At 39.3% G+C, this 72,089-nt stretch overlaps 2 protein-coding genes across 7 annotated transcripts; both read right to left on the reverse strand.

The window, feature by feature from the left end:
• Window positions 1–3,730: 3,730 nt before the first annotated feature.
• LOC136226336 (SUN domain-containing protein 1) lies at window positions 3,731–10,254 on the reverse strand. The gene is made up of 2 exons (XM_066014775.1): window positions 8,980–10,254; window positions 3,731–4,266 (listed from the first exon to the last, which is right to left on the reverse strand). Exons 1-2 carry the CDS (start codon window positions 10,075–10,077, stop codon window positions 3,961–3,963), a joined length of 1,404 nt encoding a protein of 467 aa, XP_065870847.1. The 5' UTR covers window positions 10,078–10,254; the 3' UTR covers window positions 3,731–3,960.
• A 24,788-nt stretch (window positions 10,255–35,042) lies between these two features.
• On the reverse strand, window positions 35,043–40,907 carry LOC136226619 (RING-H2 finger protein ATL38-like). 6 transcript variants are annotated; one of them, XM_066015202.1, is made up of 10 exons: window positions 40,417–40,905; window positions 40,185–40,282; window positions 38,461–39,112; window positions 37,071–37,112; window positions 36,855–36,979; window positions 36,624–36,759; window positions 36,470–36,547; window positions 36,194–36,401; window positions 36,043–36,105; window positions 35,043–35,262 (listed from the first exon to the last, which is right to left on the reverse strand). In XM_066015202.1, exons 3-8 carry the CDS (start codon window positions 38,464–38,466, stop codon window positions 36,366–36,368), a joined length of 423 nt encoding a protein of 140 aa, XP_065871274.1. In that variant the 5' UTR covers window positions 38,467–39,112; window positions 40,185–40,282; window positions 40,417–40,905; the 3' UTR covers window positions 35,043–35,262; window positions 36,043–36,105; window positions 36,194–36,365. The 6 variants fall into 6 exon arrangements, with proteins under 6 accessions (XP_065871274.1, XP_065871277.1, XP_065871276.1 ...); XM_066015205.1 differs by having other exon boundaries at window positions 36,194–36,303; window positions 36,384–36,547; XM_066015204.1 differs by lacking the exon at window positions 40,185–40,282 and having other exon boundaries at window positions 40,417–40,907.
• Window positions 40,908–72,089: the final 31,182 nt, after the last annotated feature.

The raw sequence follows: 72,089 nt of genomic DNA on the forward strand, positions 1-72,089 counted from the left end.
AAATTTACATATAAAGGGGGTATATATACTCTCTTGTATCTAAATCCTAGTTAGATAGAATTAGGTCACTGAATAAGAATTTAATTCGGAATATAATTCTTATTTATTATCTATAATTATATCTAAATATAAAGATAATAATAATAACCTTTTAGGATAATAATAATAGGAGTAATTTAATCTCATTAAACCTCCTAACTTATTTATCCTTTAGTGGACTCAGTTGGGCTTCCATCAATTAATTAACATCTGTTTCTCTTTTGGGCTCCAAGTCTTATGTGTGACCCATTAGGTTCTTATTGCTTCTAGCCGTATGCAACTATTAAATTAATTTTTTCAGAATTATATTTAATCTTTGCATAACGGAATGAGTACGTGAAATGTGATTAGCAAATCCGAAACATTCCCCCAGAGCTATAAGAAGACAGGTTGATTCTGTCGTTGACCTTTCCGTATTAGTTTCAGTATAATTCGATCCTTTATCAACTACATCCTTGAACTGAATCTTATGACTATGGATAATGTCAAGTCACATATAGCGAGACGTTCGTTTTACTTGTACAGGCCGAGTTAACTCCAATTAGATAGGTTAAGTGAAATCTGTATTTCAAGTCTTAAGCTATCACCTTGCAAGGATTTAGAGTCAAGTCTTCCACAAGCGATCCTTGGACGTATCTCCCATTTATCGAGAGTGAAAAATGCTCAATCTAATGTATAACTATCCTGCAATTACTTCCTATGATACCCAACGTCTGCCGTTCACACCCCAGAGTCATCTCTGTTATGGATCGTGTTACAACAGGATCAAAGCATCACATTCCATAATCCAGAATCACTAATTAACATTCCTTTGAGTCTGAGGATTACTTATACCTATTAATACCAATGAGATGAACAGGTGACAAGGATAAATCTACCCATCCTGTTATCTCAAGTCGGGTCCCCAATCCTAATGAACTCCCTTTCATTGGATCTATGTAACTGTCCAGATATCTGCATATCTGAAGCTTGTGAGATCATCTCTCTGTCTCGACAGAAGACATTGTTACATGCAAGTCTCAACAGTGATATGTCAATCCTATTTCTAAACATATTACTTGACTTGGGTGGTTTTAAGTTTATTAGTTTATTATAAAGTTTCTTCTCACTTCATGCTTGTATGAACACTTTATAATCACTTTAAACAAACTTAGGGATTTCCTTTTATTAGACTTATTTAGTTCTTAAAAGAGGTTGCCTTTATATAGTTATGAAACCATATCTTATTAAAACAAATGATGTAAAGAACACTTCATTTACATTAAGTTTATATCCTAGAACAATTGTCTATAGGACACTAAACCCCAACACAAATACGCAATTTAACTATGATGTGTATAGATGAGTGAATTGAGAAATAATTCCTTTGAGGAAATCATCAAATTCGATACTCATATATTAATTACTCCAGTCTAACTTTAGAGCATCTCTAATGGTTCATATTCACAATCACTCAATATACATGTCACAACATCATTATAAGATCAATTTAATAAATTTCATTTTATTAAACTATCCACTCCAATGGTTAAACTCTACCATCACACAATCATAAGAGACCCACCAATTAATTAAACTCTATATCATATTATTAAAATTTAAAGTTAAAATTATATACATATAAAGATAGTTAAAAGGTTTAATTTGTTGGTCCCGTGTAACGTAGTAGGATTAGTTCCAAGAGGGGGTTAGGAACTAATGTAACTTTTTCGCTTAATAATGCTGACTTAATTGAATGTTTGATGGTTTAACTCAGCTTTTAGGTCAGCAAGGCTGAGTGGGATGTAAGACAGCTTTAATCAGATACTGACTAGAGCTGTTTCAATATTGAGTTGGGAAATAACACTTTAAGTTAGTTTCCAACTCAGCACTCTGGTTACTCAGCGTCGGCTTTTACAGATTATTTACTGAGCAATTTTAAGCAAGCAATACATACATACATACATATATATATATATATATATATATATATATATATATATATATCAAGAGAAAGGGTTAGAGATTACTCAACAGACTTATCCTCGTTCGGCCTCACCGCCTACGTCCAGTCCCCGAAATCCTTCTGAGCTTTTTCAATCCTCTACTGAGCTCTTTAAAGGTAGAGCACAAACCGTTTACAATAGCAACTGAGTATGCAAGAGTACCGTCCTCTATTCGTCTACTCAATCCTATCTACCACTGAACACTATAACCGAGTATTCAGATTTTCTTTACCACTGAGTACTATAACCGAGTACTCAGCTTCACTCTTCTAACCTTTTACAAATGATAAGAAATTGTTCTTAATACAACAAAGAACACTTTAGATGACAGAATCAATCTAGACTTTTACACAATGATTGGAATTTGGTGTAAAAGCTTGCTTTTTCTTTTCAGACAGCTTCTATTTTGGATTATCACTCAGTGGAGATTTTGCTTGTCTGTATGTATATGTCTTGTATGTGTATATGATCCAAATGATGATTTGGCCTATTTATAGCAACCTTTGGGCTTCAATGATTTGCATCCCGACATAGCCGTTGTGGGAACAACGGTCTTCTTCGTCATCACGTGGTCAGCTTCCAGAGCTGCAGGCCAATCCTGTCTTCTGTTTTTACCAGACGCCAGGTTTGCCAGTTTCGTCTTCTTGTGCCAGGTTTGTCTTCTTGCGCCAGGTTTATCTTCTAGCCAAAAATCAGACGTTCCATGCATCTCAAAAAGGTCCTTAAGATGGATTTTCGAGGCTTCTGATTTGTGTCAGACCTTATCTCCCAAGTTGACGGATCATTGACGCTGACTTGATTATTACTCAGCTTGACTTAGTGGCTTCGCCTTCAAGCTTTCCTGAAGAAGACATTTCTTTCGTAAAGCTGAGTTGCATTCTACTCAACTTCTGTTGTGTGTCTTCCATATGCTGACTTTGTTCTGTCTTTATTTTATAAGCTTTCAGTTCCTGTTCTCGTTAGTTAACTTACTCAACATTGAACAGATTCAGTAGTACAATTAAATCAAAGCACTTAAATTTAATTGTTTTAATCATGGGAATAATTTTGTCAAATCAAAATCATGTGGAAATGTGTTTCAACATAATTAACTATTCAATATCGGTTGAGTGATTGATAATAGTTTAATATTAAACTCACTCCAATAGAAAATAGTTTAAGGGTCCGTTTGTTTTACCTACTGTTTGTTGTTGCTATTTATTGTTTGCTGTTGGAAAATGTTGTTTTTTCAAAAAGCAGAGATTCAGTAGTACAATTAAATCAAAGCACTTAAATTTAATTGTTTTAATCATGGGAATAATTTTATCAAATCAAATTCATGTGAAAATGTGTTTCAACATAATTAACTATTCAATATCGGTTGAGTGATTGATAATAGTTTAATATTAAACTCACTCCAATAGAAAATAGTTTAAGGGTCCGTTTGTTTTACCTACTGTTTGTTGTTGCTATTTATTATTTGCTGTTGGAAAATGTTGTTTTTTCAAAAAGCAGAGATTCTCCTTTGTAAATACATACTTTCAGCACATGTACAATATAACTAGCGATCATATAAATGGATTCTTAGTTCAACTTAAGAAGTATAGATTGTTGGGAGAGAGAGAACATCTTATGATAGAATTTTCATTTTATGTTATTTACTTTATTTTTATAATATATTTTAACCACTAAAGTTGACCTTCGGTTAAAATCCAATTCTCAGAAAATGAGTTGCCTCAAAAAGGCAAGTGGCAAATATAGATTGCGTAAAATACACAACTAGGCTGGGCAGGGCAGCGCAAAGACCATCAACACTAACATTTCACCTATTTCATCCACAAATTGCTAATACAACAAGCAAAAGAGAGAAAAAAAAATAACAAAGAAGCCTATATCGATATCCACACTAAAATTAGTTAAACAAAACCACACTCTGCTAAGTTTGAAATGAATGGAATCAAGACTCCATTGCCATAACTGAAACAGACTCCGGTTTGTAACCATGAACCCTCAAGCGGTAAATACAAGTGTGTGACGAGCTTCCATGGTTGGAAGTGAAATCCAGCCTGATAGTGTCTACAAGGGTTGATGTTGCTGAGTCCAAAACATTGAAGGTCTGGGCATTGCTCTTCTCAAGGTCATAAGTAAACTCAGTTAAAAGAAACATTTTCTGCTTATCAACTGCTGAATCCATATCATGCCCTTGCAGCCATCCGGATACCCAACAGTTTTTAGGAGCACTCGATCTGTCATAAGCAACACCCTGTACATACATGGAAATTTTATTACTGAAAATTCCTTCAGCACAATCTCCTCTACTAATAAATAAACAAACCAACTACAATAAAGAGTAACTGTATACTCATTCTCAATACTAAGAACGCTGAAACTGAGCAATATTTTGCAGAATGAACTTGTCTAACAACTGAAAAGGTGTAACCCCTTCAGTAAATTTAGCCTCCATGTTTTGTTCACTACAAACAATAGAAGGATTAAATGAGGCAAATAGCCCTGCATTCACCTCTAATTTTAGTACCCGCAGCCATTCAAATCTATCGATTGAATAGTCAGCTTCATATAAGATAATAAAGACTGCCTATTATACCTAAATGGTGGAAAACAAATTTTTAATGGAGAAGAAGACAGAATAAGTTAAACAGAGAGCTATTTACAGTAAATAAACCTAAAGAACAGTGAGGCCAATAAAGTAACCTCCACTCAGCAACTAGAGAGACAAGGTACAAGGACAGTAGGTCATATGTTACTCACACAAAGCAAATCAGCAGGTACAATGACTTCAAAAAGGTCCAAGTTCAGATCAACAAATAAAAAATGAGAGAATGTATGCATCAATAAACAAAGGATAAAAATTTCAGTTTTTCAAATAAAACAAACAAATAGATAGACACACTTCAACATTTTTATGTGTAAGGAAATATATTTTCTTAAAGAAAAGAACTGCACACTTTTCCCAATGTACAACAACAACAAAGCCTTAGTCCCGAAATGATTCGGGGTCGGCTAACATGAACCATCATATAAAACCGTGAAATCAAGTCGTGTCAGCGACACAAATTCGCTCCCTCCACTCCGTCCTATCCACTACCATATTTTCCTCAATTCCCAGTAAACTCATATCACTCTCGATCACCCTCCTCCAAGTTTGCTTAGGTCTTCCCCTACCCCTCACCACTACATCCCTTTGCCACTCTTCGGTTCTCCTAACCGGCGCATCAAGCGCTCTACGTCTCACATGGCCAAACCACCTTAGTCGGTTTTCTCTCATTTTATTCTCAATAGATGTGACCCCTACTTTTGTCCTAATTATTTCATTACTCACCCGATCCTTTCTCGTATGACCACACATCCATCTCAACATAAGCATCTCCGCCACCGACATCTTATGGATGTGGCAGTGTTCACTGCCCAACACTCCGTACCATATAACAATGCTGGTCTAATTGCCGTCCAGTAGAATTTTCCCTTCAATCTATTAGGCATGCCGGGGTCACAAAGGAAACCCGTAGCACTCTTCCACTTCGACCAACCAGCTTTAATCCTATGAGCAACATCTCCATCTACTTCTCCATCCGTTTGGATAATAGATCCTAAATACCGGAAGCAATCCGAGGCCTGAACAACTCTCCCATCTAGGGTGATTGTCCCTGCCTCCCTACTCCTATTGCCGCTAAACTTACACTCCAAATATTCTGTCTTACTTCGGCTCAACTTAAAGCCTCTAGATTCTAGAGTTTGTCTCCATAGTTCCAACTTCCTCTCCACTCCTTTCGTCTCATCAACCAACACAATATCATCTGCAAACAGCATGCACCATGGTATACCATCTTGAAGTGAACTTGTTAGTTCATCCATAACGAAGGCAAAAAGAAATGGGTTTAGTGCGGAACCTTGACGCACTCCAATCGTAATAGGGAACTCTTCAGTCTTCCCAACACTAGTACGTACACTCGTGCATGCTCCCTCATACATGTCCTTTATGATGTCAATATATTTCCGTGAAATCCCTTTCCTTATCAAGGCCCACCAAAGTACTTCCCTTGGTACCTTATCATATGCTTTCTCCAAGTCAATGAAAACCATATGCAAGTCTTTCTTCTTATTTCGATAGTGCTCCATTAATTGTCTCATTAGATGGATGGCTTCCATAGTTGATCTTCCCGGCATAAAGCCAAACTGGTTTTCCGAGATCTTCACCGTCCTCCTTAGCCTTTGTTCGATCACTCGCTCCCAAAGTTTCATAGTGTGACTCATTAATTTGATTCCCCGATAGTTGGCACAATCTTGGACATCGCCTTTGTTCTTATACAAAGGGATTAAGATACTTTTCCTCCATTCTGATGGCATCTTATTGTTTTTCCAAATTTTGTTGAAGAACGTCGTCAACCATTCGATTCCTCTTTCTCCCAAACATCTCCAAATCTCAATTGGGATGCCATCCGGTCCTACTTTTCCCAATGTAACAAAAAGAAAAAAATTGATTGAATTCTGGGTAAGTAATGGATTGCATGTTTTACTAAGTAATATTTATAGATAGATACTAGTTTAGTTCAACGAGTTATATGCTAATTCTTTGGAATCATTCCTACCCCAAAAAAAAATGTTGATCCTGACATTTGTTCCCTTCCAATCGATCAAAAGCGAATATCCACATAACAATATACCATGACATCGCCTAAGAGGAAGTACAACATCTTTTACATTTTACTGTTCCTAATATTATCAGGTATTGACACTTGTCTCTTAAAATGATTCATATCTGATTCAATCTTCTAACATCTCAACTCAATATACAGTAAATCATTCCACCAAGTTCCTTTGCATCCTCCCTGCTGCCTGTTCCTATGAGTCAACAAAATTAGCTTATCCACCACTTAACATAATCCCCTTTTTTCTATGTTACCTTCTGCGTACTTTGCACCTTCATCTTACTTGATGACTAGTGATAACAAAATGAACTAAAGGTCTCAATTCAAGAGTATAGCCAGTTTGAGATTTAACAAAGAATAACAGTAACAAGTTTCTACATGGAATATTGAAGGGAGCAGTTTAACGGCACTCTGAAAAAACATTCACCTATTTATTACATATAAAAGATCAAGATAGCCATTTATGTAATCCTTATAATCAAAAGCTTGTTAGCATACTCAGGTAACAAATGGTTCCTAAACTCAGTGAGCAGAAAACAACTTATTAAAGTCAAGCTATTGATATTTACTTCATTTTCTATGATACACTACCAATGGAAAATTTTGAAACTTATTGCCTCCTAGTACCAAAATAGTTTATAAGATGTCCATGACTTTGATGCACCTTAAGAAACCATTAATAACTGGATAAAAGTAGTTTAATACCACAAGGTAACTCCATATAATACTTGACACCTACATTTACTGATATTACTCAATATTCAATGCAAATGGAATTAGTTAGTGAAGTTACAGATTCAGAGCCCATCAAGCTCTAGTCCTACGCATCCGCTAGCCAAAGACTAGGTCTCTTGATTAGGCTTGCACCTAAGTCGAGCCCATGGCATAAAAAATTCAAGCCTTGTCAAGATTGTTATTCTTTTTGTATTATAAGTATTATTGTAATTTTCAAATTAAAGCCATCAAGTTACCTCTAAAATCAGTCAAACAAGAGAGGAACTTTAAATAATAATAATAATAATAACAGCCACCATTTATATCATATCGAATCAGAAGAAAATAATAAAATAGTTTAACTATGAAGGGGTTGCCAAAGGCATACCAAATCAGATCGATTGGAGGCAAGGCAATGATATTATTTCACACTCTATTTCATGGTGTTTGGGAAGGGTGGAAAACATTCTCCTCATAAGGTTAACATCCCTCTAATACTTAGAGATAAGGAAGACAATGACTTTGAGGACATATAGAGAAGATGGAGGAATTGGAAGTACTCAATTCAAATGTGATGGTAATGATGATGAAGAAGATTATGGTGGACTGGATAATGCAAAAATCTTATGGTAGATCAGGGATTGTTGCTATTTAGTAGGAGAACAAGTATCATTTCAAGTCTGTTTTTGTATCACCTTTTTTGGAAAACATTAAAGTTAAGTTATGCATATTTTATTTTATGATTCAATTAGCAAGTTTTATTTATAAGGAAAAGCTTGGGTGCCTTCTTACAATTTTCATTTATGTCCCTCACTATGCTCACAAAGACAATTTTGTACTTAGAACTTGCACCTAAGGCGTATAATAAAAATATACAAACAAATAATGAACAATGATTTTAGAGAAATTGGCTGCAAACAGATCACGAAAACATACATGAAAAACATCACTCTATAAAAAAAATTAGGATGAACAAAACTGTTAAAATACTGGAGATAATCCACTGCATGCAAATTGTTATAGAAAGGGAAAAGGGGGCTAATATGAACTTTCCAAGGTGTTAGAGACAAAAATTAGACCACTCCATAAAAAAATTCACCTGTTAAAACTCATTTCTGTTCCTATAAAAAACATGACAATGTTGGCCTATTTATAATGATCCATTTCTAGTAGTTACACATACTCAGACGAAAATTCTAATCACAGATGATCATTGATCACTCGTAAATAGTTCAATCAATGCCTAAGTTGTCCAAGAGGATGTCCATCCAAATGTAAGCCAAGTCCAACACATACAACGTAACATACTACTAGAACATTTCATCTGTTGGTAACATATACAATTGAACACAGGCTATTGTAAGAACACCGATATCGATGTTGCAAGAGGCATTCCCAAATCAATCCCTAAATTAAACCCAGCGATATGTCTACAGCAACTGAGTGTCCCTTTTGGTTAAGATTTAATGTCAAGAACATGAGTGGGATAAAATTACACATACAGAAAGACACCAAAGGTAGATGAAAAACTAATAAATCATAAAGATATATAACTTTATAATGTAAACAACCACATAGCAGAAAGAGAACAATACCTTAGCAACATGTTCAAGAGTAACAGCTTCAGGAATCACAGCTCCCCGAAGCCTAATTTGAACAAATCCAGTAGTTCCTTTCAAAGGAAAGCACTGCCCTGGTTCCCCAAAGCTCGGTTTCAACATCTTATCAGCATCAGGATGAACCCCACCACGTGTACTCGTCAAGAACCAGTTCCTAAGCTTCCCCGTCAAATATGGATCCGAGTGCTTCACAACCATTCCCCCACCGGATGCCAGGGCATAGTCCACCCTCCCAAGCCCATCAGATGCATGCTTCTCAATTTCCTTTAAGACTATCTCCCTTGCATATGTCCTTATATCATCTAAACTTACATCATTATCACTTCCAAGAAGCCCAGCCCCCTTTTGCTCCTCAAGGAACTTGTTAAAGTCCTCCTTGGATAACCAATCTACAGCCTTCAACTCACCTAACGACTTCTCTACTCTATCACTTCTAGCCGCTAATTGCTTCAAGTCGCTCTCCAAAAATACAATTTTGTCGTCAAGTTTTTTGTCCATTTCCTTCCTTAACATTCCAACCTCGGAGCCAATCTTCTTATTCACAACCTCAACCTGAACCTGAATCATTTTAACGGAGTTCTTGAAAAGTGATTCAACCTCGGCAATTCGGGCCTCTGATTCCGATAATGCCATTTGCGTGCCCACCATAGGATCCACTGATTTCATAAAAGCCCACCTAACCATATACACAAACCCTATCAACGTTATCAACAAAACGGAAATCTTGGTGACAACATTAAGCACCGTTTGCCAGAGAGGTTTGTCGTTCTTGGAACTCACTTTACGAGACCTACGAGGAGCGATGGAATTTCCGAAGGCGGTCTTCTTAACATGGGCGAGATCTTTGGAGGTTCTTTCGAGACCGGCTTCCCCTCGAATTGAATGGTGACTCAGATCCTTGCTGTGTGATGCTACAAGTCTATCGCTAGTTAAAACATTGTTAATAGCAGGATCTGCGCCATTGAGTTGATCATTGGACAAAAACTCTATGGCGGTAGACTTCTTTTCGGTGGCGAGAACGGGTCTCCGACGAGCGGCAGGGTTAGCCGTGATGGAGACGGTGGAAGCGGACATGGAAATGATTAAACCTAATGGGGGGAAAATAGGAATGGAATTGGGAATTGGTAATTGGTTGAAGAAATGGTGAAAAAGAAATGAAGGGAGAGTAAGAAAATGCAGTAGAAAAGATAAAAGAGAGAGAGACAAGGAAGAAAGGAGACACCGCAACAGAAAAGGGGAAACGCTGAGTTTGGAGCGCTTTGTGTTTTGAATAATTGGAGGACAAATTGTAATGCTGTTTCTTTCAATTTTTTTTTTTTTTGAATCAAAGAATAAATGAATTAATGGGCCAAATTTTGGCAAAATTGTAACATAGATACAGATATGAAACTTGGTAAAGAATTAAAAAATAGTGGGCAAGTGTTTAAGCGGGAGGACCGTGCCATAGCATGAGCCGCCCCGTTAGCTTGCCGCCTAATCCATTTGACTGAGTAAGAGTCGTTGGATGAAAGAAGTGATCTAATAAGTGCAATCTGATCGCCGAATTCGGTGTCGTCCAATGTTGGTGAATTAACTGCATCCACCACTAGTTTAGCATCCACCTCGAAGTCGACGTTTTGAATCTGAGCGTCTGCTACCCAATTGATCGCTTGGAGTAACGCTTCTGCTTCACATTCCCTAACTGGCTGTCTGGTATTTAATTTATTGCTTCGGCCCATGACAAAAGACCCGTTCGAGTCCCTGACCATTGCCCCAACTCCGACTTGTCCTTCTGCTTCAAAAATTGCAGCGTCGGTGCAGCAGGAATAACGACCTGCTGGTGGCAGATGCCACACCGGGCAGACCCCGGCACCTTGGCGGCTAGCGGTTCGGATCTGAGCGACCTCAGCAGCGTCCCTTTTCTTCAGCCTATTTGCCTTCAACCAGTCCTGCCATACTGTGTTCGCCAATGTGGTGATGGTTTCTGTGGTTCTGACTTCGTGCTGCCATAATCGAGCATTACGGGCTTGCCATAGGCTCCATAAGTTCATTAAAAAAACAGCAGCATCCCTTTCAGATGCAGTAGTCAGGAAGTTACTAACCCACATTGCAAGCTTCTCGACATCGTTTGCCGCGGCGTTAATACGGTTCAACATACCCATCTTATTCCACACCCGTATCGCACATGGACACTCCAGAAATATGTGCCAGCAGTCTTCCCATGGTCCGTTGCAATTCACACAATTGCTATCCACTTGAACTCCCCGAGCCTGTAAATTTATCCGAGAAGGTAAGCAGTTCCGAGCTAATTGCCACCCAAAGTGACGCACTTTGTGTGGCACTTCAGCGCACCAAATGTTTCTCCATGCTCCTGACACATGATACCGTTCACCATCTTCTAACTCAGTGGCCAGTCTATACGCGCTTTTAACCGTATACCTCCCAGATGAATGGTGTTGCCATATTAACCTATCACCAGCTTCAGCATTTGCCACTCCTATTTTTTGCATTTCACCAATATCTTGGGGATCAAAAATTTCCTCCAGTAACTCCACATCCCATTCCTTCGAATTTGGTATAAATAGATCACATACTTTTAGCTCCTCAAGTCCCTCAATCATTGGGGTTCGAATATATCCATACCCCTCTCCTCTAAGCCACTTATCCCTCCAAACATTAATTGAATGCCCGTTCCCAATCTTCCACCTAACCCCTGCTCTTATAATAAGTTGGGAGCTCCATAGACTTCTCCATATAAAGCTTGGTGAGTGCCCCAATGAGGCGCTCATGAAATCCTCTTTTGGGTAATATTTTGCTTTGTAGATTTTGCTAACTAGCGAAGATGGATTGTTAAACAAGCGCCACCCCTGTTTTCCCAACATGGCCAGATTAAAGGCGGTGAAATTACGGAAACTAAGGCCTCCAAATAGTTTGGGAGCACACAATTTATCCCAAGATAGCCAGTTCAGCCCCCTCTCCCCAGTCTTCTTATTACCCCACCAGAAAGAATTTAACATTTTCTGGAGCTCATCTGCAGTTGAGATTGGAAGTAAGAACACACTCATAAAATAAATAGGTATAGCCTGACCTGCTGCACGGATGAGTGTTGCTTTTCCCGCTTTTGAGATGCCCTTTCCTCTCCATCTCTGAAGGCGCTTCCAAAGCTTGTCTTTAAAATGTGCAAAGATGGCTTTCTTCGACCTACCAACCAGTGAAGGGAGACCCAAATATCTTCCAGTGTTTAACGGAGCCGAGATACCCAAGATACTAGTCACTCCAATGCCTAATTCCACTACCACATTCCGACTGAACATGATTCCTGACTTTGAGTAGTTAATAGCCTGCCCTGATGCAAGTTCGTATTTACGTAACAGTTGCTTCAGAACTCTAGCCTCAGAAATCGTGGCCTGGCAAAAGAGGAAAGCATCGTCGGCAAACAATAAATGTGAAATTGATGGAGCTCCTCTAGCCACGCGGCAGCCATGTAGATCCCCTCTATTTTCCGCCTCATTTAACAGTGCTGTCAGCCCCTCCACACACAACAGGAACAAATACGGAGATAAGGGATCCCCCTGTCTGAGTCCTCTTCTAGGGGTGATAGGGCCCACCAATTGATCATTAATTTTGACCATATACTGAACTGAAGACACACACCACATTATCAACCTGACCCATTTCTCAGCAAAACCCAGTTTCAGCATTATCTCCCTCAAATAATTCCAATCCACCCTATCATAGGCCTTGCTCATATCCACTTTTAATGCCACACTGCCCATTTTCTTTGTCGTATTTTTATTGATGCTATGGATAAGCTCAAAGGCAATGAGGACATTATCATGGATAGAACGCCCTTTGATAAAAGCGGATTGATTCTCAGAAATCAACGAGGGCAAGAGCACTTTCAGTCTATTTGCAAGGACTTTTGTGAAGATTTTCAGGATGACATTGCAGAGAGCAATCGGGGGAAGTTCTGACATTGAGGACGGACTATCACATTTTGGTATTAGGGTAATGATAGTTTTATTGAGGTCCGGAGGGAACGTACCTTGCTCAAACCAATTAACCCCAGCAGCATATACATCATCTCCAATCAGATCCCAGAAGTGCTGGTAAAACCCTGGATTGAACCTATCAGGCCCTGGTGATTTATCAGGGTGCATTTCAAATAAAGCTGCTCGAAATTCATCTTTTAACAGAGGTCTCAACAGCTGAAGATTATTTTGCTCAGTGACCTTCAGTTGAATCTTATCCACTACCTCCCTCCAATCGCTATTGCTGTCAGAAAAGACTGATTCGAAATAGGAAGTTGCAATTCTGCCCATACCTGCAGTATCTTCGATCCAATCGCCATTTTCATTTTTTAGGCGTGCTACTCGGTTTTGTTTCCGTCTTCCGTTGGCAAATGTGTGATAGAATCTGGTATTCGAATCCCCCTCTTGGAGCCATAAAACTTTTGAACGTTGCCTCCAATGGTCCTCCTCCTGTACTAACATACAAACCAGTTCTGTTCTGGTTGCTTCGTAATCCTTCATAGCCACCTCCCCCCTCACTGCCCTTAAATGCTCTAATCTAATCTGAAGCTCTTTTATTTTCCGTCTAAAATCAGCCCCAAAGTTTCTGTTCCATCATGATAAAATTCCTATTAACCGATTAAGACGGTCCTCTAATCCCTGGCTGCCCTCGGTCCGCCACGCCTCAACTACGACCCCCATAAACTCCTTAACCCGTGTCCATCTATTCTCAAATCGGAATAGTCACCGGTGCCGTATGTAGAATAATCGGCGAATGATCAGATGTTGGAGCCGAAACATTACTACAAAAGTGATCCAGAAACCGCGCTTGCCAATTCCCTGTGCACAGGCTTCTATCCAACTTTTCTTGAATTTCATTCGGCTTTCCCCTGTGCCGGATCCAAGTGAATTGGTATCCCTATAACGGAATATCAATCAGCCCACAATCTTCCACCGCTGTCCTGAATCCTCTGAAACACCACTCCGGATGTTCATTTAGCCCAATCTTATCATTGTGAGTCAATAAGTCATTGAAGTCCCCCACATAGCCCAAGGTAGAGGAGAGGCGGCAGCAAGGCTCCTTAGTAAATCCCAAGAAGACCTTCGTCTAGCTCTCTCCGGAAACCCATAAAACCTGGTAATACGCCAATCTCCTCCAATAGAATCGTTGACTGTTAAGTCGATGTGGTTAGAAGAGAATGAGATTAATGAGCACAGCTTCTCTTCTTTCCACAAGGCACTGATACCACCACTCCTCCCAATACAATCCACCACAAAACACCCTTCAAAGCCAAGCTTAGCTCTGATAAACTCCATACGCGATTGGTTCACTAAAGTCTCATAAAGGAACAGTATGTCGGGCCTATGAACTTTCACAAGTTCACACAGGATGGGAACTGCCCTGGTGTTGCCCAGACCTTGGCAGTTCCAGCTAAGGATTTTCATGTCGAAGGGCGAACCTGCTGGTCCGCCTTGTTAATTTGTGATTTGCCTTCAGACTGGATGTTAGGATTGATCTGCTCCTGTTCTTTCTCATTAAAGATGGATCCCTCTCCCAGCACTTGAAGAGGCTTGTCCACTTCCATATTATGAATATTAATTTCCAGGATCTTTTCAACCGATGCCCCACTAGTTTCGGTTTCGGTTCCTCTCCTTCTTTTCCTCTCCTCCACCACTTCTAGACCCACCTCTCCCTGCTTGCCTTTTCCCCCCTGTTCCATCTTCTTTTGTTGGTCGAAGATACTCACCCCAAAGTTCCGGGCTAAATGATTGAGGCTTTGTCTCTGGTTCTGCCTTTGCAACAGCTCTGTTGAGATACCACTTGTCTCTCCTGTCCCTGCTCCTAAGTCTGCTAAGATCAGATCCGACTCCTCCTTCAACCACTTTTCCCCTCCTAGAGGATTTGTCCGACGTGTGGGTGCTCTAAGAGATACATCCCATTCCCTGATAATCTCATCTTCCTCACTGTTAAAGAAGATCTCACAATGGCGATCCAGATGACCAATTAACCCGCAGATGAAGCAAAATGTGGGTAATTTTTCGTATTTAAATTTGCAAAGAAGCCATTCTCCTCCCGCCCTCCTAACCTTCTTTCCTCTCTGTAATGGTTATCGTATGTCCACACTAACACGAACACGCAGATAACTCATATCATTCAACCACTTGTTTTTCGAATCCATCATCACAAAGGACCCAATAAAATTCCCCAAAGCTTTAGCTACTGTTTCTGTAAATAACTGTTGTGTGAGCCCGTGAATCTGTACCCAAAAATTAACATGCGTTAATTGCGCTTCCGCCGGTTCTTCCTTCTCTTTCAGCTGGTATAGCATTAACAGGTGGTTGTCAAAAGTCCACGGCCCGTTGTCCATCACCCATTTTAAATCATAAGGATGAGAAAAGCGAAAAAGAATCAGTTTTCCCCCAATTTTCGATATCATCATACCTTTACCTGGTCTCCAAATACTGGCCATCCGGTGTTTGAATACCTGGAAATTGTAATTTCGGTCTGTGATCAGAGATCCTACCAGGCACCATTTGTAGTCGATTGCTGCCGTGTCCAATGGGGGTGAATCGAATTCAAACCCGTCATCCACAATCTTCAACTGATTTAATTGGTCCTCCATCCTGCTTAGGTCGAAATCGCACCGTCGCTGGTCTGCAAGGGGGTAATCAGAAAAGAGATGAGCTACTTTAGGTGAGGCGAGCAGATATTCGATCCGGAAGGAGGATTGGTTGAAAGAAAAGTTGGGTAATGAGTTGCGATTTAGAAAAAGCTAGAACCCTAGCCGTCAATAGGATGGTCGACTCTCAAAGGGAGTAGCAGCTCTCAAGAGGAGCAAAAAATACTGATTTCATATTTACCGCTGTTTCTTTCAAATTAATTATCCTAAATTTAATAATTTATCCTCCCCTAGTATTGAAATTTTTTTTTTTTTTGAGAAAAGAAATATAAATATTTGAATTATAACTATGATATGAGGGTTATAATTTTTTTTATAACATCTCAATATGAATTGAAACACTAATTTTCGAGTTTAATAATTATATCCAATTAAAACTTAAAAAATATACTAAATAGTTCAAAGGTTAATAGTAATAATTTGCATACTAATTTGAATTATTTTTTTCCTTTAAAATGAAAGTTTTCTTCTTTTTTTTAATAGAAAAAATGGTTTTTATTTGCTGGAAAAAAAAAAGACGATGATAAACAAGAAACATAGATTTTGTAGCATGGCTTGATTGGTAAGAATTTTTTTCTTAACTACTTTTATCTTTATTATTTGTTTAAAAAGCATTTTTATTCAATTACTTATGTGATGATTTTCCAAATGAACAAAGGAAATCACGATATAATATGATATAATTGTGGCCAAACTGCTTTTGAAATGTATTTGGATTCGAGGCTTTTGTGCGCCGACTTCATTTTGAGCATGTGATGCCTCTTATCCCTAAGGAGGAAATCCAGGTTTCTTTTTGCTCGGAAGCATGTGGTGTGTTGTCATAATTTTGGTATTTCTGTTCGTGAATAAAGAGGGGCATGTATATATAAGTCCTTTCGGGTGTTGGTTTTGTGACCCATATTAGCAATCACCATGGGAATGATGTCTCCACTTATATGTAAGGTGTAGGGTATACATGAGGAGTAGAGGAGCCACATATCTGGTTAGGGGGCTATGTGTAACAGGGGTTATCTTTGTAATCACACTATATAATAATAGGGAGAGAGTGACTCGTATATCCTATGGAACATTGTAATGGTCATTGGCCATAGACCTTGACTTGGTATAAGAAACATCATAGGGGAGAGTGACCTGTCACATTGGACTTGTCACTAGGTTGTCGGCATTCGACCATCTCTAGTAGTTTCCCCCTACTACTACGGGATGGGACCTCTGATGTAACACTGCTGCTTATGTATGAATAACATCATCTGTGTATTGTTCCTTCTTGTGTGCCCTATATGTTATTCATGCGTGTGTATGAATATGATGGTTGCCTATATGTTGGTATTGTATATATGCTACTATATTTCCCATATGTGGTTCCTATCTAACCCTTGTATGTGATTCTTGCAGTTAGAGTGATCTAATTTCCTTGGATGGCTTACTTCGAGGAAGATAATTAAGCCCACACGGGCCCTGACGATTGGCCATGTGGCATTTGGTATCAGAGCCTAGTTTAACGACACTTGGAAGGAACCATGACAATTGTGAATTCTAAACGCATGGATGCCATCGAAAGGCGATTTGAGGATCTCGATCTCGACAATCTTACAGCAGCAGTGGTAGAAAATTGCAGGCAAATCGAAACTATTGAAGAGGCAATTCTAAAACTCCAAAATGAAATTGGAGAAGGCCGGGTGGCCAGTACTAAAGAAATTGAACTACGTATTGATAGCCTTGAAGAGGCAATGTTGAAACTCCAATACGGAGATGGAAATAAAAATCTGGCAAGGGCCGAGGCCTTGAGGGATAATATAAATCCGGCAGGAGTCGAGGCCTTGAGGGCTAATATAAACACGACAGGAGCCAAGGCCTTGAAGGTTAATACAAATATGGCAGGGGCCGAGGCCTTGAGGGCTAATGCAAATTTGACAAGAGCCGGGGCCATGGGTGCTAATATAAATCCGGCGGGAGCTGAGGCCATTGTGGCTAATGCTGATATCTTTAGGGCAATGATAGCCCGAACAGAAATTTTTGAGTTCGTGATGACGAATGCCAATGCTATTCGAGAAGTAAGAGCGAAAAACAATCCCCATACCGGTCAACCACCTGAGAGTGGTGTGGCTCGATGAGAAGGGAGAAACATAAATAATGAGAATGCTCATTTTGCAAGTGAAGAAGAGATAAATAAGCTTATAACGGCCGTGGGCCACATCGAAGCAGATCATAAAAAGTTATTCAACGCGGTGGATAAAACGCGAGACCAAGTAGGAGAAGGGTTTGATACCCTCAGACAGGAGTTGCAAGAAATGCAGATGAAGGTGGAATCTCTATCCCTAAGTGGGGGAAACCACCGGGGATACGCAAAAATTAAAATTCGAGACCCAAAACCTTTTGTAGGAATTCGGGACACCAAAGAAGTGGACAACTTTTTGTTCGACTTAGAAAGATATTTCGCAGCTACAAAGATAAGCCTACATTCGGAACGCCTAGCAGTCGTACCAATGTACTTAGAGGGGGATGCCAAACTTTGGTGGAGACACAAGACCAGTTCATGGTCAGTAAACACGTGGGAAAACTTCAAACGAGAGTTAAAATCTCAGTTCTCTCCTGTAAATGTACAGTTCTCATCCAGATATAGACTAAGCGAACTACAACCGACCGGTGGTATCCGAGAATATGTTCGAAGTTTCCAAGGTGTTACCTTAGAAATTCCGGAGATGTAAAAGGAAGAAAAGTTCTTTAGCTTCAGGAAAGGATTGCAACCTTGGGTTCGAAGTGAGGTGATCAAAAGGGGAGCCACAGATCATTTCACAGCAATTACAACAGCTGAAAGCATAGATGACTTTGGGAATAACATAAAGAGGAAGTTCCCTTTTGGAGCAGACTCAGGCTCCAGGAGTAATAAATGTAACAAGCCGTGGAGTGGGAGAGGTGACCGAAACTACTCCTCATTCAGAAATGAAAGGCGGCCGTGGAACGCCAATAACTCTGAGCATCGACCCTACCTAGGAAACAACTCAGAAAGGAGAAATCTACCACCAAGGACTACAAGTCCCAACACACAAACCCAAAAAAGCTTTCCACAAAGGAATCAGTCATACACGCCGAGGCCGATGACATGCTTCTTTTGCACAGGATCGCACAAGGCAGCGGATTGCCCAAAGAGATCATCTCTGGCCACACTACATACGACACGGGAAAAAGAGAGTGTTGTAAGGCAAAAGGAACGTGAACATTCAGTAATAGGATCCATTCGGTTCATGGGAGCTCTAGCGAAACAAATAAAGGAGACATGAGACAGTTCAGAGAAGGGACTTGTTGGTCCCTTATAACGTGACAAGTTAGTTCCAAGGGGGGGATAGGAACTATTTAAAATTTTGTCCGTTTAGGCTGACTTCTTTTCCTATGAAAAGGTTTACACAGCGTCACTAAGTAGATTTAAGACACAAGCTTAGTCAACTTGTGACTAAGTCTGCTTCTTTACTTGAGTCAGGAAATAACACTTAGAGTCTATTCCTGAACTCAGCTTCTTAGTAAACTTAACTCAGCGTGAGTTCTTTACTTAGTCAGTTTTCACAGCAAGCAATATATATATATTAAAGGAGTTTAAGGGTTAGAAAGATATTACTCAGCAGACTTATCCTGGTTCGGCCTCTCCGCCTACGTCCAGTCCCCGGAACTCGTTCCGAGCTTTTTGAATTCTCTACTGAGCTCTTTGAAGGTAGAGCACGAAACCTTTTACAAATAAAAGCTGAGTATAACAAGAGTACCTTCCTCTATACCTCTACTCACTCCTATATCTACGCTGAGTACTATAACCGAGTACTCAACCTCTCCTTTCTATTCTTCTAGAAATGATAAAGTGTTTGTCCTAAACAACGATTGCTAAGACACTTTAGATGATTGGAAATCACTCTAGACTTTTACACAATAATATGGAAATTGGTGTAAGGTATTTGCTTTGCTTTTCTCACAGAATCTTTGAGTATGAATTTGGTCAGCGTTTCGACTACTTGAAGTTCTGCATCGATTGAAGCAAATGGATGACCTTTATATAGTGACACTTGAGGCACCTGGTCATTTCGAATTTCGAAATAACCGTTGGAGGGAAACGGTTTCCTGTCGTTGTCACTCTGAGCGTGCTCAGCGTCGTTGGCCAATAGGATTCACGCATCTTCTGTCTTCATCAGTCTTCGGCAGAATGTTTCGACATTTAAGGAAAAGTCCACGAGACAGCTTTCTGCGCCTTCTGAACTTTTCCCAAAGTAGAAATACTTTGTCTAGAAGTTGAACATTGCCTGCCGCTGTCCAGACTGCTTTGTCGTCCAACTCAGCAGCTTCTACTTGAAGCTTTTGCCACGGAGGCTTCTCGATCCTTCTCTTGCTGAGTCGTCGTTTTAGTTGATACGACTTCGTTTTGAACTCTTTGGCCGAATGGTATTGATGTGTTGACTTGGGCTTGACTTCCACTTTATGGGCCTTTGGGCTTTTTAATCTCAATGTCTTATACACAATTAAACTCAACATTGAACAAACACATTAGTGTAATAAATCAAAACATTTAAATTTAATGTGTTAGAATATTTTTATCATTACTTAAATAATTTTGTCAAATCAAAATCATGTAGAAAGGTGTTTCAACAAACTCCCCCATTTTGATGTTGGCAAAAATATTCAGTCAAAGAACTCAGTGTTGAGCTCCCCCATGATAGTTGACCTTATTTTATCAAATAACTCCCTCGTAAGGGTTGAGCTACTGACTTAGTTTTACTCTAAACATTTCAAGGTTTAATTGAGTAAGTCTAAGGTCAGTTTTCAGAGATAGGTCAGCTTATTGAACATATTCTATTTAACTCAGTTTTACGCGGAAGGTTTAAATGTCAGAGAGCGCTGAGTAAGCTTTGTTCAATGATTTTTAGTTAAGTGGACATATAAGAAGTGGTCAACATGTATGATCAATACAGCAGACATATCATCAATTAATATAGACAGTGTAGCACAGTTGATTTAATGAAGATGCGTTTTAACAAATTATATCACTTAAGTAAGCATCGCATAAGAGTAGTCAGTATGAAAGAGATGCATATAATTTGTTTTGAATTTAAAGTCAGCACAACAGGGTTCACAAAAAAAAAAGAAACACAGATAAAAAGCTAGGAAAAAGCTAGCTATCCTAGTCAATACAAGTTAAGCTACTTTTGTTTCCCTTTGCCCTTATGTTGCGGCTGACTAACTGAAGCTTGCTGAGTTCTTGGGGCTTGTTCTTTCTCCCCCGTTTTGCCATCATCAGGTTTGGGAATGAAGGTGGCTTCAATTGCAGCTTGAGTGAGGCGTTGAGAAAATGACTTTAGCTTTCTCGTGCTTTCATTCATTCCGTCGAAGATTGGAACACCATCATCCATAATGGATCGAGGAATTCCGATAGATGCAGCACTCAGCATACTCAAAACAGCGGCTTGAGACTTGCCAATCCAGTGCATTGTTTCAGTGAGCATTGCAAAAGCTTGATGAAACATCTTTAGCAAAGAGGAATCATAATACATATGCTGAGCGTTGATTTGGCGCATATTGCTGAAAGTTGCTCGAGAATACTTCAGAATCTTGTTGGTTTTAAGCTCGTCAGTGGCCATCTCTTGCCTGTTTAAGTTCAGCAGACGCACAGCCTCGCTAATTTGCTCAATGGAGCATTGAGAGGAGGTGGAAAGCTGGTGATTTTTTTTCTCTTGCTCAGTGTGAAGCTGGCTGAAGAGATGATGTACTTCGGCAGAAGTGGCATATGCTGAGTTTGCAGCTAACAGTTGATGAAACTCCCTTTGCAGTGAGTTTATAGAGTCCTGCCTGGGCTGTTGAGATTGTAGTGTAGTCATGACACTCAGAAGATCCTTCATACCTTTGATCTCAGTAAGAAGCTGAGTGACAGATGAAAATGGAGTTGTCTCAATAGTAGTAGATTCGACGGCATTAGTACTTGATTGATGGAGGTCCTGGATAAGAGCTTGAGCTGAGTCAACGATTCTTCGACCAGACTCGGAGGCAATGAGGTAGCTAAAGCATCCATCTTGTGTTGGCCCAGATGTCGAAGGAGGAGTAGAGCCGAATAAAGGCAGTGTCTGGTTCTGCTCATCATTAGAAGGTCCAGCATTATCAGCAGCTGGCCTAGAATTTGGATTGTCAGTAGAAACTGACTGAATCTGATTCTGCTCATTGAGTTGGGGAAGTTGAGGATCAGCAGAAAGAGTTGCTTGCTCAGTGTCAGGCTGAAGCTAACTAGGTGATGGAATTTGAGGAAGTTCAGTGTCCACCTTAGCAGGTAATTCCTTGGCTTGCTCAACATGTTGAGGAGCGGGATCATCAAGCACTTGCTCGGCATTGCTTTGGTTGGCAGAAGCATCTAAGTCGGCATGTTCCTTTGGAGAAACAGAGGCTTGATTTTCTGGTAACTCTGATTGAGTCACAGGTGGGTTGGAGAAGTATTTAAGATGTACCTCGGTGAGGTCAGTGATCTCATCTCTCAGCGGTGAATCACTCATAAGATCAATAACGGGTGCTTTAAAAGCTTTCTTCTTCCTCAGTCTCTTAAGCTTTGGAGGAGTAGGGTCACAAGGGATAGACTCAATGGAGTCAGTGGGTGAGGCTTCCCTTTGATCAGCGGGATCACTTGCTGTGTGCTCAGTTTCTTCTTCGACAACCAACTCAGTGTTGATTGGTTCAAGGTGCTCATCATCTGCTGGTTCCTCAGTGTCATCCTGACCACTTTCTTCTTCTTCAGACTCATCATCCAGTTCTTCTTCCTCTAACTGGTCATCCAACTCTTCCTCGACAAATTGACCACCCAATTGGTCTTGGTCTTGTTCTTCCTCAACCTGTTGCTCAGTGTCAATCCCTTGACTCTGTGCATAGTGTGAGTTAGGAGGAACGACGATATCTGTTGGTTGGGCATCAATAGGTCTCAACTCAAAATTAAGCTGCTTCTTCTTCTTCTTTAATGGTTGGTCATCAACCTCTCTTTCTTCTGTCTCAGGTTCAGCTTGCCTAGGTCTTTTCGCAGCTGACCTAGATCCACCCGGACTTTGCTGAGTTTGCGGCTTTGTTCCTTTGTATACAACTTTGAGCTTCTTTTGGGTAGAGGCAGCTCCTTTAGAGGTGTTTTGCACAGCTTTCCTCTTTCTTTGTGTTCTGCCCTTTCTAGTCACTACCCCCTCAGCGTTAGTCCCCTTAGCGTTTTGGACAGCTTCCCCTTTTCCTTTCTTTGGCAGAATAGGTAGATCATATGCCAAACCGAATAGGGCAGCAGCTGTAATCTCGGTTCCCCGAACTTGGATTTCTGTTATCATGTCCACCTTATGATCCTGGAGGATTCGAGTTATGAAGGAGCCCAGCCTAAGGGTCCCTGTACTTCGTAAAAACCCTCCGATTATGAAGACAGGCATGTTTTTCAGTGTGTAGGTTAGCATGTGCCATATGAAACACTGCTCGAAGTTGGTTGCTGAGTTGGTGCAGTTGATTTTAGGGTAGAGGAAATTTGTCAGTATGTAATGGGCCATCTTTTGATGCTGACCCATGGAAGTGCTTGAAATTTCACCTACATGACCCTCAGGTTTGCAGAAGGTTTGAACGTAGTCGGTTTTCTCATGGTCACCAGATTTACGAAGTATAGCTCCTTCGTTTTTCAGTTTGAACAGTGAGGCTAGATACGCTGGATTGATGGAGATGTTCTTCCCTCGAACATGAGTCACAAGGTAGTTCCTGTTATCATTGGCGACTTTCAGGTTAGCGTAGAATTCTCGTACCAACTCAGGGTAAGTAGGATCCCGAACTGAGAACAACTCGGTCCATTCATTGTTCTTGATCCACTCACAGAAAGGTTGCTCGACCTCCACGAATCCTTTTGAGAACCACCACGAGTGGTCAATCTTCCATCCCCTCACACTCTCGAAGACCTGAGTGTAGGTGCGTTCTACTACTTTTTTTTCCTTTGCCCTTATGTTGCGGCTGACTAACTGAAGCTTGCTGAGTTCTTGGGGCTTGTTCTTTCTCCCCCGTTTTGCCATCATCAGGTTTGGGAATGAAGGTGGCTTCAATTGCAACTTGAGTTCGTTTATTGAAAACTCTGTATGCTTTGCTGTTTGTTGAGTAGCCTAAAAAGATAGCTTCATCAGCTTTTGAGTCAAACTTAGCTAGGCTATCTTTGGTATTTAAGACAAAGCATTTACAGCCAAAGGCACGAAATTATCCAATGTTGGGCTTTCGTCCTTTCCAAAGTTCATAGGGGGTTTTCTTTAGTATAGGTCTAACTAGAGCCCTATTAAGAATGTAGCACGCTGTGTTGACAGCTTCTCCCCAAAAGTACTTTGGAAGCCTATGCTCACTCAGCATTGTTCTGGCTATTTCAACCAAGGTTCTGTTTTTCCTTTCAACAACCCCATTTTGTTGAGGCGTTCTGGGAGCAGAGAAATTATGGTCAATGTCGTTGGTTTCACAGAATTCAACAAACTGTTGGTTCTTGAATTCTCCACCATTATCACTTCGGATGTGAGCTAACTTAAGGTCTTTATCATTTTCAAGTTTTCTTACTAAATTTGAAAACGTCTCAAAGGTTTCATCCTTGCTACTCAGCAAGATGATCCAAGTGTACCGAGAAAAGTCATCTACAATGACCAAGGAAAATCTTCTTCCACCCAAGCTCAGCGGCTGGACTGGACCGAAGAGATCCAAGTGTAGTAACTCTAATGGATGCTTAGTTGAGACAATGTTTTTACTATGAAAAGATTGTTTGGTTTGTTTTCCATCTTGGCAAGTGTGGCATAATTGATCTTTTTCAAATTTAAGTTCTGGCAGTCCCTCAACCAATTGTTTTCTTGCTAATTTGGCCAGGAGGTCCATGCTTACATGACCAAGTCTCCTATGCCATAGCCAGGAATTTTCTTCCTTTGACACTAATCATATAGTTTTTGAAAACTTCTTTTCTAAGTTCAGCATAAAGACATTATCAATACGAGGGGCAGTTAGAATTAACTCATTTGTTTTACCCTCGAATATTTTACATCCAGTGTCATCAAATATAACTTTTCTCCCATTGTCACATAGCTGAGCTATGCTGAGTAAGTTATATTTGAGTCCGCTGACTAGGGAGACTGACTCAATAGTAGGATTACCACCAATGGTTCCTGACCCTACTATCTTACCCTTCTTGTTGTCTCCAAAACTTACACTTCCTCCTCGTTTACGCACAAACGTGATGAACTGAGTTTCATCACCAGTCATATGCCTCGAGCATGCGCTGTCAATGTACCACATTTTTTACTTCTCAGCACACCTCAGGCTTACCTGCAATATAGCTAGTTGCTTTTAGGTACCCAATTCTTTTTGGGTCCTTGCTTGTTAGGTTCAACAGGTAAAGCATCATATTTCATTTTATGATGACACACTTGGACAGTATGTTCATTCTTTCCACAGAAGTCACAGCTGACCTTCCGTTTAGAATGTTTCACTGACTGGTCAGCACCCCAGTGCTGAGCATGCCAGCACACCTTTGTGGTGTGTCCTTTCTTCCCACAGAAGTCACACTGGACATTCTGCTGAGGATTCCATCTCTGTTGACTAGTACTTCGGTACTCAGTGTTCAGAGGAATATTTCTCTTATTCGGAACCTTAAGTTGGTTCTGAATTGATGTGACGTCATTTCTCAGTTTCTTGGAATCTGATTGGACCTCAGTGACAAACTTTTGCATAATTTCTACATTACTATGCAAAATTGAAGTGTCCTGGAGAATATATCGAAGGTCACTCAGATTGACCTCCTCAACCTCGTCACATCGCCTGCTGAGTGCTCTAACCTTTTTATTACACTTTTTGACAAGTGTATAAAGGTCACTCAGGGCATTAACCATTTCATTTCTGAGCAAGGGTGGTGCTATTACCTCAGTTGAGTGTTCCTCATCGTCAGATGCAATGGATGGGTCAGCATGCTCAGAAACACAAGGCTCGGTAAGCTCATCTGCCATGAAGCAGATCTTCGCTGACTCAGTGGCATCAGCTTCAGATGATGATGAATCATCACTATCACTCCAGGTTTCCACCATTGCCTTCTTGCCGTTCTTCCTTTCTTTCCTCAGCGTGGGACAGCTTGACTTGATATGGCCAGTTTGATGACATTCAAAGCATGTAATGGGCTTTGAGCTGTCCTTCTTGTACTTGCTGTCGCTGGAGTCAGCTTTGTACTTATCAAACTTCTTGTAAGGCTTCTTAGAATATTTGTCATTATTTTTGAACAACCTTTTCATCTTTCTAGTGAACATATTTCTTCATCGTCTGTTGAGCTCCCATCAGTGGAGTCAGCTTTCATGACAAGAGACTTTTGCTTCTTGTCTTCAGACTTTTCCTTCACCTCAAAATTCTTCATTGAGATCTCATGGGTCAGCAGTGAGCCAATGAGTTCATCATACTTGTAGGTGGTTAAGTCTTGAGCTTCCTCAACAGCAGTTTTCTTTGCTTGCCAGCTTTTAGGAAGACTCCTAAGAATCTTCTTGACTTGCTCTTCCTCGGTGAAGATCTTTCCAAGTCTCTTGAGCTCGTTGATTATGTTTGTGAACCTTGCGTTCATGTCTGAGATTCCTTCATCATCGTTCATCTCAAACAGCTCGTACAACCTCATGTGCTGGTTGACTTTGGATTCCTTCACCTTGTTGGTTCCTTCATAGGTAACCTCGAGTTTCTTCCAGATCTCCTGCGCTGACTCACAACCTGAAATCTTGTTGTATTCTGTAGCATCTAACGCACAGTGAAGCATGTTTATAGCCGAAGCATGATTTTGTAGCTTCTTGAGATCATCCTCTGTCCATCTAGTCTCAGCTTTGACAACCGTTTGGCCATCAATAGTTTCAACAGGAACAAATGGGCCTTGGACTATAGATAGCCATGCACTCATGTTTGTTGCCTGAATGAAATTTTTCATTCTATTCTTCCAAAAGGTATAATTAAACCCGAAGAATAGAGGAGGCCGAGTTATGGACAGACCCTCAGGTAAAATCTGAGTTGTCAGATTTCCTGGGAGAAGCCGAGTGCTGTTCTCAGCCATAGTGGGGATTAGCTCAAGGTAATTAAACCTTGCACAGTGAGCTTTTAAGCTCTGATACCACTTGTTGGTCCCTTATAACGTGACAAGTTAGTTCCAAGGGGGGGGGGGGGATAGGAACTATTTAAAATTTTGTCCGTTTAGGCTGACTTCTTTTCCTATGAAAAGGTTTACACAGCGTCACTAAGTAGATTTAAGACACAAGCTTAGTCAACTTGTGACTAAGTCTGCTTCTTTACTTGGGTCAGGAAATAGCACTTAGAGTCTATTCCTGAACTCAGCTTCTTAGTAAACTTAACTCAGCGTGAGTTCTTTACTTAGTTAGTTTTCACAGCAAGCAATATATATATTAAAGGAGTTTAAGGGTTAGAAAGATATTACTCAGCAGACTTATCATGGTTCGGCCTCTCCGCCTACGTCCAGTCCTCGGAACTCGTTCCGAGCTTTTTGAATTCTCTACCGAGCTCTTTGAAGGTAGAGCACGAAACCTTTTACAAATAGAACCTGAGTATAACAAGAGTACCTTCCTCTATACCTCTACTCACTCCTATATCTACACTTAGTACTATAACCGAGTACTCAGCCTCTCCTTTCTATTCTTCTAGAAATGATAAAGTGTTTGTCCTAAACAACGATTGCTAAGACACTTTAGATGATTGGAAATCACTCTAGACTTTTACACAATAATATGGAAATTGGTGTAAGGTATTTGCTTTGCTTTTCTCACAGAATCTTCGAGTATGAATTTGGTCAGCGTTTCGACTACTTGAAGTTCTGCATCGATTGAAGCAAATGGATGGCCTTTATATAGTGACACTTGAGGCACCTGGTCATTTTGAATTTCGAAATAACCGTTGGAGGGAAACGGCTTCCTGTCGTTGTCACTCTGAGCGTGCTCAGCGTCGTTGGCCAATAGGATTCACGCATCTTCTGTCTTCGTCAGTCTTCGGCAGAATGTTTCGACATTTAAGGAAAAGTCCACGAGACAGCTTTCTGCACCTTCTGAACTTTTCCCAAAGTTGAAATACTTTGTCTAGAAGTTGAACATTGCCTGCCGCTGTCCAGACTGCTTTGTCGTCCAACTCAGCAGCTTCTACTTGAAGCTTTTGCCATGGAGGCTTCTTGATCCTTCTGTTGCTGAGTCGTCGTTTTAGTTGATACGGCTTCGTTTTGAACTCTTGGGCCGAATGGTATTGATGTGTTGACTTGGGCTTGACTTCCACTTTATGGGCTTTTTAATCTCAATGTCTTATACACAATTAAACTCAACATTGAACAAACACATTAGTGTAATAAATCAAAGCATTTAAATTTAATGTGTTAGAATATTTTTATCATTACTTAAATAATTTTGTCAAATCAAAATCATGTAGAAAGGTGTTTCAACAGGACTCATGTACGTAGAAATGGTAATCAACGGTAAGAACACGAGAGCCTTGATCGACACTGGAGCCACTAATAACTTCATAGCAGACATAGAAGCCTCCCACTTAGGACTCCATGTGTTTAGGGAGACAGGGAAGATCAATGTTGTGAACTCCCCAGCTCAGTCGATTAGTGGAATGGCCCAACATGTACCTTGCAAATTGGGACCCTGGACAGGTACGATAGGGTTCACAATAGCACAAATGGATGACTTTGATGTAGTTTTGGGGTTTGATTTTCCGAAACAAAGCTTCACAGTACCCATAGCATCACCAAGTTGCCTTCTTTTCATGAACTAGGATCCGTGCGTCATACCGGTAACGATGAGCACAATCTGAGAGAAGAAGTGCATCTTAGCAATACAGTTCTAGAAGGGAATAAATAGGGGGGAAATGTCATATCTAATTGTCCCTAAAGGCGATGACTCGGAAGATAGTGTCATCGTCCCCCGAATACTCGAAGGAGTGATAAGGGAGTTCCAAGACGTCATGCCATAGACGTTACCACAAACATTACCTCCACAATGAGATGTTGATCATGCCATAGATCTACTACTAGGTATGAAGGCCCCAGCAAAAGCCCCATATCGAATGCCCCCCCCCCCCCCAAGAATTAGCAGAGTTAAGGAAAAAGTTAGATGAATTATTGAAAGCAGGTTTCATCCGACCATCAAAGGCCCCATATGGTGCCCCAATATTGTTCCATAAGAAAGAAAATGGAAGTCTGTGTTTCTGTGTTGATTATCGAGCACTCAATAAGATTATTGTGTGCAACAAATATCCAATTCTTGTAATATCTGACCTGTTTGATCAGCTCAGTGGAGCCAAATACTTCACTAAGCTGGATCTATGTTCCGAGTATTACCAGGTCCGGGTAAAGGATAAGAACGTACCAAAAACTGCTTGTGTAACTCGGTATGGATCCTTCGAATATCTTGTTATGCCTTTTGGGCTAACAAATGCTCCGATAACTTTTTCTACTCTAATTAATCAGGTATTCAGGGACTATCTTTACAAGTTTGTGGTGATCTACTTGGATGACATCGTCACATACAGTCCCACCCTAAATGAACACCGGGAACACTTGAGACTAGTTTTCCAAAAATTACGAAAGAACCAACTCTTCATCAAGTTATCCAAATGTGCATTTGGTCAGACGAGTATCAAGTTCCTTGGTCACGTCATAGAGGAATGGCAAATATGCATGGACAAGAGCAAAGTACGAGCTACAATTGACTGGAAACTCTGGCGAACGCAACAGAATTAAGATCCTTCTTGGGACTGGATAACTATTATCAGAATTTCATTAAAAAGTACTCAGAGACAGTTGTCAACCTTACTGACCTGCTGAAGAAATACAAATAGTGGAAGTGGACGGACCAGTGTCAAAAGGCCTTCAAAAACTTAAAAGAAGTCATCACTACAGACCCTGTGTTAGCCATCTCGGACAAAGCCATTCGAAGTTCACACTAATGCATCGGATTTTGCCTTAGGAGGAGTCATAATGCAAGAGGCTCAAGTGATAGCTTTTGAAAGTAGGAAGCTCAACAATTCAAAACGACGATATTCTACACGTGAGAAAGAGTGACTAGCAGTCATGCGTTGTCTGCAAGTCTGGTACCACTATTTGTTAGGATCCAGGTTCATGGTGAAGACAGACAACTCAGCGATCAGTCATTTTCTGACCCAACGGGGATTGACATCCAAACAGGCACGATGGCAAAGCTTGTTAGCAAAATTTGACTTTGTACTGGAGTATCACTCAGGGAAAATAAACCAAGTTGCAGATACATTAAGTCAGAAGTCAAAACTAGCAGAGTTGACAAGAATAGCCTCTCTATCCAACAGTCAACTAATGGGACGCGCCTCTAGTAGAGCGGTAAGTTATTGTGTGTGTGTTATGGTTAAGATCTTTCTACATGTTTTAATTCTACTAGACGCTACGTAGGGGCAAGTGTACCCCGCCGTGTCAAGTAATAAATCCGGTTAAGACCAGGTATCGAATCCACGGGATTTATACCTACAAGTATTAAACTACTCGGTTCTACACATTATCTAAGCGGTGAATACTTTAGACTTGAGTTGGGTGACAATTATAAACTACTCCTAAACTACGGGTGAGACAATTTTCATGTATTTCAAGCCCTTTTGGAGTGATACGGATAATGATAAGTTATAGCATATGACAAACCATTCAAAACATATACGATTAATAATTTACTCTTGCAAAGACGACTATCTATCGACCGAACAATTCCGTGAGGTTCTTAGATCGTGATTTCCCCTTAAGGCGACTCTAATTCTTAGGATCAGAAACTAAGGCCCGTAAGTTCTGTGGCTCGTCAATTCCTACGGTTTCCAGATTGTCAACTCCAGTAAGGCCAGTGGCGGAACCAGGACCTCGGATGACCCGGGGCTCAAACATATCAGTAAAAAAAATTCAAAATGTCAAAAAAAATCGAAATTAAATATGCGGTTGACGGTAAATTTTCAAAGTCCAGCCCGTTAGGGTTGGCCAAAATTTTTTTAGCCTCCAACGCATTAAAACTGTAAAAATATTATTATTTTTTTAGAAACTAGCATTGAACTAATAGAAAATTAAACATGTTTACTTTTTTTAATGGTAAAGACATAATAAAATGAATATTAAATATGTCTACTTTTTTTTTAATGGTAAAGCCTTATTAAAAATGAATTCAAAAGTGTTATCAAAATAAAAATAAAGAGTCCATTTAAATTAATTAATAATGGTAACATGTTTTTATAATTATTGAAAAATAAAATTAAAAATAAATAAAAACTTTTTTAAAAAAAATGAGGTTGAAGGGAGTCAAACATAGGACTTCTCAAATATAAGTAAGCATCCTTAATCATCCCATCTATCTTTAAACATTGAAATAATACTACATAGAGTTAATATAATTATCTCCAAAATATTACCGGACACCATTACTAAAAAAAAAAAATTTCTCAATTCTCCGGCCAACTGTCGGGGCTCGAGCCCCCTAACCCCCCCCCCCTTGGTTCCGCCCCTGAGTAAGGCAACACCTATGTGATTCCTAATAGATTTCGGAGCTCGTAAGCGACCTACACAATAATCAATTATAAATATCAAAGCAAGCAATAAAGAATAACACGTATAGTGAAACTGAAATTATAAATCATATATTATAAATGTGGAACGCGTAAATACGGAATACAACCAAGCCTAGTACATAGAAAGAGTACAAGCTAGTTAACAAGTAGAAAGGGAAGAAGAATCGGCCCTTAGAACTAGCTAACCGGACTCAAAGTCGTCTCTTAGGACTTGGAAGTGGAACTCTCGAGCTTGGTGAATGCGGATGGAACGTAACTTCGACGGAGTAACGGGAGGATTATTCAAGCTCTCAAGGTGTAAGGAACTTTAGTACATGCAAAATTGAATTTGATGGAGTTTCATTACACAAAAATCTCCATGCCTAAATGAGTGCCAATCACTCATATTTATATACAAATCAAGCTTGGGTCATAATTGTAATTACATTAAGTAAGAAGACTTTGAATGTGGAAAAAAGACTTTGAAGGAAGACTTTGAATGTGAAGGGAGACTTTGAGGGAAGACTTTAAATTTGATGTAGAAGATGGGCCCCACACAAAATAATGAAACATATGATTCTTCATTATTTGCCTATTTTCTCCACTGCACACCTTGTCCCCTTTTGTTTGCCTTTTCCTTTGAATTGGGTGTCTTTTTCTCTTTGGTCTAGAAAGTTGATTCGTTGTGGCTAAAGGTCATTATTCTGTCGCTGAAAATCAATATTTTATCACTGAAACGAATTGTGTCGTCGCCAAAGATGGAGCTGCTGTCGCAGCCTTGATCTGGTCCACGCTCCGCGTGGTGTCAGAAATTAGATCTGTTTTCATCGCATTCTCCGTCTCGTACGTTTTATCCTACAAAGCACAACTATGAACACCGAGATTACTTGATTTATTTATTTATAACAAAACGAGATTCAAAATGACGAAAATTAACTAAAACTAACTAAAGGTACATAATTTATTTATTTCTTATTGATTTATTGAAATATGCATAAAACTAACACTAAACCTAATAATTTAGTTCAAAAATACACCGTAAATTGTCCCAAAAGATAGGAATAAAACGTCTCTATCAACTTCCTCACACTTAAACTTTTATTTGTCCTCAAGTAAACTAAACCAAGCTCGTAAAAGGACTAACCAAACTAGCAAACCACATGATTTAACCAAGTGACCGACCCCAACTAAGCATTTGTACAAATAAACATTTGGAAAGCAAACATTGGCTCAAAATACACTTATTTTTATAATTAAACTTAATTATTGGCTCAAAATAATTTCGCTATTATTACGCTATTTATTCAAAACACATTTATTTTGTAATTAAACTTAATTATTGGCTCAAAACCACTTGATTTTCACTATTATTTCGCTATTTATTCAAAACACACTTATTTTTTTAATTAAACTTAATTATTGGCTCAAAATATACCGTAAATCACGCTAAAAAGATAGGGACAAAACGGCCTTATCATACCCTCCACGAAACAGTATCAAGCTTTTGGTTTTTCAACCATCAAATAAATATTCTGTCAGTCTCATTTTCAATAATTTATTCCGACTTCGTTACTCGACGTTTTTCTGAAATTCCAGTTCCAGACCCCTCCCTTACACACGAACTTTAAATACTAGCCTTTGTTCGCTCCAATCTAACCTCTACAGCCCCGAAATCAAGCCCCAAAATCCCACAGAATCATTATTTTTTCCAGAAATTGCTGCCATTTATTAACTAAACGGCAAATTACTGGTTTGGTCCCTGACGTTTTTTAAGTCGATCCAAATTTGCCCAGAATTTTCCGAACGACGTGACGATTTTTTGATCCAAGTTCCATGACATTCCAAGCCTCGCTCGTGGCTACTCTAACGACGTCAACAAGTTTGTTTATTTTCATTTTAACCACGTACATATTGTTTTTTCATGATTTCTTTATATTTCCAACTTTAAAGTATTATTTCCCAGTTGTAATCTTCAAGCCTTATGCTCATATTTCATGTTGTTGCTTTTATTTTCTGGTCTTGTTGCTTTTATTTTCGGTACCATATGTTAAAGAATGGTTTTCCGATTGACCTGTCAAGCAACAGCGGGGACAAGAGAGCTGTTTTTATTTTCAGTCCTTGTAGCTCTCGTCCAATCCTTTAATTAGAGATCAAGTCAGTAAGCGCATTTATTTTATTCAATTACTATTTTACCTTTCGAGAACTAGCTTCTCTAGCACGTCCGGATTATTTTTACCATTTTTAATCCCCGCAAACGCGCATCAAGGTTGAGAATTGAGATATTTCGAAAATTCCGCAAACACATTCTTTACAAAAAAAAAAATTGAGGCTTATATACCTCCATAACCTTAGGATAGACATGGCATACTACCTCTCAATGCACAACTAACATCGCTTAAGACATTAGGGATAGAATGAGTACAAATAACTTAATGACAAACTAGAAAATAGGCTAAATGACAAAACAATAAATAGATAGTAATAAAAAAGTAAATACATCATAAAGACAACGTGTGGATTGAGGGACACATCCTTTGGGCTAAAGCTTCAATATTCCACACGGCACTACGCCAAAAACCCCTTCAGATGACAGTTAAAAACCGTCATCCCGCAAGATATAAATCTGTCACAGGGCTCGCTTCCATCTGATGGTAATTCAGATGACGGTCATGTTCTGTCATCCGTAATAGCCTCACATGACAGCGACCAAATAACGACTTGTCATCGGACCACTAATTATATGGGTTTATCTAATAACAACTGTCATCGAATATACGTTCTCATAACACCATTTTTAAATAATCTGTCAAAATATCAAATTAAAATTAAGCTATTATGTTAATGTTATGACAGTTTTTATTTTCCTGACTGCCGTTGTAACATAATTCACATGACATCATTTGTATTAAATCCTGTTGTTGGAACGTAATTAGTATGACATTTTCTTATAACAATTTTGTCATTGTTTTTTTTTTTTTTTTTTTACGTCTTTCATGAACCTGTATAAATAACCAAAGTTTCTTGTAAATAATGTGCAAATAACCTTTATCTATAACAATAAACTTGTACATATGTGAAGATCACAATCCTAACCAAAGGTTTGTCATTACAAAGCTAACATTTAACTATACAAGAAGCCTAAAAACCTAAACCTTGAATCTCATGGCTTGTTATGCCCATTCTTTGCAGGTTTGCTTCCATCCCTTTCTCCCTGTACCATAAAATACACAAGTTAATTGAATGTTGATCTTCAAAGTATAAATATAGAAAATGAAAAGAGAAAATGAGTACAGACATTGGATCACAATTCTTCATGATGTATCAGGTAAATGAATAACATAATCAATCTTTATATCATGACATTTTATAAAGAAATGCACCAAATAGATAAAGAAAAACATATAGGCATCATTTACAAGAAGGATATCTACTAAAAATACCATCCATAGTTTCTAGCAAATTTCATGCATAAAATGAAGCACCAAATCTGATGTCACTTACAATTGGCAGATAAATCTATAGAATAGAACCATACACATTCTATGGTTTAAAAGATATAATTCATAGATCATATTAGCACAAGTCATAAATCACAGCCTAAAGACTAAAATCAGTTACAGAGAATAGAGAGAGAAACCTCATATAACTGAACCACATTTGGATGCTTTATAAGCTTCATTGTTGCAATCTCTCGTTTTATCTGTAAAAGCAAGACCAAACAAATAAGAACCACATGCAATACATAAGATATATTAATAATTATAACACATGAGATAAAATCATTAACAAATAGGAAAAAAACTAACCAAACCTGTTCAACCATCTTGTGTTTAAGAACCTTCTTTTTGTCAAGAATCTTCAGAGCCACAGGCTCTCCTGTCTCAGAGTTCCTTGCAAACTTCACCTTTGCAAATGTTCCCTCACCAATTGTTCTCCCAACTTCATATTTACCCACTCTATGCTTAATTTTAGGTTGACTCATGGCTGAAATTTCTTAATCTCACAGTTCTGAAAACTGCTAAATATTCTTCCTGAAATGCATATCAAATCATAAGTCCCACATCCAAAACAATATACTCGGTTCAATCTTAGCCAAATCTGGTCAATCTTAAACAATATACACGAGATTAAACATGAAGATTAGAATTAAACAGTATACTCAGTTCAATCTTGGCAAAATCTGGTCAATAATTTTTTGGGAATTTGAAATTAAGGCTTTTATTACGGGGATCTATGCATCATAGGGCCCCTGAACTTATAGACTGTCCCAGTTAGCACCCTGAACTTGTGTAAGGACCTATTGGCCACCTGAATTTGTTTAAAGTGAACTATTCCCCCCTCCCTCTCCCTCCCTCCCTCCCCAACTTGCTGATCTATTGGCACCATGAACTTGGTTAAGGTGGTACATAAATTTCACTTGGTTAGCCTTATTACAGACATGCAAGCACCCCGTTCACTTGAGCAATAGAGATTGAAATGAAGATACAGAGAAAACACGAGGACTTTAATGGAGATCATTCTAAAAGAAATAATATACCCAAACGATCTACAGTTGCAACACAAATAGAAAACCAACATCTTTTGTTTTTCACAGATATAGCAATTCAATAGAATTCTCAAAAAATTCAACCTAATTGGCACTCTACAGCGACAAGCAACAGATCAAAGACACGGTATATTCAAAATGAGACAAGAATTCAATAAGAAAATTGACGAGGACAAGATACCAAATTAACATCTTGCATCATACCAACATTGACTGCAAAAGAAAGAAAGAAAAAAAACAATAAAGATATAAGAACTACATTAACCTTAAGCTATTACGCTCACAAAATTGGAATTTGAAGCAGCTTTACAGTAAAAGAAGACAGTACCTGTAATACATAAAAAATGCAAACATATTCATGTAAACAGTAAACCAAACTGAAGTATGAATAAAAGACAAAGGGCCATTGAGCAAACCTTTCCAGGGGGATTCAGAGGAGGCTTTGACTCCATTTGAATTGAACTAGCGAACTTCTGGGAAGAACCAGAATCAATTTCATCAATGATTGATTTCATACCAATTGTTCCTGGACAAGTCACCAGTATTCCATGATTGATTTCCCCATACATGACAAGCTGAATTTACTAGCTAAGTTATGTGGTATACCCATGTAATCCTCACTCCCTGAAATCATTCCACAAACTATGAGCAAAAAATGTTAAGCACTAGAGAATATTGTATGAAACTCATGCCTTCTGTCCAATTAGTTCCAGCCCTGATGCAAAGTTCTCCAAGCGAGCTGAACCATATCTTTCTCGTTGTAGATATTCCTGTAACATATCCACAAATCTCAATCTACTGGATAGCAAAATATACAACCCTACAGAACACCACAAGTTTCCTTACCACTAAGTCAAACTGAGTGCCTTTGACAAAGGCAACAAGCTTGGAAAGTTCTTTCCCTGACATCAAATAGCTAGCATGGCTTTCTAATATGTTCTTCACGGAAGTAACATGAGCACTTTGCTCCTTGAATGAGGTGCTGCTACAAAGAAAAGCATCTTGTTGATATCGTTCCCAATTATAGAGTTAAGAAGATCTGAGAGATGCAAAGAATTATAAGAACAGCATAGAAACCTCTTATCCAATGATGTCTTCCTGTGACTAGAACGAAAGAGAAAATATCCCAAGAATCTTGGAGAAAGTCCAGAATCATTTGATGATTGCTCATATTCCTTTCCAGATCTCAATAAGAATCGCACCTAACAGTAGAGAAGCATAAGAAAAATATAACCAGGTCATGCTAGATCCAAATGTGATTTGTTAACGAAGCCAAGTGATGCCTTGTATTACCAGCTCCACAGCAAGCTCATATAAAGATTCATCAAGTGTTGCCTGCACATATATAGATCATACGCCAAAAATGAAACATACAAAAACTTAATGAAATCAACCACTTAGAAACCTTCGGTTCATTAGAAAGATAAGCTATAAAGTTTCTGCACAAGTAACGATTAAATTTGTGAAACTCCATATGCCAATCACCAACAGAAAAAATTCAATGTATACGAATCAAGGAACGGACTGTACAAATGAATACACAATTAACATATGGAGAAATCAACCAACAATAATTATAAACAAAACCCCAAATTCAATAAATTAAGGTTAGGGTTTTAAAAAAGTGTGGTCATACCACCAACATAGCTAAATGGAAAACGTATTAGAGGTCTAGGAACAAACCTCGGGCCCAAAGAGCTGCTCGAACTGCCTTCACTAGCTGGTACCATGGTCACGTTGAACATAAACCCAGAAGAAATTGATAGAGATGAGAGATGGAAGGCGAATGAACTTTACAGTGAAGATATCGATATTTTTAGGTTTTATGAGAGAGACAATGAAGAATGAAAGAGAAGAGAACAACCTAAAGAGAGAAAAGAGAAAAGGGGTAAAATCGTATATTTGGAGTTTTGGGCGCGTCTTCAATTTTTGATACTTTTTGCTCCGCCCGCGAAAGTTAGAAAATTTTAGATTTTTGTTTACTAGCAACAATGACAGTTCAATTTAATAAGTGTCATCAAATGGTTAAGTGACTTTTCAATCAAAATCGCGTTTCTTTACGATGACAGAAGACTATAATCGTAGCGTCATATGAGAATCGAGCGCGTTTTTAATTAAGCCTTCAGATGACAGAATTTTAAAATACTGTCACAAAAAAATATCAGACGACACGAAAACAAATGTCTGTCATGTATCTTGTGTCATGTGAATGGAAAAATGGCATAGTGCGGCGTGCTGCAAAGTCCACATGCGGTGTGATTAATTCGACAAGATCAAAAACTCTAGTGAGATTTCACACGTGGTGTGACTATTATTCTGTTTCTTCGTTGATGTACTTGCTCACACCACATGTTATTGTTCGCACACGCCATGTGAACCCTGTTTCAAGTGTTCCTCCACTTTATTCACATTGATGCCCTCATCACTTTCCCTCTATATATGTATATATAGCTAATTCTTGATCAATTTTTCAAATTGGTATTCCAGTAAACACAAAGCTATATGTCGGTAACCAAATTCTTAACCGACAAAATAATCGGCATAAAAAATATCAATTCATACCATGTGTATGGACCCAGTCTATGGTATTCTAGTAAAAAGTATAATGAATACGTGAAATGTGCATGAATTGAATACAACGAAATACTGTTAAACTGACCAAGTGCAATTGAAGCTGTCAAACCTGCATTAGAGGGAAAGAGCTCCGTGTAGAGGTGTACGCATAAAAAGAACTCTCTCATTCAACAATTTAAACTGATCCACTACAACTGAAACTGACAAAACTGCCTACAAATAAACTACTGCTTGAAGGCAAACGTAATGTACTCAAATCACTGCCGTAATATTTACAGTACCCAAACTGAAGCAATGAACTTCCACGGATCTTTTACTTTCTTATACGAGCATATAGGCTCTGTAGAATTGCATCTGCCAATGAATGCAAGCTTAGACTCTAATGCCTGTTTTATGTGTCTTTTGTAGCCTCATTAACCTCACTTACATGGGATAAGTTTTCCACAGATTCTGCATCCTGAAGTTCCGAAACCATCATATGGGACGAAAGCCCAAGCCCATGCCCATGCCCGCTTAACAAGCAGTTGTAAGAATGCGAATCTAATGACTCTCTGCCATATGGATATTGGATAGCTGAGCTGAACAAAGGTTGCATCTTACGTTTTTTATCAGGAAGTTCGTGCAATGATATTCGACAAACAGGACATGTGGAATGTTGGTGTAACCATATGTCTATGCAGCTCACATGGAAAGAATGCCCACAATACGGAAGGATTCGCAACGTATCTTCATCACTGTATTCTGCAAGGCAAACTGTGCATCTGCAAACATAATAATGAATTACTGTGATATAGAAAAGCAATTCAAAGAAAACAGTACAAAACCTTCTAACAAGTACATTGCTCGGAAAAATAAAATAACCGAAAGCATCATCAATAATTATTGGAATCAGATGCAGATGGTTCAAGTGTACCAAAGGTTTACTCATTGGAAGCATAATACAACAGTTAACATAAGATATCTACTGCTTTCCTGTTTTGTGTTTGTTTTTCTGAATTTCATAGTTTAGGCTAGCTTATCTAGGTGTTTTTCTTTAAAGAGGGATTTGGATAAAGCAATCTACCAAATATTTTCAGTCCCATTGAGATCCACTGAGTTCTCTCTTACGACCTAGCATCCCAACAGAGTGATGCTTCGAAATTTTCAGCTACATGATCTGATAACTAGATCAAACACTAATCTTTTTCTCATCCTTTTTTCAGAACCAATACAATTTTTCAATTGGGATGAAATTACGAACATCAATTACTATATTTATACCACATTATCTTACAAAGATATGTCATTAATGGTTAATCTTTACTCATGACCCAAGCCAATTGGTTAATTATATGCAATCAATGTCCTCCACCAAAATATAGCAAAGAACAGAACACTCAGACATTTTGTAATGCACATTATTGATGTTTACGAATCAATCAATTACTGAAGGTTTATCAAATGTTAACATACTAAGCTAGAAACATCAAACATGAAGTAATTCAAGATGAAGATTCCTAACATTTCAAACATTTGGTGCTTAGAAAGTTATAGAATTTTGAAGCTCTTCTCTATCAAGTTTAACAAGAAGCAGCTAAGAATTGTATATAGCAATAAGAGAAGGGCCTTGAGTTCAGTCTAGCATCTTTTTCTCAAATGAATCATATTAACAAGCAGTTTCAAATTTCAGATTCAGCCATGTGCATATGAGAAAGGCGAGTATCCATACCATATGTAGCAGATCTAACACTACCAAACCATAAACATATGTAGCAGAAAAGAATACAAGTGAAAAGATTTAGAAGATTCAATCAAGAGTTTTATTTCATTTTGATATATAATAAAAACACATACTGAGCATCTTCTGTGGCCAAGAACAAATCGTCATTATACTTCTTTGTCGGGAAGTTGGCTACAACTACAGGTTCAATGCCATGCAACCCTCGTTCCAGCTTTAACATAAATGTTTACAACACTAGTTAAGTACATAGACATACTTAAAAACAGAATTGAAGACAATAGAATTAAAAAAAGAAGGTGATTGAAACCCAATTAAGTGAAGATCTGAGAGGAAAAAGGTGATTACAATGGCAAGATCGTATCTGGAAGCTGCTGGAAATGAGCGTCTGGACGCGTGAAGCTGAAATCGAGCACAAATGAGACGGGTACAGACAAAAACTATAAACATAGTGCTAATAGCAAATCCAATTACTGTCATCACTAAATTCATCCCTGAACCTATCATATTGCCACTGAAAAACATCAAATCCCCATCCTTATTCTTTCTGAAGAGAACCAATCCTATGCTCAACAGCTTTAAACATTCTCCAAATGGAAAACGTTTACGCATGAACAAAGTGCTAATTGTTTCCTTTTGGATGATGAACCACCCATAACTCAACTCAAAATAAAATTCTTGTAGAAACTCAAGGGTGTTTGTTTTTCCGAGTGAGGAAAGAGACGAACAAAGAGAGTAATTAGATAGCTAAATTCAAGGGTGATTAGATTAGTGTGATCTAATTGCTAGTATTAGGGTTCACTTAAAGAGGATCCAGATCCAGTGAGTGTGAGCGTGAGTTCGACTATTTTAATCACATTTAGTCATTTACAATCATTTTCTTGGGGATAAGATCATAATTACAAAAATAAAGGGAATAATTACTAATTTGACCCAATCAAGGATCCCAATTTACATATCTAACCCATCTTGTCTTAAAGTTACCAAATTAGACATTTTCACCCATTTTGGACAAAACTAACCTTAGTTCTATTTGATGAATCGATCTTCTTCTTCTTCCTCCTCCTCCTTCTCCTCCGCTTCATCCGCTTCTTCTTCTTCTTCTTCTTGTTCTTCTTCTTCTTCTCTGTTTCAACTTCTTCTTCAGTTCATCTTCTTCAATTTCTGATACCAACCGTTAGCGATTTTTGAGATTTTTGACATATTATATGTTCAATTTCCCGTACAAATGGTATATTTTTTGCTTATACGCTTGCTTTTCTCGTTGGTTTTCCCTCTTTCATAATCTGTAGTGGTATCGTTTCAATTTCCTCTATTTTTCCATAATTTTTTCCATTTTCCTCCATTGCTGTCGCATTTGTGACGAAATTATCGCATTTCGTCACAAATGCGACAAGAACTGTCGCATTCCGTCGCAAATGCGACAAGAACTGTCGCATTTCGTCGCAAATGCGACAAGAGTTGTCGCATTAACAAATGCGACAGTTCTTGTCGCATTTGCGACGAAATGCGATAATTTCGTCACAAATGCGACAACAATGGACGAAAATGAAAATAAAATTATGGAAAATAGAGGAAATTGAAACGATACCATTAAAGATGAAGAAAGAGGCAAAACCAACGAGAAAAGCAAGCGTATAAGCAAAAAATATACCATTTGTACGGGAAATTGAACATAATATCTCAAAAATCGCTAACGATTGGTATAAGAAATTGAAGAAGATGAAGAAGTTGAAACGAAGAAGAAGAAGAACAAGAAGCGGATGAAGCGGAGGAGGAAGAAGAAGAAGAAGAAGAAGAAGAAGATCGATTCATCAAATAGAACTAAGGTTAGTTTTGTCCAAAATTGGTGAAAGTGTCTAATTTGGTAACTTTGAGGTAAGGTGGGTTAGATATGTAAATTGGGGTCCTTGATTGGGTCAGATTAGTAATTATCCCAAAATAAAGTATGCCTTCCAAGTGGTCAAGTGGGAAATACATTGTTCATATAATATTTTGTACCACTTTACATATTTATAATACTTAGTCTTTTTTATTTTTAAAAAGTTTCTTTTATTTACAATTAATAATGATCTTGGGCAAAACTTTTGATCATCGTTTCCCTCTTATCGGATTTCTATCCGTCATGGTTTTGCTTCAATAGTATTGGCTTCTTTCTTCATTTATCTTTGTTGTTTTCCCTTTTTTTTTGTTCAATACATGATTGTTCCATAGTTTATGGCGAGTTCTAGTTTTGAAAGATTACTACAAAAGGTTAAACTGTCCAATCGTGACAATGTGTTGGTTGATTTGGAGAGGGATCCCGTGATGGGGAGCAGCTCATTCATCAATCTTTGTCTTCTATGTAAGATACTCTTTTTGAAGACTCTCAATTTGTGGGGATGACTTATGCCTTTTCTATAGCATGGAAAGTGAAGGTGGGGTTTTTAATTAAAAGATGTTATAAATAATCTGTTTATGTGCGAGTTTTAATTTTGCGGAAAAATGAATCCATTGGATTAGCTGGGAAAATTTGTGCTTGTTTAAGGAGGAATGGAGTTTGGGATTTAGGAATATATTTGCACTCTTGCTTTTCTTGCAAAGCAGGTATGGATGATGGTTTAATTTCCAGATTCGCTTTGTTCGCACATTTTCAAACATAAATATTTTCCGAGGGTTGGTGTGATGGAGGGTAATGTTGGGTTTCGTCCTAGTCATGTTTGGCGAAGTCTTATTAAGGCGACACATGTTCTTACAGATGAAAGTTATTGGAGGATATATGAAGGAAGAACAGTTAATTTGAAGGATTCAAGATGGATCCCTATGTCCCTTGCAATCGTCCTCTTTACTTGTTGAATCCAACTCCCTCATAAAATGTCTCATGTTTGATTGATTTTGACTCGTTTTGTTGGAAAATAGATTTGATTAATTTTTGCTTTTGAATTGATGTTACAGCAGCTATTTTGAAGATTCCTTTAAGTCGACAAATTATTAATGATTTCTTTTTTTGATACATTCTAAAAATGAGGAGTATTTGCTGAAGCCTCGGTATAAAGTAGTTTGTGTTGCGATGCAGTCAATTTCAAATTTAGCCACACTTTTTCAATGGGGATTCATCAATTTTGATGTTCTCTTTGCAAGGTTAAAGCTCCACGTAAATTCACTTATAATGTTCGGTGTGCTATAAAAGAATGTTTTGCATTGTTTTGATAATCTTTTGAGGAAATGTGTAAAGCTACAGTCAATGTTGTTTCTTCGGTTCCCATTCTGAAACTTTAATTCATTTGTTTAAAGGTTATCCACAACCGAGATTATATTGGATCAAGCGAATTTGATTTACCCTGTTTATAAGATGTCAGGTGAGGATTGTTTGGAATAAGGTTTTATCAAAGGAGGAGTTTGTTTTTTGTGGCATGCTTAGTTTCATTTGGTTTGAAAGAACCCAAATTATTCATGGTAAAAAGCGAATTGGAGAGTTTAAAGCGGTTGGAGCTATTTGGGATTCAATTTTGGGTTTTGTTGGGTGGTCGAGGGACAAGACACCAAATTCATACTGGAGAACTTGGTTTTATTATTAGGGAGTATAGGATCGAGATTCTAAATTTTTTGTGGCGGGTCAAGGGACAAATGCTATTCATGCTACTCGGCCTATAGTCAATGCAAATCCTGATCGTGATTCTATAGTACCAAACTTAGTAGATGTTGTGCGGGCTTCTTTTTGTTATGTTGCAGATTATGGCTTAATTTTTGCAGGTTCGAGTTTTGTAGGTACAACTATTGTTAGTTTTACACATTTAGCTGCGGATGTTCAGTTTTTTGATTCAAATGCTACTGTTCGGTCATCAAATTCACCTGATGCACATATTGTTGGAGGCTTGGGCTCTGCCGCTTTTGGTCAGGACTCGAGGAAAGGTGGTGGTTATTGAAACACCTTTCCATATAATTTTGATTTGACAAAATTATTTAAGTTAATCCCATGATTAAACAATTAAATTTAAGTGCTTTGATTTAATTGTACTAATGAGTTTGTTCAATGTTGAGTAAGTTTAGTAACAAGAACAGGAACTAAAAGTCTATAAGAGAAAGACAAGACAAAGTCAGCAAAAGCAAGTCACACAGCAGAAGCTGAGTAGAATGCAACTCAGCTGTGCGAAAGAAATGTCTTCTTCAGAAAAGCTTGAAGGCGAAGCCGCTGAGTCAAGCTGAGTAGTCAGGTCAGCGTCAATGATCCGTCAACTTGGAAGACAAGGTCTGATAAATTTCTGAAACAAATCAGAAGCCTCAGAAATCTGTCTTGAAGACTTTTTCGAGGACTGGACGTAGGCGGAGAGGCCGAACCAGGATAAGTCTGCTGAGTAACTTCTAACCCTTTCTCCTGATATATATATATATGTATGCTATGCTTGCTTAAAATTACTCAGTAAATAATCTGTACAAGCTGAAGCTGAGTAATCTGAGTGTTGAGTTGGAAACTGACTTAAGTGCTGCTTCCCAACTCACAATTGAAACAGCTCTAGTCAGTATCTGGTTACAGCTGTCTCACACCACACTCAGTCGTGCTGACCTAAAACTTAGTTAAATTATCAAACATTCAATTAAGTCAGCATTATTGAGCGAAAAAGTTATATTAGTTCCTAACCCCCCCCCCCCCCCCTTTGGAACTAATCCTATTATGTTACACGGGACCAACAAGTGGTATCAGAGCCTAACAGCTCACTATTCAAGATAAAACTATCTTGAGCTGATCCCTATAATGGCTGAGAACAGCACTCGTTTCCTTCCAGGAAATCAAACAACCTAGATACTCCCTGAGGGATTATATATTAGTCGGCCTCCTCTGTTCTTTGGATCTAATGATACATTTTGGAAGAACATGATGAAAAACTTCATTCAGGCAACAAATATTGTAACGTCCGTGTCTAAATTTCTTGAATTTATATCTTGATATTAGTATATATTATAATTATTGGGTATATGATATTAATTTGGTGTTATAGAAAAAGTTTGGAGTTAATTTGATGGTTTTAAGTGTAAATTAAAAGTTTAGAGTAATTTTTAAGATTATATAAAGATGGAGGACCAAATAGGATCTTTGCCGAATTTGGATATATATCTTCCAAATTCTTTCCAGAGAATACGATGAAGATGATCTTCTTTTTTTTCTTTTCTTTTCTTTTATATTTCTTTTAAATTCATCAGTTTTCTTTGAATCATTTCTCCACCGTTTCTTTGATTTATGACGATTTGACCGTCCGAATCACTCGAAATTGGAAACATAGCATCCTTATGTATAGATCTAAGTCCTAACCGAAGAATTTTTGAGTTTCGGCAATGTTTGGAGTGAAACGTCTTAGACATGATTTAGAGGAGAATTGAACGGATGTATTTTAGCCAAGGTAAATAACTATCAACTATATTTTGAGTTTTATGTATATAGATATATCTATATAATCAAAGAAGTTTCAGAAATTGATATTTTAGGGTTATGCAGGAATTTTGTAAAATTGGGATTTTTCACGATTTTGCTTTTTATTGTGAAATTACGGTTCAAATGAAGCTATTGATTATGCTTCTATGTGAATTTCAGATGTTACTTGATTATGTTGATTTAAGGCTTACTTTGGTTGATTAACTTTGAAATTTTTATTGATTAAGGATTGATATTTTGAATAATTGTGGTTACGTTTACAACAGGACGAATTTAAGCCAAATGGTTTATGGTTATGAAATAGTTTGGAATTTGATTGTGAAAGGAATTTTGATCACGTTATGATTTTATGATTTTATATCCATCGAGAGTTATCCGGATCGGTGGTTTTATATTGGAAGACCATGTTCAGTGAGGGACATGGCCTGTGTACACAGTCTTAAGACCTATTGGGTATGGCAGCGAAGTGTTGGGTAAGACCATATGGGATAGGCAATGTTAAGAGACGTCTCGACTATATATGTGGTTATGGATTGATACTTAAGGGGAGAAACTCGAGGATGGATACAATGTTTTAAGTTCATTTGGATTATGTTTTCGGTTATGATTGATTTTGATATAATGTTTTACGTTTGATTGATTACGAGTTGGTTTGATAAAAAATTTATTTGATTACAAGTTGGTTTGATAAAAGATTTATTTGATTATGAAATGGTTTGATGAAACGTTAAGTTTTGAGTATATTTGAGAAGGTTTTGATTAAATCCCTTTATAAAGGTATATATGTAGCTATGTTAAGTAAAGTTGGTTTTTATAGCTGATAGTTTCTTACTGAGATTTTTGTCTCACGTTTTTAAATGTTTTAATGTTTTTAGGTGAGAAAGTACAAGATATAGAGAAGGTTACCGACCGTTTAGGCGAGGTTTGGAAGTGGCTGCTTATTGTTAGAATTATGGTTAGAACTTTGGTATTTCAATTGTAATATAATATGATATTATGATATTAGGATAAATTGGAGACTCCTAAGTATTGATTGTGATCTTTCTATTTCACGCTCGATGCCGATTGAGGTCGTCTAGGGTCAGGTGTGACAAATATGAGTGCATGGCTAGCTATAGTCCAAGGCCATTTTTTTCCCTATGAAACCATTGATGGTGTAAAAACTGTCAAAAGCGAGGCTAAGTGGTCAGAAGATGACCTTAAGAAATTGCAAAATAATGCTTCGGCTATAAACATGCTTCACTGTGCTTTAGATGCTGCAGAATATAATAAGATTTCAGGTTGTGAATTAGCACAAGAAATCTGAAAAAAGCTGGAGGTTACCTACGAAGGAACCAGTAAGGTCAAAGAGTCAAAAGTGAATCAACACATGCGGTTGTACGAGCTGTTCGAGATGAATGACAATGAAGGCATCTCGGAAATGAATGCAAGATTCGCCAATATAATCAACGAGCTCAAGAGACTCGGCAAGAACTTCACTGAGGAAGAACAGGTGAAGAAAATCCTGAGAAGTCTCCCCAAAAGCTGGCAAGCAAAGAAAACAGCTGTTGAAGAAGCTCAGGACTTGACCACGTACAAATATGATGAGCTCATTGGATCTCTGCTAACCCATGAGATCTCCATGAAGAACTTTGAGGCCAAAGAAAAGAATGAGGACAAGAAGCAAAAATCTCTTGTCATGAAAGCTGACTCAACCGTAGCTGACTCATCAGATGATGAGGAAATGGCCATGTTCACTAGAAAAATGAAGAAGCTGTTTCGGAAAAATGACAAATACAGCAAAAGGCCATTCAAGAAAATGACAAATACAAATCTGAGTCAAGTGACAGCAGACACAAGAAAGACAGCTCAAAGCCAGTTACCTGTTTTGAATGTCATCAAGCTAGGCACATCAAATCAAGCTGTCCTGCCCTGAAGAAAGAAAAGAAGGGCAGTAGAAAGGCAATGGTAGCCACGTGGAGTGACGGTGATGAGTCAGCCTCGTCAGAAGCTGATGCCACTGAGTCAGCAAACATCTACTTCATGGCCGACGAATCTGCTGACACCTACCACTCTGAGCAAGCTGACCTCTCCGATGGGTCTGACCATGAGGAACACTCAACCGAGGTAACATCTCTACCTTTGCTCAGAAATGAAATGATAAATGCCCTGAGTGATCTCTATACACTTATCAAAAAGTGTAACAAGAAAATAAGAGCACTCAGCAGGCGATGTGATGAGATTGAAGAGGTCAATCTTAGTGACCTTCAACATCTCCTCCAGGACAATACTAGGCAAGATGAAAATCTAAAAATCATGCATAGGTTTGTCTCTAAAGTCCAATCAGATTCTAAGAAGCTGAGAAAGGACATCACATCCATACAGAACCAGCTGAGTTCATCGGCTAAGAAAAGGTTCTATTCAAAGACTGAGTATTCGGGTACTAGTCAGCAAAGATGGTACACTCAGTAGAACAGTCAGTGTGACTGTTGTGGAAAGAAAGGACACATTATAAAGGTGTGTTGGTATGCTCAGCACCATCGTGCTGATAAAAAATGGAAATACATGTTGGTCCCTTATAACGTAACAAGTTAGTTCCAAGGGGGGGATATGAATTATTTAAAATTTTAATACGTTAAGGCTGACTTCTTTTTCTTTGAAAAAGGCTAACACAGCGCGCTGAGTAAATTAAGACACTAGCTTAGTCAACTGGTGACTAAGTCAGCTTCTTTCTTTAAGTCAGGAGATAGCACTTGAGTCTATTCCTGAACTCAGATACTCAATGCAACACAACTCAGCGTGACCTCTTTACTTGGTCAGTTTTGTTTAAGCAAGCAATATATATATATTAAGGAGTTTAAGGTTAGAAAGATGTTACTCAGCAGATTTATCCAGGTTCGGCCTCTAAGCCTACGTCCTGTCCCTGGAACACGTTCCGAGCTTTCGAATTCTCTACTGAGCTCTTTAACGGTAGAGCATCAAACCTTTTACAACTTAGAAGCTGAGTATAACAAGAGTACCTTCCTCTATACCTCTACTCACTCCTAATCTCTCGCTGAGTACTATAACCGAGTACTCAGCCTCTCCTTTCTAATCTCTAGAAATGATAAAGATTTGTCCTAAACAACAATTGCTAAGACACCTTAGATGATTGAATAATCACTCTAGACTTTTACATGAAAGATATATAATTTGGTGTAAGTATTTGCTTTGCTTTTTCTCACAGAACTTTGAGTAGAATTTTGATCAGCGTAATGGCTTGATTGAGTTCTGTATCTTGAAATGAAGCAACTGAAGGGCTCTATTTATAGAGACGTCTGAGGCATCAGTCATTTCGAATTTCGAAATAACCGTTGGAGGGAAACGGCTTCCTGTCGTTGTCACTCAGTCTTGCTCAGAGCTCTCGGCCAATCAGATTTGAGTATCTTCTGTCCTCGGTTAACTTTTAGTCAGTTTGGCAGAATGTCTCTCCATTTATGGTAAGGTCAACTAGACAGCGTCATGTGTCTTCTGAACTTTACCCAAAGTGGAAACACTTTGTCTGGAAGTTGTTCTTGCTCAGCTGCTGTCTTGTACTCTTTGTCGATTCAACTCAGCAGCTTCATTCCGAAGTTGTTCAACGAAGGTCTTCTAGATCCTTCTCTCGCTGAGTTGCATTTTGTTCATAACGACAGCGTTTTGCACAAGCGGGCCGAGTGGTCTTTGATAACTAGTGGAGAATTTTCGATTATCTTCCGTCCCTGTGGGGGCGTCGTTGGGTTCGACGGGGGGAAGCTCCGATGCCAAAGTCAGTAAGGAAGAACAAGAGAGCAAACTGAATTGACAAAGGGTAAGTAAAAGTGTACCTTGATAGCCTAGGGATATAGGCTATATATAGCTAGGAAGTTGTAACCTTCAGCAACTAGAAGGTCTCCATTAATGCTCCATTAATGGCGGTTACTGGTTACCTTTAAGCTAGCGGTTACTGGTTACCTTTAACCTGGCGGTTAGCTAATTGATAGCTCATTAATGGTCTTTATGGCCGAGTCGGCGGTTAGCCGTTACTGTGATGAATCAGGTGAAAGAGGAGATTCGCCTCATAGGTTCGCCAGCGGATCTCACTGAGCTGAACCGTGGAGATCCGCCATCCGGTTCTTCTTATGGCGTTCTCAAGGTGAATAGCCCTTTTGGTCCTTGGGATAATATTCTGTCAGTAAGATGAATATCCCTTTTCGTATTCTTTGATTTGTCAAGGCGTATGTACGCTCTCCTTGAGAGCTATGGCGGGTCTCCGCTACTCGCTCTCATCAGGCGTATCTCGTTATGGCGTATCTCGCCATGGTCCACGTGGCGTGGCATAATGCTAGAGACTCCTTCCTTTTCCTCATTATTTGCATATTCTCCCCTGCATTAATTATCATTAATTCCACATTAATCATGTATAAATATCTCTTTTAGAAGGAATAATGGTTTGCCATTATTTCTATTAATTTTCCCTTATTCCTTATTCAAGAATAATTTGGGTTGTTATCAGAAGCCCCCCCTAAAGGTATAAAAAGCTCTTTAGGGCTGTTTAAATGGTGTTTCATTTTTCAATCTTGGAGGAAAGTGGACCCGCCCTAGATGGAGGATCATATATGTAAATGATGCGCCTTTTGGGGCTTCCTTATGCGGGATCTTATGAACAAGATCCGCCCTATGTGGGATCATATATGGATATGATACGCTTTTAGGGGATTTTGCTTCTTCATGGATAGGTGGCCAACCGTATCCATTGTTAGCCTCTAGGGGCTTCTTGAGAGTTATATTTCCTTTAGAAAGGAATAACCTGCCCTTTATGGGACCATTTGTTCCTACCCCATAGGATTATGATTCGCCTTTAGGGACTTATTTTCTTCAGTTTTGCCATATTGAGGAGAATGACCCGCCCTTAGGGATCAGTAAGAATGATCAGCCATTTAGGAACTTTTGTGCATTTTGTGGAGGCGAGACTTTGTTATTTCTATGATGAAGATGAGGATTCATTACTTTGATGAAAACGAGACTTCATTGTTTGGATAAAGACGAGGCTTCATTGATTGGATGAAGATGAGGCTTCATTGATTGGATGAAGACGAGGCTTCATTGATTGGATGAAGACGAGGCTTCATGAATTGGATGAAGACGAGGCTTCATGAATTGGATGAAGACGAGGCTTCATTACTTGGAGATGAAGACGAGGCTTTATTACTTGGAGATGAAGACGAGGCTTCATTAGTTGGAGATGAAGACGAGGCTTCATTATTTGGAGATGAAGACGAGGCTTCATTAGTTGGACGAACCCTTTGCTTTCCAGAACTATTTTTACTAATGCATTATATCTTTTAGCAAGTAATTTTCTAGAATCTGGTTTAAGATTTCTCCGATTGTTTAGGGTAGGTGGCCAGCCGTACCCCAATGTGTGAACCTTTGTGAAGGTTTAGAAGCTGTTCTATTCCTTCTAGAGGAAATAAAGCTGCCTAGGGGATCAACTTGCTACCTATCTTTGAGGTGAAGCGATCCGCCCGTAGGACTTGTGAACCCTTCTTTGGGAAGGGAGTGAGAGAGTGTAAAGTCCTTACGTCCAAGGAATGTTTTAACTCTTTCTCGAATGGTGATCATCTAAAGATGGATCCGCCCATGAGAATGTTCTCCTATCTTTGAGGAGAAAGTTGAGGGTGTAATGATCTCATGTTTGAGACGATTTTAACCCGCTTTTGATGGTGGTCAATATTTTTCCTGTCTTTGAGGAGAGAGTTGAGCTCATTTGAAATCTCCTGAGGGTCTGTGCTTCTTATCTTTGTGGAAAGGGGATCCACCCGTGATGGGATCAATTGTCCTATCTTTGAGGTAATTGATCCGTCTGTGGAACTTTTCATTCGCCAGCCACTAGGCGTATATCAGGAATAAAAGCTAGGCAAATGAATATAAGAAGTATGGCGAGAAAGAATAAATTATAAAATATAGGATACTATAACAGTTTAATGCACATATAAGAATACGTAAAAATACTGATTTTTAGGCCTATGGCTCCGTCTTTTCTGAGCACCTAGAACCGCATCCTCAATGATGTTTAACTTATGAGTAATCACATCTGGGCTTACTCTTGTGGGGATCTCATTCTCCTATTCAAATACGCTTTCAGACTCGATGAGAACTTTCATAACATCCTCATTGATCTCAGGTTTTAATCCTTTGGCGATCCGCACCCGCTTTCCCTCAGCAATAAGGAACATTTCTGTGTCGCCCAAAGATGTAGTGACAAGTTCATCTTCCTCACCTTCGTCATATTTGGATTGTGGGCGGATCGATAGTGACGCCGAGTAGGTCTCTTGAGCCACCTTTTGGTTCCCGCTAATCATTACTCCTCCTGTGCTGGTGGGAATGTACATTTCCAGATGGCGGATGGAAATTAGGGCTGTAACCTCTGAGATGAACGGTAGCCCAAGAATGTTGTTATAAGCTGATTGTCCATTCATAATAGAGAACTCCAGATCACCAATCCACACTTGATCATCATCCGCCAGCTTGCATTCCAAAGTTACCTAGTCCTTGGTCCGGATAGTGTGACCTGTCACTCCCATGATGTCAACAATGGTTGTTTCTATTTGGATCAGATCAACCTATAGTTTGACGAATGCACCTATGGTGATGACATTGCAAGAACTGCCCGTGTCTACCATTACTCGCTTCATTTCATCTCCCATCCTTCAATTGTCAACGCATCTGTATGTGGAGAGATTACTGGACCTGTTTCTGCAAAAGGGGCAATTGAGGGATGTTTTATCTAGAACGGATATTTTTGCTTTTTCCACGGGTGGCTGATACACTGGTCCATCTGCTATGACATTAATGACACTTTTGAATTTCTTTTTAGGATCTGTCTTCTGCTTGTCGTCTTGTTATTTGTTATTCTGGACAAAGCTATCTAGTTTGCCAGCTCCCAGCAAGCTTCAGTGTGGTGGCCAACCTGTAGTACGCTTTGGCGTTTCTTCCAACGGTTACATGATCCTCTCCTTTGGGTTCGGGATATGTAATGTCCCGCTTATATTGATTCTTTTCTTTTATATTGTGGCAAGTTGGAAGCTTTAATCATTTTTTTCGCCTCGTACCCCATGATTCGCGCTGTGAATGGCGAATTCCTGTTAATTGGATGGCGTATCTTTCTGCATTGTTCTCTTGTCTATCCAGAGCGGCATGTACTCGCTTTTCAATCTCATCATTCGTGTGTTCAATGTTGAATCATGATGGTGAAGCTGGCTCTTGATCTTGATCTCGATCATGTTGAGGTTATGCTTGGAGCTATGGTTTAACGCGGATGGATGTTGTCACAACCGTGGGAGCCATTTTATCTAGCTTCGAATATCTTGTCTCCGCATCCTTCAACATTTTGCTAACATAATAGATGGAGAACTGCTGACCTTCTTCTTCTTGAATAACCACGGTGCACATAGCTTTATCCATGACAGATTGATACAAATGCAGGTCTCCCCTTCAGATTGGTCTGCTCATCAAGGGTGGTTCTGCTAGGAATTGTTTTATACATTGATATGCTTGTTGACAATCTTTCTAGTACGATGATCCGCCCGTTCAACCTCTGGATCTTTCTCACCCATAGTGGGGCTTTCATTTAGGCGCTCTTTTCACCTTTTTCCTCGCAGGGCTTTTTACTTTATCTGGATTTGCTCTAACTCCTTTTTTGCTAATGACATAGTCAAGGAATTTTTCTGAAGTGACTCTGAATATACACTTCTCTGGATTGAGCTTTATTTTTCATGCTAGTTTTTGGCACTGGTTGCATTATTAGCAATTCCCTTGTACCTGTGGGTTAGCACTGAAAGAACTCCAGAAGTGGGGCATACCCTGTCCATTATTAAAAGATTGTGGTAAGGCATAAAAGCTATATTCACTTACCTTGGGGATCAGTGGCTTGATCCACGGAACATACTTCATAGCAAAAGACTGTTTGCATTGGCCTTGTTGGCAAATATCATGTATAATGCAATGTCTCTTTATGGAATTTTTAGTTCATCTTGGAATCAACTTAATAATTCCTTCACGTTGGTCCCTGACTCTAGAATGAACTTAGTCAAAGGATAAAATCGAGTAAATATTATATGTCAAACAAATTCATAATAGAATTTTAATCGTGCTTGTTTTAATAATAATATCACGTATAACGGTCATAACCATAAAGATTGCTACTGCATATGAATATCATAATGAATTCTTAATAAATAACCATAATGAGAATGGTTTAAGAATAATGTCCTTTTGTATTTCAATGCGAATTAATATCCAAGATAGCATATTTATTTTAAACGTCATAAAAGTTATGGCATTCTATATTGGGTAAGATATCTTACATAGTTGCTATTTACTTGCAATTAATATTGTGCATCCATACATTAATGACATTCAGAGATCATTAAAGCCTCATTTGAATGAGGTGTAATTAAAGAAAGGTAAGTGATGATTTAATAATATAGTTATATATAAAATTACTCTTATATCATTTAATTTGTACGAATAAAATAAAAGAGAAAGGGTAATTTTGGAAGAAAAATACATGTACCATGATTCTCCTCCAATTTGGAGTGTAAGGAAAATTACTCAAAATCCACTCTCACCTACCTTCATATACAATCCTCCAATCTTTAAGGAATTCTCATGTATATCCTAAGAATTTTGCATAAATTAATGTTCTGATCCGAAACCGACACTTGCACTATTTTGTAGTTAGCTCAGGACATGAAAGTTTTGTTTATCCAATTTGGTAATTCATCAGCCCATAATGGCCTTAATAGTTAGGGACAATTACAAGATAATTACAAATAGACTCAATATTTTCAAGTCTCTTGTGTTGGTAACAGAAATTCTAACAATGTCAAATAAACAGTTTTTATATAAATAGACACATCCTTGTAAAAAAGGGAATGAAATAACTGTTTGACAAAACAATATTCAAAAATATGAATTTTTGATATTAAAAGTACTATATAGGAGAAAAGCCATATATAGATGGTGAATTGTACAAGGAAAAACCAAATATGATTTTTTTGTAATTTCTTCTAATAGTTATATGCATGTTCATCCAAAAGACCGACCAGATCTAAATCAATTGTAATTACATGAGCCCTTTTATGATATTTTAATATCAAATGACAAAATCACATTGAATGGATGATTTTTTTTTCTTTTGTAAATCCCAAGATTACGGGTCTTATACATGCGTTTGTACTAATTCAATGATAATATCATATTACACTTGTCATGCATAAAAATATGAGGGCATAGTAAGCATGCAAGATTTAATGAAAGATTTGTGTCTATGACTTCATCTTTCACAGTTTATTAGATTTATCATAATAACATGTAATGATATTCATAGCACTTTATAAGAGTGAGTGATCTCAATTTTCTTTAATTAAAAATGGAATAAGAAAGGGGAGGAAACTTATCTTTTTCATCATAAAATTCCAGATTCAATGTAGAAAACTCTTTCCCACCAATATATGGAGAACTGTATATTTGGATAGATTTGTTGTACTGATTGAGCCAAAGTTTGAGATTGTGATTTCTATTCCATTGACTCCATTGTTTTGTTCTTTGTGAAACTCTATACAATCAAGATTTTGTGATCTTCTGTTTGTTATAGATCCACCTTCACCGCACCAATTGATAACTAGTGGAGAATTTCCGATTGTCTTCCGTCCCTGTGGGGGCGTCGTTGGGTTCGACGGGGGGAAGCTCCGATGCCAAAGTCAGTAAGGAAGAATAAGAGAGCAAACTGAATTGACAAAAGGTAAGTAAAAGTGTACCTTGATAGCCTAGGGATGTAGGCTATATATAGCTAGGAAGTCGTAACCTTCAGCAACTAGAAGGTCTCCATTAATGCTCCATTAATGGCGGTTACTGGTTACCTTTAAGATGGCGGTTACTGGTTACCTTTAACCTGGCGGTTAGCTAATTGATAGCTCATTAATGGTCTTTATGGCCGAGTCGGCGGTTAGCCATTACTGTGATGAATCATGTGAAAGAGGAGATTCGCCTCATAGGTTCGCCAGCGGATCTCACTGAGCTGAACCGTGGAGATCCGCCAACCGGTTCTTCTTGCGGCGTTCTCAAAGTGAATATCCCTTTTGGTCCTTGGGATAATATTCTGTCAGTAAGATGAATATCCCTTTTCGTATTCTTTGATCCGTCAAGGCGTATGTACGCTCTCCTTGAGAGCTATGGCGGGTCTCCGCTACTCGCTCTCATCGGGCGTATCTCGTTATGGCGTATCTCGCCATGGTCCACGTGGCGTGGCATAATGCTAGAGACTCATTCCTTTTCCTCATTATTTGCATATTCTCCCCTGCATTAATTATCATTAATTCCACATTAATCATGTATAAATATCTCTTTTAGAAGGAATAATGGTTTGCCATTATTTCTATTAATTTTCCCTTATTCCTTATTCAAGAATAATTTGGGTTGTTATCAGTCTTGATCTGTTTGACTTGGGCTTTGACTTCCGTATTGGGCTTTAAGCCATTTAGTCTTTATGTCTTATAAACAATTTTAACTCAACATTGAACAAACACATTAGTGTAGTAAATCAAAGCATTTAAACTTAGTGTGTTTAGAATATATTTAATTTTACTTTAAATAATTTTGTCAAATCAAAATCATGTGGAAAGGTGTTTCAACAATACCCCCAAAGGGTAGTTTACTGTGACTTTTGTGGGAAAGATGGCCACACTATAAATGTATGCCGTCACAAAATTAAATATGATGCATCACCTGTTGACTCTAACAAGTGAGGACCCAAAAAGACTTGGGTACCTAAAGATAACTAGTTACATTGCAGGTGAGCCTGAGGTGTGCTGAGAAGTCAAAGCTATGGTACATTGACAGCGCATGCTCAAGGCATATGACTGGTGATGAAACTCAGTTCATCACACTTGTGCATAAACGAGGAGGAAATATAAGCTTCAGAGACAACAAAAAGGGTAAGATAGTGGGATCAGGTACTATTGGAGGTAATCCTACTATTGAGTCAGTCTCCCTAGTCAGAGGTCTCAAGTATAACCTACTGAGTGTAGCTCAGTTGTGTGACAGTGGTAGAAAGTTTGTATTTGATGCCACTGAGTGTAAAGTACTCGAGGGTAAAACAAATAAGTTGATTTTAACTGCACCTCATGTTGACAACATTTCATGCTAAACTTAGAAAAGAAGTTTTCAAAGAATATATGCTTAGTGTCAAAGGAAGATAATTCCTGGCTATGGCATAGGAGACTTGGTCATATAAGCATGGACCTCCTTGCCAAATTAGCAAGAAAGCAATTAGTTGAGGGATTGCCCAAACTCAGGTTTGAAAAGGATCAGTTATGCAATGTTTGTCAGCAAGGAAAACAAACTAAGAAATCTTTTCAAAGTAAAAATGTAGTCTCAACCAAGCGTCCATTAGAGTTACTACACTTGGATCTTTTCGGACCAGTCCAGTCGCTGAGCTTGGGTGGTAAGAAATTTTCCTTGGTCATTGTAGATGACTTTTCTCGGTATACTTGGGTCATCCTGCTGAGTAGCAAGGATGAAGCTTTTGAGATGTTCTCAACATTGGTTAGAAAACTTGAAAATGATAAAGACCTAAAATTAGCTCACATCCGAAGTGATAATGGCGGAGAATTCAAAAATCAACAATTTGATGAATTCTGTGAAGTCAGCGGCATTGACCACAATTTTTCTGCTCCTAGAACTCCTCAACAAAATGGGGTAGTTGAGAGGAAGAACAGAACCTTAGTGGAAATAGCTAGGGCAATGCTGAGTGAGAATAGGCTTCCAAAGTATTTCTGGGGGTGAAGCTATCAACACAGCTTGCTATATACTCAATAGGGCTCTAGTCAGACCTATACTTAAGAAAACCCCCTATGAACTTTGGAAAGGACGAAAACCCAACATTGGATATTTTCGTGCCTTTGGTTGCAAGTGTTTTATTCTAAATACTAAAGACAATCTTGCTAAGTTTGATTCAAAACCTGATGAAGCTATCTTTTTAGGCTACTCAACAAACAGTAAAGCACATAGGGTGTTTAATAAACGAACTCAGGTCTTAGAAGAGTCTGTACATGTTGAGTTCGATGAAACTGACCCTGCAGGGAAGATAAGTCAGCCTGCCAAAGATGACCCATGCTCAGCTTCCGCTGACCAAAATGGAGCCGCTGAGTCACTACCTTAAGGGCTGGCCAAAGGTAAAAACGAACCTCAAATTATCTTTGCTGACCAATATAATCTTGCAGAGATTGTTGAAACACCTACCCCTGAAGACACTACATTGCCAAAAGAGATCAAGGTTCCAAGAGGACACTCTGAAAGTAGCATTCTTGATGCCACTGAGAACACCCTGATGACCAGAAATCAACTCAGGAGATATCTAAGCAACATAGCTTTCGTGTCAGTTCTTGAACCAAGAAACTTCTCAGAAGCTGAGAACGATGAATTCTGGATAAATGCGATACAAGAGGAGCTCGATCAATTCAAATGAAATGAAGTGTGGGATTTATTGCCTAAACCAAGAAACCTAAAGACCATAGGAAAAAAATGGGTATTTCGTAATAAGCTAGATGAGCAAGGAAACGTAGTCAGGAACAAAGCCAGACTTGTAGATCAAGGTTACAGTCAGCAGGAAGGTATTGACTACGGTGAGACTTTTGCCCCTGTAGCTAGATTAGAAGCTATAAGAATATTGTGTGCATGTGCTAGCTTTATGAATTTTAAATTGTTCCAAATGAACGTTAAAAGTGCATTTCTTAATGGAGTTATAAATGAAGAGGTTTATGTTAGTCAGCCTCCAGGGTTTGAGGACCCCAAGTTCCCAAACCATGTTTATAAACTCAAAAAGGCTCTGTACAGCCTGAAGCAAACACCACGTGCTTGGTATGAAAGGCTGACCAGCTTCCTACTGACCAGAAACTATGTCAGAGGAAAAGCTGACACAGCCTTATTCATTAAGAAAAAGGGTAAAGATACCCTGCTGGCACAAATATACGTTGATGATATTATTTTTGGTGCTACTAATGAATCAATGTGAAAGGAATTTAGCAAGCAGATGCAAACTGAGTTTGAGATGTCTATGATGGGAGAACTCAACTTTTTCCTTGGACTTCAAATTAAACAAGGTAAGAATGGCATCTTTATCAGCCAGACTAAGTATGCCAAGGAGATATTGAAGAAGTTTGATATGGAAAACTGTAAGCCAATATCTACTCCAATGGATACTGATACTGTACTTTGTGCTGACGAAAAAGGTAAGTCAGTAGACAGCAAATTGTACCGAGGTATGATAGGCTCTCTACTCTATCTAACGACAAGTAGGCCAGATATACAATACTCAGTATGTTATTGTGCAAGATATCAAGCTGGCCCTAAGGAATCTCATTACATAGCTGTAAAAAGAATCCTTAGATATTTGCAAAGCTCAGTGAATGCAGGTTTATGGTATCCTAATACAAACAATTTCACACTCATTGGATACACTGCCGCTGACTATGGACGAGACAAGCTTGAACGGAAAAGCACTTCAGGAGGATGTCATTTCCTTGGAAGCTGTCTAGTATCTTGGTTCAGTAAAAAGCAGTCGTCAGTTGCCCTGCCAACAACTGAAGCTGAGTACATTGCTGTTGGAAGCTGTGTTGCCCAAGTCCTATGGATCAAGCAATAGCTGGATGATTATGGAGTTCAAACTAAAACAATTGAAGTCAAATGTGACAACAAAAGTGCCATTGACTTATCAAAAAATCCAATCCAACACAGCATGATGAAGCATGTCAGCATTAGGCATCACTTCATTAGAGATCATGTACTCAAAGGTGAGATCAAGCTGACTTATGTTCCAACAGATGAACAGCTTGCAGATATCTTCACAAAGCCGTTGGCTCGTGAGCAGTTTAGCATACTAAGGGAAGCCATCGGTATGTCTAATCCTCTTCAATAAATTTTCTGAGTAAAATGAATGTTGAGTGATTAATGCATGCTGAGTGATTATTACATATTGAGTAACTATCATATGCTGAGTAAATATGAATGCTATGAAATCACTATATGTTGAATTGCTAAATACATTGAGTGATTGCTAAAAGCTGAGTTACTACGCATGCTGAGTACCCCTTCTACGCTAAACTATACACCCAGAACACCAAACGTTGAATACCTTAGATGCTGAGTTAAATAACTTGAACAATAAATGTTTGCACGTGTATTTAAGTAGCCACCTAGGATGACGTAAGAATAATGATTATAAAACCATACGCCGAATATGTCATTAATGTCAGAGTTAAATGCCATTGATTGATTCAAGAACGAACTGCCATTCTGACCTATCATATCAACACGCTCCGGCTATAAATAGTGGACGATTTCTCACTAATCCCCTCTTACGCTTAAAACATTTCGCACTCGATCTCTCTCTCTTAAACTCCTAAATCTCTACATTTCTCAAAAACTCCTCAAGAACACCATGTCAAACGATTCCCAGAACATCTCCGGTGAGCAATACGATGACAATCGCTCCGACATTAATCCTCCTTCTCCAGCTGAGCAGGAGTATCAAGAAACATCTTCCTCTGAACAACAAACTTATGGTCAGCTTGACCAACCTATGGCTGAGGTCAGCATCCTCGGTGAAAACCCTCACACTGACCAATCAACTCATTCGAAGAAGAAGAAGAAGAACGGGAAACCCAAGGAAAGGAAGTTCTTTCCCGTCTTCAGTAGTGTCAAGAACCTAAACATCTATCATTCCCGATGGTTCTCTAAAAGCTTCGTCGAAGCTGAGAAACCCTTCTACGAGTGGATCTTAAAGAACGGATGGACTACCCTCTTCTCTCTCCCTGGAACAACCTACCCACAACTGGTGAAGGAATTCTACGCAAACATGAAAGTAACTGATGATGACGACGACTATCTGGTAACTCAGGTCAAGAATAAGGAAATCACCATCACCCCTTCTTATCTCGCTATCCTACTAAAGGTTAAAGCAGAAGGTGAAGAACTACGATGCATCAATGATTACAAGCGGGTTGAGTACAAGGCTGAGTTCTGTAAACCCAAGAATCACGTTGGTGAAATCTCTAGTACCAATTTGGGTCAGCCTCAAAGATAGGCACACTACATCCTAACCAACTACCTGTTTCCCAAGGTCAACTCCTCCTCCTCAACCTCAAACTTTGAGCAATGCTTCATGTGGCATATACTCAACTACACACCACTCAACATGCCCGTCTTTATCACTGGGGCTTTCCAACGTAGCACCGGGATCCTCAGGATGGGCTCTCTCATCACCAAAATTCTTCAAGATCACAAGGTCAGCTTAAAAGAGGAAATCGATGTAGAGGGCACTGAAATCACCTCAGCAATCCTGTTCGGATTAGCTCACAGCCTTCCTTTCAAATCTAAGAAAGGAAAGGAAACTATGGTTGAAGAAGCACCTGCTGAGCTACCTCAGAAAGGAAAGAAAACCATGGTTGAAGAAGCACCTGCTGAACAACCCCGGAGGAATATGACGAGGAAAGCTGACCCATCCTCAACACCAATAGCCAAAGACATTAATCAAACTGTGAAGAAGATCAGGCTGGCGGTAAGGGAGAAGAAAGCTGCTCCTATTGAGTCAGCTCAAAAGAAACCAGAGTCAGCTGAAAGAAAGAAGAAGAGAGCTGACCCTGAGGAAGAAAATAAGGAGACACTTGAGCAACCCCTGGAGAGGAAGAAAACCTCTGGGATGACACCATTGGATGCTTCCCCACTCGACTTTGTAATCTCAAAGGATTCTCACTTCCTGCGAGCTCAGGAGATAGATCTTGAAAAGAAACCTTGTGGTCAGGAGGAAGAACAAGGTTATACTGAGGAACAGGCTGAAGCTAACAAAACGAAATCTGCTGAGCCTAGTAACACAGCTGCTGCTGAGCAAGCTGATGAGCAAGGAGCTGAGTCTCCAGTGAAGAACAAGATTGAAAAGCTGTATGCAGACTTTGGACTCAACACTTCCTCTGAGTCCCCAGAATCTATTACTGCTGACCTTTCCCCTCAAACCAAAACTCATAAGGGAAGTAGCGAAAAGCGGTTCAAGCGGAAGGCACAGAAGCCTAACCTCATAGATCTCCTCGATGATTCTCCGCTAAGGGACCTCATCACTGACCTGACTGGGTTTCAGTTCAACTTCTTCACCAACATCACTGAACCCACTCCAAGTCAGGTACAGGAAAAACAAGCCTTTATTTCTCAAACTGAGGAACAAGCCGACCCAAAAATTTCTAAGGGTCAAGTTTTTGCCGACACCTCTGCTCCATCTTCTATTGAGCAAGTGATCGAAGTTCCAGCTGCTCAACACACCCAGCTAGCACAGGAAAATCCTCCTGCTGAAGACAGTTCTGAGTTGCCTCAACCTCAAGCTTCAACTCAACTCCAGACTGACCCTGAGCAGGTAAATACTTCTGCTGAGCAAACACTCCCAACTCCTACCGAGCAGATTGCAAGCCAGTCAGCTCCTGCTGCTGGCCTCAATAATAAGGATGCCGCTACTAATCAAGCTGGCACCTCTACTTCTGGGCAGCACCAAAATCCTCCAACATCTGGTGTTGACAACGAAACGGCCCCTGAGACTACGCAGAACCATTATGAAGATGATTCCTACAACTTTCTCAATGCCTCTCAGTCAGGACGTCGAATCATTAACTCAACCCATATGCTTCTACAAGCTATTGATTAGTCTCAAGCCGATGCTGCTGGGTCCGCTCCTGCTGAGTCTACTCAACTCTCATCCATTACGTAACTTTTGACCGAACTCAAAGGTCTCAAGGAGCTGATGAATGTTATGAATTCCTTAGTCTCTCAGCAACCCAAGTAGGAATTTATGGTCAAGCTGGCAGAACTTCAGCTCACGTTGGTAAATCACATAGACTCCATTGAAGGGAAAATCAATGCCCTATCTGCTATGAACTCATCATCCGCAACTTCTGCTGAAGTCACTCAGCATTTCACCCAGCTGACCGCTGAGCTAACCGAAGCTCAAGAACTTATCTCCTCCACTTCTCAATGCTCCATTGAACAAATTGTTGAGGCTGTGCGCCTACTCAACCTGAGCCGAGAAGAAATGGAAACTGACCAGGTTAAGACCAATGACATCCTGCACTGCACCCGATCAACTCTTGAGCATGTTCGGCACATCAACGCTCAGTGTCATATGTACGATGCTTCAATGCTCAGGATGTATTATCAATCATATGCACGGATGACTGACTCCATCACATGGATAGGGAAGTTGTTGGTCTCGTGTAATGTAATAGGATTAGTTCCAAAGGGGGTTAGGAACTAATGTAACTTTTTCGTTTAATTATGCTGACTTAATTTAGTTCTTTAAATAACTTCACTCAGTTTTGGTCAGCAAGGCTGAGTGTGATGTAAGACAACTTTAATCAGAGGCTGACTAGAGCTGTTTTACTTGTGAGTTGGGAAATAGCACTTAAGGTCAGCTTCCAACTCAACACTCTGATTACTCAGCGTCGGCTTATACAAATTATATACTCAGTAATTTAAGCAAACAACACATACATATATATATCAAGAGAAGGGTTAGAGATTACTCAGCAGTCTTATCCTGGTTCGACCTCTCCGCCTACATCCAGTCCCTAGAATCCTTCCAGGCTTTTTCAATCCACTACTGAGCTCTTTAAAGGTAGAGCACAAACCGTTTACAAAGCAATTGAGTATGCAAGAGTACCGTCCTCTATTCGTCTACTCAACCCTACTGAGCGCTATAACCGAACACTCAGATTTTCTCTACCACTGAGTACTAAAACCGAGTACTCAGCTTCACTCTCTCAACCTTTACAATTGATACAAGATTTGTTCTTTCTAAACGAAGAACACTTTAGATGAATACAAATTCACTATAGACTTTTACACAGAGATTGGATTTGGGTGTAAGAACTTGCTTTTTCTTAATCAAACAGCTTCTCTTTTGGATTTACACTCTTGTGAAGATTTTTCTTGTCTTTTTCTTTTTGTAATTCGGCAAAGGATCCAAGTGATGAACTTGTCCTTTTATAGTAAAATCTGAAGCTTCAATCATTTGAATTCGGACATATCCGTTGAATTCAAACGGTTTTCTTGCGTCATTCATTGGTCAGCATTCAGATTTGCAGGCCAATCTTGTCGTCTGAATTTAGCAGGCGCCAGGCTTGCTAGTTTCGTCTTCTAGCGTCAGGGTTCGTCTTCTAGCGCCAAGTTTGTCTTCTTGCCAAACGCCAGTTGATCCATGCGTCTCGAAAAGGTCTCTGGGCGTAATTCTGAGGCTTCTGAGTTGGTGCAGACCTTTGTCGGGCCTTGTCTTTTAGTCAACGGATCATTGGTGTTGTCCTGACGAACACTCAGCTTGACTTAATTGACTTTGCCTTTAAGATCTCTTTTGACGGGGCTGAGTTATGTTCTACTCAGCTTCTTCATCAGCTTTGTCTTTAAGCGTTTGTTCTGAAGAAGACTTTTCTTCTATGATGCTGAGTTGTGTTCTACTCAGCTTCTGTGGCTCATGCTGCCTTCATTCTGTCATACTTTTTATTTCTGTTCTCATTTGTTAATATACACAACATTGAACAAAAACAATTAAATCAAAGCACTTAAATTTAATTGTCTTAATCATGGGGTTAACTTAAATCATTCTGTCAAATCAAAATCATGTGGAAAGGTGTTTCAACGAACTCCCCCATTTTGATGTTGGAAAAAGTATTTAATTATGGAACTCAGCATTGAGGTTCCCCTTGATTGTTAACCTTTCTTGTTCTTCTGAAATTACTCCCCCGTAAGGGTTGCATCTGTTGACTTAATCCATCTCTAAACCTTCTAAGATTTAATCGAGAGAAATGAAGACATGCCATTACTGATTTAGTTCAATTTAGACCTTCCAAGATCTAATTCAGATGAGCCTAAGGTCAGTTTTCAAAAGTAGGTCAATGCTTGGAACATTTAGTTATTACTCAGTGTCGCATATAGGTATCAGAGTTGTGTGCTGAGTAATTTTTACTTGTATATTCCTTATGTTCACAAGATGTAATTTGTTGTTCAATGAATAGATAAGTTTGGACAGATCAGCATATAAGCACAATAAGTAAGCATCACATATATAAAGTCAGTTTGAATAAAAGATGCTTATAAATCATATGACTCAGCTTAACAAGAACACGCCATACAATATAAGTTACAAACACTATAGACTATTGCTAGCACTATTTCCTAATATTGGCTTGAACTTGATTCGACTTGGGTTTGGTTTGGGTAGTTCGTTGTTGCTGAGTGTGGGTGCACGGGTCAGCAGAAGTTGAACCAGGCTTCTGCTAAGTTCCGGCAGCTGGCTTAGATATCTCCCCCATTTTGTGCTGAGTTCCACCAGCTTGCTTTGGTCGTTCTTTCTCCCCCGTTTTGCCAGTATCATGAGATGGAGGAGAAGGAGCATAGAAAATTCCCTGTTGAATAGCATGAGTCAGTTTGGATAAGTACAGTTGCAGTTGACTCGTACTTTCCCGTAGACCTTGGAAGACCTGCATGCCATCGACCATACTTGAAGCGGGGATTTTAATGTTGGCACTGAGCATACTGAGTAAATACTCTTGAGATTTCCCGATCCAAGTAATCGATTCTGTCATCCGGGCATAGGATTGATGATACATCCTGAGCAGGGCAGTGTCGTATGCTTGACGTTGAGCATTTGTGTGCCGGACCTGCGCAAGGGTGGATTGAGTGTATTGCAGAATCTCGTTGGTCTTCACTTGTTCAGTGTCCATTTCCTCTTTACTCAGGTTGAGTAGGCGAATGGCTTCACCAATCTGTTCGATGGAGCACTGAGAGGAGGAGGAGATAAGGTCACGAGCTCCAGTCAGCTCAGAGGTCACCTGGGAAAAGTGTTGATTGACCTCAGCAGAGGTTGCATATGTTGAGTTTGTAGTTGATAAGGTATTGAGTTGACCTTGGATGGAGTTCATATGGTTTACCATCATCAGTTGGAGTTCAGCCAGAACTATTGACTCTTGCTTAGGCTGTTGAGAAACGAAAGAGGTCATGACGCTCATCAGTTCTTTGAGACCCTTAATTTCGGTCAGAAGCTGAGTGACAGAGGAGATTTGAGTTGGCTCAACATGAACAGACCCAGCAGCATCGACGTGAGTTTGATGAATATCCTGAAGTAGAGCTTGAGCTGAGTCGATGAGTTTTCTTCCAGACTCAGAAGCATTCAGATAAGCATAGGATTCATCAATGTTTTGCTCAGGGGCCGGAATCTTGTCAGCACCGAATGGAGGAGGTGTTTGGTGTTGGGAAGTTGAGGTGCCAGCTTGGTCAGCAGCTGCACTTTTATCCAGGTCAGCAGCAGGGGCTGACTAATTTTCATTCTGCTTTGTAGGAGTAGGAAGAGGTGGATCATCAGAGTTATTAACCTGCTCAGTGTCAGTCTGAAGTTGAGTAGAGTTTGGAGGTTGAGGCAACTCAGAACTGTCTTGAGCAGGAGTTTCCTTTGCTAGCTCGTTTGGTTGAGCAGCATGGACTTCAAGCACTTGCTCAGTGGAAGGATGAGCAGTGGTGTCAGCAGAGATTTGACCTTTAGGGACTGTTGGGACGGCTTATTCCTCAGCTCGAGAAACAGAGGCTTGTTTTTCCTTGATTTGATCCGGAGTTGGTTCAACGACGTTGGTGAAGAACTGGAACTGAAGTCCGGTCAAATCTATGATTGGATCTCTGAGTGGGGAGTCATCCAACAAATCAATGAGGTTGGGCTTTTGAGCTTTGCGTTTGAAACGCTTGTCCGTACTGTCCTTAGGAGTTTTGGTTGGTGGAGTAGGATCAGCAGGAATAGACTCAAGAGACTCAGAGGAGGAGTTAAGGTCAGTATCAAGGCCTTCCACAACCTTGTCCTTCACTGGTGACTTAACAAGGTGCTTAGCTTGCTCAGCATCAACTAGGTTACTTTGCTCAGCAGGACCCATCTTGTCAGCTTGAGGCTGATCCTCAGTATGCCCTTGTTCTTCCTCCTAATCAGTAGGAGTCTTCTCTAGATCAATTTCTTAACTCCGTACAAAGTGTGATTCATTGGTAATCACAAAGTCAAGTGGAGGAGCGTCAAGTGGCTTTAGCCCAGAAGTTTTCTTCCTCTTGAGAGGCTGATCTGGTGTCTCCTCACTTTCTTCCTCAGGCTCAACTTGCCTTTTCTGTTTCTCTGCTGACTTAGGTTCCCCTTGAGCTTGCACAACATCAGCTTTCTTTGCACTAGATATAATCCTGAGCTTCCACGGAGCTGTGTTGATATCTTTTACGGATTGGTCAGCTTTTCGCTTTTTGTCCTGTCTAGTGCGGTCAGCGGGTTCCTTCTCAACCATTACCTTCTTCCCTTTCTTGGTCGGCACATCCTGTGCTTCTTCAACCATATTATCCCCTTCAACCATATTATCCCCTTCTTCATTTTCATCAGCGGGATCTTTTTCAACCATAGCTCCCTTTCCTTTCTTAGGCTTAATGGGTTGGTTGTAGGCTAAGCCGAATAGCACTGCTGCAGTGATTTCCGTACCCCAAATCTCAATTTCTTCGACTAAGCTCACCTTGTGATTCTGAAGTATCCTGGTGATGAGAGAGCCCATCTTGAGTGACCCGGTACTTCGTTGGAACGCGCCGATGAGAAAGATGGGCATGTTGAGCGGCTTATAGTTCAGCATGTACCAGATGAAGCACTGCTCAAAGTTTGAAGCTAAGGAAGAGGAGTTGACCTTGGGGAAAAGGAAGTTGGTCAGGATATAGTGAGCCATTTTCTGAGGCTGACCCATGCAGGTGCTGGCGATTTCGCCTTTGTGGTTCTTGGGTTTACAGAACTCAACAGGGTAATCAATTCACGAGTAGTCGTTTGTGCACCTGAGTTCTGATCCTTTGGCCATCAGCTTTAACAGTTTAGCGAGATAGGACGGAGTGATGGTGATGTCCTTGTTTTTTACCTTGGTCACTAAGTGTTCAACATCATCTTCGACAACTCTGAGGTTCGTATATAATTCCCTCACTAACTGTGGATAGGTGGTACCGGGGAGAGAGAAGAGCTCGGTCCAGTTGTTTTTGGAGATCCAATCGTAAAAGGGTTTCTCAGCTTTTACGAAGCCTTCGGAGAACCAACGGGAACGGACGACTTTACAATTCTTTACGCTTTTGTATACTGGGAAGAATACCTTCTCTTTAGACTGCTTGTTCTTTTTATCCTTCTTCTTTCTTGACGGAGTTGCTTGGTCAACTTGGAGGTTTTTTCTAGGAGTGCTGACCTTGGATTGGTCATGCTGACCTTGTTCTTGAATTGATCTGATAGATTGGAATGGCGGTTTTACCTCGAGTTGATCAATCGACCGTTATCTTTGGCATTTATGACATATTCGGCGCATGTGTTTTCTATTTATTATGCTTACGTCATCCAATGTGGCTATTTAACGCACGTGCTAGCATTTATTGTGCAAGTGACTTTATCTAGAACATTGAACGTTTGAGGTTTTGAGTGCACAGTTTTACGTAGAAGGGATTTTAGCATGCCTAGTAACTCAGCTCATAGTAATCACTCAGTATGTATGTCTACTCAGCATAGGGTGATTTTATATCATTCATATTAGCTCAGCATATCATGCACTAATCACTCAGCATGTAAAAATCACTCAACATTCATTTAAGCGCAGAAATCTATTGAAGAGGATTAGACATACCGATAGCTTCCCTTACTATGCTAAACTGCTCATGAGCCAGGGGCTTCGTGAAGATATCCGCAAGCTGTTCATCTGTTGGAACATAGGTCAGCTTGATCTCACCCTTGAGTACATGGTCTCTGATGAAGTGATGCCTTATGCTGACATGCTTCATCCTGCTGTGTTGGATTGGATTTTTAGATAAGTCAATGACACTCTTGTTGTCGCATTTGACTTCGATTGTTTTTGTTTGCACTCCATAATCCTCCAGCTGTTGCTTAATCCATAGGACTTGTGCCAGACAGCTTCCAGTAGCAATGTACTCAGCTTCAGTTATTGACAGGGCTACTGACGATTGCTTCTTACTGAACCAAGACACTAGGCAGCTTCCAAGGAAGTGACATCCTCTTGAGGTGCTTTTACGCTCCAACTTGTCTTGTCCATAGTCAGCGTCAGTGTATCCAATGAGTGTGAAGTCATTTGTGTTTGGATACCATAAACCTGCATTAACTGAGCTCTGCAAATATCTAAAAATTCTTTTTACAGCTATATAGTGAGATTCTCTGGGGTCAACTTGATATCTTGCGCAATAACATACTGAGTACTGAATGTCAGGTCTACTAGCAGTAAGATAAAGTAGAGAGTCAATCATACCTCGATATAACTTACTGTCTACTGACTTACCTTTCTCGTTATCGCAAAGCACAGTGTCAGTACCCATTGGGGTAGATATAGGCTTACATTCTTCCATATCGAATTTCTTCAATATTTTTTAGGCATACTTAGACTGACTAATGAAGATGCCATTCTTCCCTTGCTTAATTTGAAATCCAAGGAAGAAGTTGAGTTCGCCCATCATTAACATCTCAAACTCAGTTTGCATCTGTTTACTAAATTCCTTGCACATAGATTCATTAGTAGCACCAAAGATAATATCATCTACGTAAATTTGTGCCAGCAGGGTATCTTTACCCTTCTTCTTAATGAATAAGGTTGTGTCAGCTTTACCTCTAACATAGTTCCTAGTCAGCAGGAAACTAGTCAACCTTTCGTACCAAGCACGTGGTGCTTGTTTCAGGCCGTACAGGGCCTTTTTGAGTTTATAAACGTGGTTTGGAAATTTTGGATCTTCAAACCCTGGAGGCTGACTAACATATACATCTTCGTTTATAACTCCATTAAGAAATGCACTCTTGACATCCATTTGGAATAGTTTAAAGTTCATGAAGCTAGCATATGCACATAATATTCTTATAGCCTCTAACCTAGCTACGGGTGCAAAGGTTTCACCATAGTCAATGCCTTCTTGCTGACTGTAGCCCTGAGCTACGAGTCTGGCTTTGTTCCTGACTACATTACCTTGTTCATCTAGCTTATTTCGAAAGACCCATTTAGTTCATATGGTCTTTTGATTCCTAAGTTTTGGCACTAAATCCCATACCTCACTTCTCTTGAATTGATCGAGCTCTTCCTGTATAGCATTGATTTAGAATTCGTCGTGCTCAGCTTCGGTGAAGTTCTTTGGTTCATGGACTAAGACGAACGCAAAATTACTGAGGTATCTCCTGAGTTGATTTCTCGTCATCAGGGTGTTCTCAGCAGCATCAAGAATGGACTTTTCTGAGTGTCCTCTTGGAATTTTGATCTCTTTGGGCAATGTTGAGTTTTCAGAAGCAGGTGTTTCAACAATCTCTGCATTTTTAGATTGGTCAGCAAAGGAAATTTCAGGTTCATTTTTACCTTTGGTCAGCCCGTGTGGTAATGACTCAGCGGCTCGATTTTGGTCAGCGAAAGCTAAGCATGGGTCATCGCAGGGTCAGTTTCATCGAACTCAATATGAACAGACTCTTTTACGACCTGAGTTCGTTTATTGAACACCCTATATGCTTTACTGTTAGTTGAGTACCCTAGAAAGATCGCTTCGTCAGCTTTAGAGTCAAACTTAGCAAGATTGTCTTTTGTATTGAGTATAAAACATTTACACCTAAAGGCACGAAAATATCCAATGTTGGGTTTTCGTCCTTTCCAAAGTTCATAGGGGGTTTTCTTAAGTATAGGTCTAACTAAAGCCCTATTGAGTATATAGCACGCTGTGTTGACAGCTTCACCCCAGAAATACTTTGGCAACCTATTCTCACTCAGCATTGTCCTATCTATTTCGACTAAGGTTCTATTTTTCCTCTCAACTACCCCATTTTGTTGAGGAGTTCTAGGAGCAGAAAAATTATGGTCAATGCCGCTGACTTCACAGAATTCATCAAACTGTTGGTTTTTGAATTCTCCGCCATTATCACTTCGGATGTGAGCTAATTTTAGGTCTTTATCATTTTCAAGTTTTCTAATCAATGTTGAAAACGTCTTAAAGGCTTCATCCTTGCTACTCAGCAAGATGACCCAAGTGTACCGAGAGAAATCGTCTACAATGACCAAGGAAAATCTCTTACCACCCAAGCTGAGTGGCTGGACTGGTCCGAAAAGATCCAAGTGTAGTAATTCCAATGGACGCTTGGTTGAGACAATATTTTTACTTTGAAAAGACTTTTTGGTTTGTTTACCTTGCTAACACGCATTGCATAATTGATCTTTCTCAAATCTAAGTTTGGGCAAACCCTCACCTAATTGCTTTCTTGCTAATTTGGCAAGGAGGTCCATGCTTACATGACCAAGTCTCCTATGCCATAGCCAGAAATTATCTTCCTTTGACACTAAGCATATATTTTTCGAAAACTTCTTTTCTAAACTCAACATGAAGACATTGTCTACACGAGGGGCAGTTCAAATCAAATCATTTGTTTTTCCCTCGAGTATCCGACACTCAGTGGCATCAAATAAAACCTTTCTACCACTGTCACACAGCTGAGCAACGCTCAATAGGTTATACTTGAGACCTCTAACTAGGGAGACTGATTCAATAGTAGGATTACCTCCAATAGTACCTGATCCCACTATCTTACCCTTTTTGTTGTCTCCGAAGCTTATATTTCCTCCTCGTTTATGCACAAGTGTGATGAACTGAGTTTCATCATAGTCATATGCCTCGAGCATGCGCTGTCAATGTACCATAGCTTTGACTTCTCCGTGCACCTCAGGCTCACCTGCAATTTAAACTATTCATCTTTAGGTACCCAATTCTTTTTGGGTCCTCGTTGGTTAGTGTGAACAGGTGAAGCATCATATTTTATTTTGTGGCGGCATACATTTATGGTGTGGCCATCCTTTCCAAAATAGTCACAAAACACTACCCTTTGAGGGTATTTCCTCTTTTGGTCAGCACGATGGTGCTGAGCATACCAACACACATTTATACTGTGTCCTCTCTTTCCACAACAGTCACACTGATTGTTTTGCTGAGTGTACTGTCTATGCTGACCAGTACCTTGATACTCAGCATTTGGATAGAACCTTTTCTTAGCCGATGTACTCAGCTGGTTCTGTATAGATGTGATGTCCTTTCTCAGCTTCTTAGAGTCTGATTGGACTTCCGAGACAAACCGATGCATGATTTTTAGATTTTCATCTTGCATGGTATTGTCTTGAATCAGATGTCGGAGGTCACTCAGTTTGACTTCTTCAATCTCATCACATCGCCTGCTGAGTGCTCTTATTTTCTTATTACACTTTTTGGTCAGTGTATAGAGATCACCCAGGGCATTAACCATTTCATTTCTTAGCAAAAGAAGAGATGTTACCTCATTGGAGTGTTCCTCTTGGTCAGATCCATCTGAGAGGTCAGCTTGCTCAGATTTTCCGTGGTCAGCAGATTCGTCAGCCATGAAACATATGTTTGCTGACTCAGTGGCATCAGCTTCTGATGAGGTTGACTCATCACTATCACTCCATGTTGCCACCATTGCTTTTCTGCTACCTTTCTTTTCTTTCTTCAGAGTGGGACAGCTTGATTTAATGTGCCC

This window comes from Euphorbia lathyris, chromosome 4, assembly GCF_963576675.1.
Source record: "Euphorbia lathyris chromosome 4, ddEupLath1.1, whole genome shotgun sequence".
NCBI classification, from domain to species: domain Eukaryota; kingdom Viridiplantae; phylum Streptophyta; class Magnoliopsida; order Malpighiales; family Euphorbiaceae; genus Euphorbia; species Euphorbia lathyris.

What these genes read in the sequence shown, in the direction of transcription:
- LOC136226336 (XM_066014775.1), bottom strand. Translation starts at nt 10,077, where the DNA reads ATGTCCGCTTCCACCGTCTCCATCACGGCTAACCCTGCCGCTCGTCGG. An exon ending in CTCTTGAACATGTTGCTAAG is followed by an intron (nt 4,267 to 8,979) that starts GTATTGTTCTCT and finishes ATGTATGTACAG; the next exon opens with GGTGTTGCTTATGACAGATC.
- LOC136226619 (XM_066015201.1), bottom strand. Translation starts at nt 40,680, where the DNA reads ATGCGTAAACGTTTTCCATTTGGAGAATGTTTAAAGCTGTTGAGCATA. An exon ending in CCAGATACGATCTTGCCATT is followed by an intron (nt 40,283 to 40,416) that starts GTAATCACCTTT and finishes TTTATGTTAAAG; the next exon opens with CTGGAACGAGGGTTGCATGG. An exon ending in TTGGCCACAGAAGATGCTCA is followed by an intron (nt 39,113 to 40,184) that starts GTATGTGTTTTT and finishes TTATGTTTGCAG; the next exon opens with ATGCACAGTTTGCCTTGCAG.